We start from the raw sequence: 66,448 nt of genomic DNA, 5'->3' as shown, positions 1-66,448 counted from the left end.
GGCCATTTTTACTATATTAATCTTGCCAATCCATGAGCATGGGAGATCTTTCCATCTTCTGAGATCTTCAATTTCTTTCTTCAGCAACTTGAAGTTCTTGTCATACAGATCCTTCACTTGCTTGGTTAAAGTCACACCAAAATATTTTATATTATCTGTGACTATGGTGAAGGGTGTCATTTCCCTAATATCTTTCTCAGCCTCTTTAGCCTTTGAGTAGAGGAAGTTTATTGACTTGTTTCAGTTAGTTTTATATCTACACATGTTGCTGAAGTTGTTTATCAGCTGAATAGAATTTGGGGGGTCAGTTAAGTATACTATCATATCATCTGCAAATAGTGATATTTTGACTTCTTCCTTTCCAATTTGTATCTGTTTGACCTCTTTTTGTTCTCTAATTGCTCTGGCTAAAACTTCGAGGACTATATTTAGTAGGTAGTGAGAGAATGGGTAGCCTTGTCTACTCCCTGATTTTAGTGGGATTATTTCAAGTTTCTCTTCATTTAGTTTGAGGTTGGCTACTGGTTTGCTGTATATTGCTTTTACCATGTTTAGGTGTGGGCCTTCAATTCCTGATCTTTCCAAGACTTTTATCATGAAAGGGTGTTGAATTGTGTCAAATACTTTCTTAGCATGTAATGAGATGATCATGCAGTTTTTTCTTTGAGTTTGTATAGTGGATTATGTTGATGGATTTCCTTATATTGAACCATCCCTGCATCTCTGGGATGAAGCCTACTTGGTTATGGTGAGTGATCATTTTTGATGTGTTCTTGGATTTGGTTTGAGAAAATCTTATTGAGTATTTTGGCATTAATATTCATAAGGGAAATTGTTCTGAATTTCTCTTTGTTTGGTCTTTGTGTGGTTTAGGTATATGCTTAATTACAGCTTCATAGAAGGAATTGGGCAGTTTTCCTTCTGTTTCTATTTTGTAGTATAGTTTGGAGAGTATTAGTATGAAGGTCTGATAGAATTCTGCACTAAACCCATCTGGTATTCGGCTTTTTTCAGTTGGGAGACTTTTAATGACGCCTTCTATTCTTTTAGGGGCCATAGGACTGTTTAGATACCTTATTCTATCCTGATTTAACTTTGGTACCTGGTATTTGTCTAGAAAATTGTCCATTTCATCCAGATTGTCCAGTGTTGTTGAATATAGGCTTTTGTAGTAGGATGTGATGATTTTTTGGATTACCTCAGTTTCTGTTGTTATGTCCCCCTTTTCATTTCTGATTTTCCTTTCATTTGGATACAGTCTCTGTGCCCTCTTGTTAGTCTGGCTAAGGGTTTAATCTATCTTGTTGATTTTCCCAAAAATCCAGTTCCTGGTTTGTAGATGCTTTATATAGTTTTTGTTTCTATTTGGTTGATTTCAGCCCTGCATTTGATTATTTCCTGAGTTTAATCCTCTTGGATAAAATTTTTTTTTTTGTTCTCGAGCTTTAAGGTGTGCTGTCAAGCTGCTAGTGTATGCTCTCTCCTGTTTCTTTTTGGAGGCGCTCAGAGCTATGAGCTTTTCTCTTAGCACTGCTTTCATTGTGTCCCACAAGTTTGGGTATGTTGTGCCTTCATTGTCATTAAATTCTAAGAAGTCTTTAATTTCTTTCTTCATTACTTCTTTGACAAAGTTATCATTGAATGGAGCGTTGCTCAGCTTCCGTGTATATGTGGGCTTTCTGTCATTTTTGTTGTTATTGAGGACCAGCCTTAGTCCATGGTGATCTGATAGGATGCATGGGATTATTTCCATCTTCTTGTATCTGTTGAGGCCTGTTTTGTGACCAATTATCTAGTCAGTTTTGGAGATGACACCATGAGGTGCTGAGAGGAAGGTGTATTGTTTTATTTTAGAGTTACTGAAGGAGGTTCTTGAAACGGTGTTGACCCGCCCCACTTCGTTTATTCGCTGCTTCCTGAGTGCAGATGAAATGTGACCAGCCAGCTTCTGCTCTAGCCATCCTGTCTCCCCTGCAATGACAGACTGTGTCCCTCTGTAACTGTTAGCACAAATAAACTCCTCTTCAGTTGTTTTGTCAGAGGATTTGACCCCAACAACAGGAAAGTAACTAAGAGAGCCTCTAACCAAGTTTTTTTTTTCATTTTTCCTTTTTATTTATTTTTCTCTCACATATACATCCCAACTGCAGTTTCTCCTCCGTCCTCTACCTCCAGCCTCTCCCCCCACACTTCCCTTGTCCTCCAGATCCATCCCCCTCTTCACCTCCCCTCAGAAAAGAACAGGCCTTCCTGGGACATCAACCATATAAGGAATAATAAGCTACAATAAGACCAGGCACATTTTCTCCCATCAAGACTGAACAAGGGAACCCAAAGGCATGCAAAAGAATCAGAGACAGCCCCTGCTGCCACTGTTGGGAATCCCACAAGAACATCAAATTATACAACCATAAGATATATGCAGAGGACTTAGTTCAGACTAATACCAGCTCCCTGATCCCTATGAGCCTACTTGAGAGTCTTAGTGAGTTGATTCGCTGGGCCATGTTCTTGGGGTGATCCTGATCGCTTGGGTTCCCCTAATCCTTCCTCCCCTCCTCCAAAGGACTCTTGGAGCTGTGTCTAATATTTGGTCATGAGACTCAGCATCTGCTCACATCAGTTGCTGGATGAAATCTCTTTGGTCTCTCTGACGACATTATTCTTGGCTCCTGTCCCAGCACATCCTGCAGGCATAGCAAACTGTAGGTTGGAGGGTTTTGTGACTGAGTTGGTGTCCCAATCTTTCTTCCTGAGGCCTTGCCTGGTTACAGAGGATGACCAATTCATACTTCATGTCCCCCAGTGCTAGTCTTCGCTAGTGTCACCCTCATGTTCCAAGGAGTTTTCGGTACACTAGATTTCTATGTTCCTGAAATATTCCCCAACTCCATTTATCGTTGTCAGCATTTTTCTCCCTCCATCCTTTCCTGACCCCTCCTGTTCCCAGAATCCCCACCCACCCTTAGTCCATCTGCAAAATCTATTCTATTTCTTCTTCCCTTGCATCCCCGGCTCCCAAGCTCTCGTCATTTAGCTTCTCTGGGTCTGTGATTGTACCATGACTATCCTTTACTTTATCCACTAATAAATGAGTCCATACCATGCTTCTATTTCTCGGTCTAGATTATCTCACTCAGGATGATATTTTTCCTAGTTTCATCCATTTTGCCTGCAAATTTCATGATGTCATTTTTTTTTTAACATCTGAGTAGTACTCCATTGTGTAAATGTACCACTTTTTTCCTTTATCCATTCTTTGGTTGAGGAACATATAGATTGTTTCCAGTTTCTGCTTATTATGAATAAAGCTGCTACAACCATTTGAGGAAGTGTCTTTGTGGTAAGAAGGAACATCCTTTGGATATGACTGGATCTTGAGGTAGATCGATTCCCAATTTTCTGAGAAACCTCCATATTGATTTCCGGAATGGCTGTACAAGTTCACCCTCCCACCAGCAATGGAGGCGTGTTCCCCTTGTGCTGTCACTTGTGTTTTGATCTTCTGTCAGGTGTGAGGTGGAATCTCAAGATTTTGATTTGCATTTCCCTGATGGCTAAGGATGCTGAACATTTCTTTGTTTCTCAGCCATTTTGGGTTCCTCTGTTGAGAATTCTGTTTGGATCTGTACCCCACTTGTTAGTTGGGTTATTTAGTTTGTCGATGTCTAGTTTCTTGAGTTCTTTATACATCCTGGATATTAGCCCTCTGTCAGATATGGCATTGGTGAAAACCTTTTCCTATGCTTTAAGCTGCTATATAACCAATTTTTTTTAAAAACTCTTGGTTATGAATATAAACATTTCTCTTCCATGATACTTCAGACACTAACAGAGGACTTTTTAAAACTAGATTATTGTGGCTGTACTGAATATTGAACACATGGCCTTATGCATGTTTATGATCAACCACTGAGTTACAACCCAGTACTCTGAACTCTCTTCCCCGCCACGTCTTCCTTTCTTTCATCCTTCCTTCCTTCCTTTCTCTCTCTATTTCTTTCTTTCTTTCTTTCCTCCCTCCTTTCTTTCTTTCTTTCTTTCTTTCTTTCTTTCTTTCTTTCTTTGTTTCCCTTTAATTTTGAAATCATGATGCTGTCTAGGGTGTTTGAACTTCCTTTGTAGACCAGGAAAATCTGAACATGTGTTTGTTTCAGTTTTCTGAATGCAAATGATTTTAAACATGAATCAGTGTTTATTTAAATCTTCTACACACAAAGCCTCACCTTCCCAGCAACAGCGTGGCTCAGGAGAAAGACTGGCACTACTTCTCAGTCTTCCCCTACTCTGATAACTAGCTCAAAAAAAAATCAATGTCAGCTAAGAAGACAGGCAGTTGGGAGGCCAATTTCTCTCTATATGCCATTTAAAAATAAATGCTTTCAGGACTAAAGACAAAGACTAGTGGTTAAGAATGCTTGCTGCTACTGTGGAAGACTGGAGCTCAGTTCCAGCACCCAGATCAAGAGCTCATAACCACTTAAAACCCCCACTCCAGAAGTTCTGATCCCTTCTGGCCTCTGTCAGAGCACACACACACACACACACACACACACACACACACACACACACCCCTAAAAGTAAATGTTTGCTCCCCACAGTTGCATAGTGTCTTGTGCAAAAGCTTTTTTGCTTATATGTGTATTTTTCCTTTTATTGAAGAAATTTTTCTTATATAATATATTCTAATTACAGGTTCCTCTTCTCACCCTACTTCCTCCCGATCTCTCCTATCCCCTTTTCTGTCTCTCACTAGAAATAAACAGGCTTTCAAGAGGTAATAATAAAATAAAGTAAAAGAAGATAAAATGAAAACCAGCACATAGAATAGTACAAAACAAACAAACAAAAGGAAAAGAGTCCAAGAAATGGCTCAAAAAGATTTATATGGAGGCAGAGACCCACTCATTCACACACTCAGAAATCCCATAAAAACACTGAACTGGAAGCCATGATATATTTAATGAACATTTACTGTAGCAAGGGAAAATAAAACTAAAGAAAAGATTAAAATAAAATAAGCTCCGACATGGCATTATGGCACAAGGAGCCCGTAAAGATGCCATAGAATTTATTTGACCAATTACTACTGGACGTGTAGCCTACCCTTAAGAGTAGTTTGTTTTCCCAGGGCGACTCCTTTGGGGAAACCCAGTCTTTACTTGCAAGTGGTTATCAGTTGGAGATAGCTAGAAACTAGGCATGGGGACACGTGTCCATTCTTTCAGATCTATGACTCCAGCTGGTACAGACCTGCGCAGGCCCTGTGCATGTTGCTCCTGTCTCTGAGAGTTCATAACTAAATATATGGTGATATAGAGGGCTTCGGTTTCTTGGTGTCCTCCAACCCCTCTGGCTCCTACACACTTTCTACCTCCCTTCTGAGGGGTTCCCCGAATACTGAGCAGAAGGGTTTGATGGAGACATTCCATTTAGTGCTGAGCATGCCAAGGTCTCTCACTCTGCACATTGCCTGGCTGTGGTCTTTATGTTTGTCCCCATCTGCTGCAGAAGAAGCTTCTCTGATGATGGCTGAGCAGGGCACTGATCTTCTTCCCTCACCACAGTGCATATGTGATTTTAATTTAAGGCAAATCTGCCGGTTCTCTCAACAGAGCAGACATAGACAGGTTACTGCCAGCAGCTATTTAGATGTGATTACTTCCCTACTTGTTTTTGGACATAGTGTTCTATTCCTAAGGGATATTTTGACTCTGTTTGGCATCACTTTCATACTACGGTTTCATGTTTTGTCATATGAAAAAGAAAGCTTTAGAGAGTATTGTGATATAGTTTTTTCTTCTAAGCGTGACATGGTTATAGTCATCACAGAGACAAGATTGCTATAGGAACTACAGAGGACCTTGCTGTGTTTCCAGTCTAAACAGGAAAATAAGAAAGGCAATACACAGATAGCCAGGGCATAATCATGAGATGAAACTAGCAACTTAGCCTCATGGTCCATGGATGGAGGGAGAGAGGGTCCCTAGACTTTCATTCAAGATCCTACCTACTGCCCTCTCCTGTCACCTGGTCTGGAGTAGAAGTGGTAGAGTAAATAGGAAGTAAAAAGTCCATGGGGAGGGGACTACTGCCATGAGTCATCTCTCCTGCTCCTGGAAGCAGCCTCTCATATATTGATCCACCAGGAGTGACTTCATTGACTCAGCATCCTGGGCTCATATGGACTTGTGTCTGTGGTCTGTTATTGCCCTGCCAGGAGTGAAGAGACACTTCTTCATGTCTCCTCAGGAAAAGCTGTACATCGGAGATTCTTAGCATTAAGAGCATCATTAAGAGTACAAACAGCTGTGCACACAAGTGAATAGTTTGAGTGTGAGTGTGTGTGTATCGGTGTGTAAGTGTGTGTGAGTGTGTGTGAGATTGTGTGAATGTGAGTGTGTGCGTATGTGTGTGAGAGATTGTGTGAATGTGAGTGTGTGTATGTGTGTGAGAGTGTGTGTGTGAGTGTGTGAGTATGAGTGTGTGTGAGTATGAGTGTATATATTAGTGTGTGTGAATGTGTGTGAGTGTGAGTGTGTGTATGAGTGTGTATGTGAGTGTGTATGAGTGTGTGTGAGTGTATGTGAGTGTGTGAGTGTGAGTGTAAGAGTGTGTGTGAGTGTGTGAGTGTGAGAGAATGTGTGTGTGTGTGTGTGTGTGTGTGTGTGTGTGTGTGTGAGTCTTAAGGTGAACGTTTGTAAGGCTTGCCTTCCTGCTGGTTTTCTCTGCCTGAGTCTTGGATATGGATGGATATACAACCCTCAGCTTCATTCTCTGACTACTTCTTGTCTCTCTCTCTCTCTGTTATGGACTCTCCCAATGGAACTGTAGGCCAAAATAAGCACTTTCTTTTTTTACCCCTATAAGTCACTTTTGATCATGGAGTTTTATTACAGTGACAAAAAATAAGGACTGCACCTCCCTATCATGTTATGGCACCATTCCTTGCGTTGTGGCATTTACTAGACCAGCTTGCTTTTATGGTTTCCAAGTTAAAGAGCACCTCAGTTGGTTCTGCTGAGACTCCCAACACTCCTGTCTCACAGAGGCTGAACCAGGACAGCGCCTGGCAGAGTCCAAAGACGATGAACGCTGGGAGATTCCTCGCATCCGACTTCTAAATCTGTAAGTTCACATCCAAGATAGAAGGAACGCAGGGGCCTAACTCCTCAGCTCTGGGTATGCTAGGTTCTGGGCGTGACTACAATGCAAGAGGATGAGGGGCTCTGGAGACTGCATATCCCGGACAGGCGCCTGAGTTTGGTCCTTGGGACCTAGATGGTAAATGAGAACACAGACTCTGGCGAGCTGTCTTTCGACCCTCACATGCACAGTGTGGAACCTCTGCATCCCCTACAACAAAACCAGCAACCTCTCTTTGTTTTTCAGATGTGAGAGGATGAGCTGGGAAAGCAATGTCATCATTAGCACAATCTAATGCAGAAAGATTAAAGCCTGAGGCTTCTTGTGCTAGTCATTATTCTCACTGCTGAAGCCATATCCAACCAGAAGCAACTTAGAGGAACAGGGGCAGGAGGGGCAGCAGGGGTAGGAGAGGCTGCAGGAGGGGCAGGAAGAGGGGCAGCAGGGGCAGCAGGGCCTGCAGGAGGGGCAGGAGGAAGGACAGGAGGAAGGGCAGCAGGGGCAGCAGGGAGAGGAGGGGCTCCAGGGGCAACAGGGGCAGGAGGGGCTGCAGGAAGGGCTACAGGAGCAGAAGGGGCAGCAGGAAAGGCAGGAGGAGGGGCAGAAAGGACAGGAGGGGCAGCAGGGGCAGCAGGAGGGGGAAGAAGGGCTGCAGGGGCAGAAGGGGCTGCAGGAGGGGCAGGAGGAGCAGGAGGAAAAACAGGAGGAGGGGCAGCAGGGAAAGGAGGGGTTGCAGGAGGGGCTGCGGGGGCAGAAGAGGCTGCAGGAGGGGCAGGAGGGGCATCAGGGACAGAAGAAACTGCAGGAGGGGCAGGAGGAAGGGCAGCAGTTGCAGGAGAGGCAGGAGGGGCAGGAGGAGCAGGAGGGACAGGAAGGGCAGCAGGGAGAGGAGAGGTTGCAGGAGGGGCTGCAGGGGCAGAAGAGGCTGCAGGAGAGGCAGCAGGAGGGGCAGGAGGAGGGGCAGCAAGGGCAGGAGGGGTTGCAGGGTCAGCAGGGGCAGGAGGGCCTGCAGGAAGGGCAGGAGGGGCAGGAGGTAGGGCAGCAGGGGCATCAGGGAGAGGAGGGGTTGCAGGAGGGGCTGCAGGGGCAGAAGAGGCTGCAGGAGGGGCAGCAGGGGCAGCAGGGAGAGGAGAGGTTGCAGGGTCAGCAGGAGCAGGAGGGGCAGGAGGGGCAGGAGGAAGAACAGGAGGAAGGGCAGCAGGGGCAGCAGGGAGAGGAGGGGTTGCAGGGTCAGCAGGGGCAGGAGGGCCTGAAGGAGGGGCAGCAGGAGGGGCAGGAGGAGGGACAGCGAGGGGAGGAGGGGGAGAAGGGGCTGCAGGAGGAGCAGGAGGGGCAGGAGGAGGAACAGCAGAGGCAGCAGGGGCAGGAGGGCCTGCAGGAGGGGCAGGAGGGGCAAAAGGGGCAGGAGGAGGGGCAGCAGTGGCAGCAGGGAGAGGAGAGGCTGCAGGGGCAGCAGGGGCAGGAAGGCATGCAGGAGGGGCAGGAGGGGCTGGAGGAAGGGCGGGAGGAAGGGCAGCAGGGGCAGCAGGGGCAGCAGGGGCAACAGGGAGAGGAAGGGTTGCAGGGGCAGAAGAGGCTGCAGGAGGGACAGCAGGAGGGGCAGGAGGAGGGGAAGGAGGAGGGGCAGCAAGGGGAAGAGGGGCTGCAGGAGGGACAGGAGAGGCAGGAGGGGCAGGAGGGACAGGAAGGGCTACAGGAACAGGAGGGGCAGCTGGAAAGGCAGGAGGAGGGGCAACAAGGGCAACAAAGGCAGCAGGGGCAACAGGAGGGGCAGGAGGGGCTGCAAGAAGGACTGCAGGAGCAGGAGGAGGAACAGCAGGGGCAGCAGGGGTGGAAGGGCCTGCAGGAGGGACAAGAGGAGCAGGAGGGGTAGGAGAAGTGGCAGGAGGAGGGGCAGGAGGGGCAGCAGGGAGAGGAGAGGCTGCAGGGGCAACAGGGGTAAGAGGGCATGCAGGAGGGGCAAGAGAGGCAGGAGGAAGGGCAGAAGGAAGGGCAGCAGGGGCAGCAGGGAGAGGAGGGGTTGCAGGGGCAGAAGAGGCTGCAGGAGGGGCAGCAGGGGCACCAGGGAGAGGAGAGGTTGCATGGTCAGCAGGGGCAGGAGGGCCTGCAGGAGGGGCTGCAGGAGGTGCTGCAGGAGGGGCAGGAGGGGCAGAAAGGCTGCAGGAGGAGCAGGAGGGGCAGCAGAAGGGGGTGCAGGGGCAGGAGGGGCAGGAAGGGCTGCAAGGGCAACAGGGGTAGAAGGGGCTGCAGGAGGAACAGGAGGGGCAGCAGAGAGAGGAGAGGTTGCAGGCAGGGCAGAAGGGGCAGAAGGAACTGCAGGAGGAGTAGCAGGGGAAGGAGGGGCAGCAGGAGCAGAAGGGGAGAGAGGAAGGACAGCAAGGGCAGGAGGGGCAAGAGGGGCAGGAGGAGAGGGAGGAGGAGGAGCATCAGGGGAAGCAGGGAGAGGAGGGACTGCAGCAGGGGCTACAGGGGCAGCAGGGGCAGCAGGAGGGGCAGGAGGGGTAAGAGGGGCAGGAGGGGTAAGAGGGGCAGGAGGGGGAGGAGGGGGAGGAGGAGGGGCATCAGGGAGAGGAGGGGCTGCAGGGGCAGGAGGGGCTGCAGGGGCAGGAAGGCCAGGAGGGGAAGGAGGAGAGACAGCAAGGGCAGAAGGGGCTGCAGGAGGGGCAGGAGGGGCTTCAGGTGCAGGAGGAGGGGCAGGAGGTGAAGGAGAAGCAGGAGGAGGGGCATCAGGGGCAGGAGGTATGTTAGGGACTAGAGGGGCAGCAGGGGCAGGAGGGCCAGCAGGAGGAGCAACAGCAGGGGCAGCAGGAGCAGCAGGGGCAGCAGGGGCAGGAGATGTGTCAGGGATAGGAGGGGCAGTAGGGGCAGGAGGTCTGGCAGGAGGGTTAGGAAGGGTAGCAGGGGTTGGAGGGGCCACAGGATAGGGACAGCAGAGGCAGCAACAGGGGCAGCCAAAGCTAGTCACATTGCATCTGCTCTGAGTTGCTCTGAAGTGGACCTGGGTATCCAACCTTCATGGCTGTGCTGGAGAGATGGCTCGGTCGATAAAGAACTTGCCTTGTAAGTATGAAGTTCAGAGTTCAGATACCCAGCATTCACACACACACACACACACACACACACACACACACACACACACACACACACACGCAAACGCACACACATGCACAGGTGTGTTCATTCCCAGATGCATGCGTCTGTAGCCTTACTATGTTTCCAGGGAAAGGGTCAAGCAGAGAAAATCGGATCCCTGGAGATCACTGGGAAACTACTCTTGCAAATAAGGTATCTTTGGTTCTAGTGAAGAACATTGTCTCCAAAACAAAATCAAATCGAATCAAGGAAATAAAAACACTGGGTAATAGATAATGATGGACCAGAAAGCCTGCCCCTAGTGACCAAAGTAAACCCTGTGTGTGGTCCCTGGGAAAACCTCCAACATGAAACCCAGAGCATGTCCATGAAGAGTGATGTGACTGGACGCAGTTGTGTATAATCGGGGGAGTGTGTGGTGAGTGTGTGTGTGCCTCAGCCACATGGACTCAGTGTTTATGGCAGGTCCACTCAAATAGTGGATCCTGTTTCTTCTTCAGACATGGGTGGGGGAGAGTGGGCAGCACCAACAGAACGTTTAGTTCACATGACAATGCTAGCCATAGCCTCAGTACCAATGAAAAGTTCTTCAGTAGAGATCACAAGGCCCTGTGTCAAGTACAGGGAGTACATTCCATTTCTGTCCCAGGCTATAGAAAGGATCAGGAGCCCGGGCCTGTAAGATGTTGTCGTGGTGCAATCGTTGCTGTGACTGAACTCTTAATTGTGATTTGATCTCAATTGCCAACTTGTGTTTTAAGTCACTTGGGACATGCCTCTGGGTGGGTCTGGGAGACATTTTCAGGAAGGACTGACTAAGGGATGAAGACATTTGAGAGAATGTACAACACCTCCTAATGGTGGCCCAGTATAAACGGTTCTAAGTGGGCTAAAGATAAGAATTAGCAGGGAGGAGCAGATGACCTGGTATGGGTTGCCAGCACCAATTCCTGGCATTGCACAACCTGTAGCCAGCTCCAGAGTATCTGATACATTTTTTTTGGCATCTGAAGACACTACATACATGCAGCTCTCTCTCTCTCACACACACACATACACACACACATGCATGCACACATGTGCATGTATGCATTCTATCAAAAACTCAGGGTTGCTTTTGCCTGCCTGCTTTCTTGCAGGTAAATATGTCTATTCTGTTGTTGTTGTTGTTGCTGCTGCTGCTGCTGCTGCTGCTGCTGCTGCTGCTGCTGCTGCTACTGCTGCTGCTAATCTTTGCTGACATCAGACTTCAGCTTCCTTGGCTTCCGATGTAGACTGAAGACCAGCACCACTATCGACATCTTCTAGACCTCCAGCTCCAGACTGAGGCTTCTAGGTATCCATCTCATGGGCTGAACATCTCAGTTCACAGTCTCTCCAGCATGCAGACAGTCAGGGCTGGACTAGTCAAGCCTGTCTGCTGCAAGCCAAGCCAGTCTATTAACTCGCCTCTGTAGTATATTTTCATTCTATCTGTTAGCTTCCTCCAGAGAACCCTGGTACAGAGTTGTTTTAGCAACCACTTCCCAGAGAACAATTGGTTAACAAGGATCACGCAGTGCTGGGTTGCTCCTTCTAGAGCAGCCTTTAGAAAAACCTCAGAAGTAGAAGACACCTTTTTGATAGAAGAATACAGAGGAAACAAAGGCAGCTGAATCGATTAGACTGCTCAATACCCACACAGCATTCTGCATAATTAGTCAAGCAGGAATGATGTGCTTAAGTAATTTGTAACATTTCTTGCTTGTAAAGAAGAGAAGCTATCAAAAAAAGCAATAGAGACACATTAAAAAAAAACTGTTCCAAGATGCTCAGCGGATGCTGATAAACTCCTGTTAAAAATATGTCTAATCGGGGCTGGGGATTTAGCTCAGTGGTAGAGCGCTTACCTAGGAAGCGCAAGGCCCTGGGTTCGGTCCCCAGCTCCGAAAAAAAAGAACCAAAAAAAAAAAAATTAAAAATATGTCTAATCTACTTCCCCAAAAAAGTGAAAAAGTCTGTCTGCAAAAGTAGCTAGAAAAATTGCCTAGGAGATGTAGCCTTGGACTTGAGAGAAATATCAATCTGAAAAGTCTATCATCCAAAGACCTGTACGTCAATAGTAGATTTGAATTATGGAGCTGGGCTGCACCTTAATTTACATGGTTCTTCCCCAAGTAGCCAGATAATATTAATACCTTGCATTTATATGACGACTGTCTTCCCAGATGGCTTCATTAAATTGTATGTTTTATGAGACCCTCTCTCTGAAACGTGGTCATCTCTGGATGAGAACGATGCTCCTGGGTGACTCAAGAGAGGGGAAAAAAAAATCCCCATCTTCCTAACCGCGATCATAAAAACGTTCAGTTAGCAAGCATTTCCTGAGCATCTGTGTGGGCAGAGCCGGAGACAAGTCTGTAGACAGTGACATACGGAAGCTTAAAAGGACGTGGTCCCAGAGCAGCAGCGACGCCTCAGTCCATAATGTGCTTGCTTGTCTTGCTGTGCAAGTGTGAAGACCCGAGCTGAGCTTGGATTCCTGGCACTCACATAAAACTCCAGGTATGGGAGGCAATGCGGGCTGCACCACAGCCACAAAATTCCCAGAAGCTTTGAGCAGAATTGGCACCCGGAGGGAAGCTTGGGGAGGTATAGACAGGCCTAAGCAGCTGGAGCTGGGGTTTAATCGGGTGACATAGGCAGGCCTAGGTAGGAGAAGCTGAGTTCCCAACTTGATACAGGAGCTAGGTGGGGGCTAGACTTCTGGTGTAAAATTCCTGGGAGCTGTGAGTAGGCCTGGTACAGGCTGTGGTGCTGCTACTGGTGTTAGCAGAATACAGGTAAAATAAAAGTAGAGAGCAGGAATAGAGGAGAGAGACATGTGATGGGCAGCGGAGTGATGGGAATTGGGGAATGCAGGGTCAGAGGAAAACTTAACCCAAATGAACTGTGCATGAAGAAGCTACTTGGGAACACCTGTGATCTTGCTATCCAAATAAAAACAATTTAATGAAGGAATTGTATAACATAATATGAACACTCAGGGGAAACATACTGTGAATAAAGGTTTAAGTGGGCTTGGGGACAGGGTGGGGAAGGGATTGTTTAACCAAAACTTAGACGATATGAAGACCCCTGCTTTGTAATCTAATTGAAAAAAATGTAACTTTTAGAGGAAGTTTGAACTCAAGTACTCCTTGTTAGTGAACAATCCTGTTCCCAGAAGACATGTGTTATTAAGTGAAAAGCTCAGTTCTGGGCATGAATTGCTTCCCTGATTTATTGGTCAGAGAGGCTTCAGAGGCATCAAAACCCATACAGCCTATCACCATTGCTCTTGATTGCCTACTGTAACATGGTGACAGGACCCATCCCTAAAAGCAATACATGCTTTTGTTGCAGGACATAGAGAAATCAATCCTGAACTGATCAGAAAACTCTCCCTGCTGGTTACCACTCATAGTGCTAGAAAACCCTATGCAAGCTGCTACTGGGGGAGAAGGGACATCAGTGGTCTTATCCAATGCTGGGTCTTTTTTTTTTTAAGATTTATTTATTTATCATATATAAGTACACTGTAGCTGTCTTCAGACACACCAGAAGGGGGCATCAGATTTCATTACAAGTGGTTGTGAGCCACCATGTGGTTGCTGGGATTTGAACTCAGGGCCTACTAGAGGAGCAGTCAGTGCTCCTAACCGCTGAGCCATCTCTCCAGCCAGTGCTGAGTCTTCTATGCAACAATACAGACCTGCCAGGCAAGATGTGTCTGTGGTTGCAATGGCGGCACAACAGCTTGTGGATAATCTCTTGGATGTGAGCACTGCTCCACAGGAGGGAATTCATGGCTGGTATGGCAAACACAGCCAAAAACATGGCCAGGAAAGTCAAGGACCCCAGGGGAGAACCTTTTGATGCTGTTTTTTTTCTCAATAGTTATGTTGTCAAATCACCTATGGATGTTTAGGTTTATAAAGGTGGATGTATTTGTGCTGCTCCTAATTCTTCAGAGAAGCTCCTTATCGCAGTGCATTGTGGGTACTGAAGAGATTCACTACTTAAAATGCCAACGATAAGTAACAGTGAATGCTTAACAAACGTAGATAAGGCATCTGGATCAAGCCCCATTCACAGGCTTAGGGAACATCTTGGAAGAGGGGATACAAAGAATGTATGATCTGGATGATGAGGGAGAGTGCTGTGAACTGCTGTCCCCTAGATAGGCCTGCCTGTTCCCCACATGGACACACAGCAGTTGTGGTCACCATGGTTACTTGCATGAGACCTGTGCAAGATCAAGCCAATTAACAGTTCCAGTGTGGAAGACAGAGGGGGTTCTGGTGTACCATCTGCTGCTGCAGCTATAAAGCTTGCTCATGCCCAGTGGATGACCTTAGGCCCATGCATGTGACTACTGAAGAGCTCGCTCATGCCCAGTGGATGACCTTAGGCCCATGCATGTACTACTGAAGAGCTCGCTCATGCCCAGTGGATGACCTTAGGCCCATGCATGTGCTAAAGAGCTTGCTCACGCCCAGGGGAGGAGTTGGAGGAAGAGAGAGATCCAGATTGTATAAATTGTATAAATGCATGACATTTTCCAAAGAATAAATACATATTATAAAAAAGTACAGGAGTATTTACAAGTGCCTGGAATCCCAGTTGATAGATGAAAACAGGTGGATTTCTGGGTCTCTTGGGCCAGCAAGTTGTATTGAATGATGACTTCCGGGCCAATGAGAGTCCTGTCTTAAGGACATGATGGCATATGCCTTTAATCTCAGCATTCCAGAGACAGAAGCAGGCAGATCCTCGTGAGTTTGTTCCAGGCCAGTGAGAGTGACATAGTTGACCCTGTTTCAAACAAACAAAAGATGGAGAGAAACAGAAGAACTCAATTTCTGGCCTCTACACACATATGCATCCATGTAAACCTGCATACAGCACTACATGAACACACACACACACACACACACACATACACACACACACACATACACACACACACACTCACATGTACATACCCACCAATAAATATTTAAAAAATAAAGAGAAGCAAAAAACAAGTCACTCTGTCAGCTTATATCTAGAAGTTTCTCTCCAACCACTCCCATTCTTAGAGCGTCTGCTGTTTGGGGAGGTTTTTGAGCACAGCCGTTCTGACTGGATAAGACAGAATCTCAAGGTACTTTTAATTTTCATTTCTATGATGACTAAAGACAGTAGATTTTTCAAGTGTTTACTGGCCATTGGGTCTTTTTTTTAATGGCGCGTTTATAAACTATCTTATGTATATGTGGGAACACATCTGCATGTCTGCATGTGGACTCTAGAGAACAATTTTCAGTGTCATTTCTCAGGAATCACCTATCTCTCTTGTTGGCCTGGAGCTCAGGAAGTAGACTGGGCTTGCTGGCCAGTGAGCTCCAAGGACATGGAAGGCTGTATTCACCTCCCCAGCCCTGCACCCTGGATTTTCCACATGGATTCTTGGGATTGACCTCAGGTCCTCTGTCTTACACAGCAGGCCCTTGACCAGCTGAGCCATTTCTCCAGCCCAGTTTGTTCTTGTGAGAAGTATCTGTTCGGTTGACCTGCCCATTTCCCGGTTAGCATACTTATTCGTTTGATGTTTGATATTTTTGGGGTTCCTCCTAAATTCTGGATATTAATCTCCTGCCAGATGACTAGCTATTAATGATTCTTCACTGATTCTGCACTGCAGGCTGCCTCTTCTCTCTTTACCCTTCTGTTTGCTTTGCTCTGCAGAAACTTTTTACTGTGGTATGTGCAATTCCATCCATGAATTCTTTCCTAAACTACAGAGCTAATGACCCACAAAATCATTGCCTTTGCCTAAGGAAAATTTCTGTCATCTTGGAGTCTTCCAAATCAGAACTAGAGGCTGTCTGAGCAAGAGGAGGGAGTGGTGGCTCTGGTGTTTACTTAGCTTGCGGAAACTCAAGGGATAATATTAAAGTGCAAAGGCTAATGTTCCCTTCTGGAAGTCATTCTCTGTTGTTTTCAATGTATTAGTCATCCGATGAAAACAGGCAGGCTTCTAGGCTCTCGACTTCAAGACTTCACTGAATCTCAGACTGCTTTCTAGCACTTTATGCTTTGTTTGCCTAAACTTGGACTTGCTGTAGACATTGTCTAATGTGGTGCTTCTTTCGGTAACAAAACTTAGGTTTTAGCTTAAAAAGTGAAAAGCCAGGGCTGAAGACAGAGCTGAATAGAGCGCTTGTCTAGCATGATGGAAGCTATAGGTGCAAGCCAGGCACTGCGTAAACAGGGTGTAGCAATATAAGCCAATCATCTCAGCACCAGGGAAGTGAAGGCGAGAGGCTCAGAAGTCTAAACTTATCCTGGGCTATGCTATGTAGTAAGTTCAAGGCCAGCCTACAGTACTCAAGGCCTTAACTCACAAGCAAGCAAGCAAGTAAGCACTTTGAATGAAAATGTAACCTCTCAAACACTTTAAAGTCTAAAAGCCCTTTTGACAAAGCTAACCCCTAGATTATATACCAATACTGCAGGTGCTATAGGAATTCAGAGAAGGAAGCGTGTCATGATCAAAGACAACCAGGAAAACCTTCAAGTAGTTGATGGGGCTTGCAGCAGGCCTTGAGGAACTTGTAGATTGAAATAATCACTGAAAGAATCCTTTAGTCCTAAGAGCATCTTAGAGGAAGGGTGTTCAGAAGCAGGTCAAAGGATATTTCCATTCCAGCACGAAGTTTTCACTGAATTCTCACCACTAAGAAAAGCAAAGAACAGTATGTTGACTAAGTCCTAGCAATTTAATTTAGCAGAGACGGTCCTGCATGCTAAGATAGTGTTCCTTGGTTTAGGGGGGAAAGTATCCATTTAAAGAGATAGCAGGAGGTTATAACCAGTAAAGAGCTTGCCTTGCAGGCCTGAGGACATAAGTTCCACCCCAAGAGTTCAGGTAGATAAACTAGGTGCGGTGATACACACTTGTAATCCTAGAACTTACGGAGCAAAGATAGGTAGGTCCCTGTGGCTCTCTGGCCATTCATCTTAGCCTACTTAGCTCTAGGTTAAAGGGGTACAGAGATAAAGGAAGGAGGAAAGAAAGAGAGCTTGGATGGTGCTCAAGAACTTGTCCTCAGTTCTCCACATACAGGCACACACATATAAGAAGTAACATGGCAGCAAATGGATAATTGGTGCTTTTCTTTTGTGGACTAATGATAGAACATTTATCTTTTATGTACGTGGTCCTATTTCTTTACCTACTGTCTGTCTGTCTGTCTATCTATCTATCTATCTATCTATCTATCTATCTATCTATCTATCTATCTAATTATCCATCATTCTGTCTCCTATCTTGTGTCACTATTTGTCTCTATATTTACCCCCTCTGAAATCTTATTAACTAATAAATCCAAAGACCTGGTGCATTCCAGTTGGCTGAGCTTTCTGGTCAGTGGACTTTGCTGTAGCCTCTATTCAGTAGGTTAGGAGTTCAACATCATCACTGAACTTTAGGGCTTCAGTTCTCTGTTTCTCTGCTTGGCCATGGAAACCAGTGCTAGCGACACTTAGTTCACGATGATATAGCTACACTTCATATGCTAGAACCAGGACACACCTCAGATCTTCCAGATATCTAAGTCTGAGCGCCCAACAGAACAACATCTGCCCCGTAGACCTTTACTTTGCTTCAGAGCCACCTGCCACGTAGGCAGCAGAGTGAATGCCAGGCTGTTTACCAATGACCTTGCTTGGCAGTGGTTAACTAGGAACAGTTTTGCAATCCTTCCTCCCTCTAGCTGGGCGGTGTGAGGAGGTATTTAGAGTTTGATTTCAGCACAGGCAGGGTGAGTTTCCTCTACAGAGGCCAATTTTAGGTATTTAAAGTCCTGCTTGGCTTCTCGACACAGAGTGATACTGACCCTCTCAGTCACCAAACTACTCTCTTCTCTCAGAACAGGGTGGAGAAGCAATGTTGTAGCATAAAATGTTAAGGTTTTCTGTTTCCAAAATTACCCCCACCTCTCCCAGCTCCTTATAAAGAAGTATTAAGGAGACATTTTTTGAGGCAGTAAGAGCTGATGCTCAGTAAAGATGTATTAAGAGAGGTGACCAAAAGTAAGAATGAAAAATAAAGGGCCTAAAAACATCTGCCAGCTACACATCTGAAGGAATATTAGTTTCTAGACTATACCAAGAATTGAAAAAAAATTAAGCACCAAGACAGTAAACAACTCAATTAAAAAATTCACTGAACAGAGAGTTCTCAAAAGAAGGAATACACACGGCTAAGAAACATTTTAAGACAGGTTCACCATCAGCAGCCACTAGGAAAATAAGGATTAGCAGTACTTGAAGCTTCTTCTTACTTACCGAGGGATTAAGACAACAAAAGACAGTAAGTATTAGTGAGGATGTGTGGAAAGGGGATCCCTCAGGCACTGCTGACTGCACACTGGTGTGGCTACTATGCAGCGGGTCAGAGTGGCATTCCTTAGAAAGCAAGCAGTGGACTGACCCTATGGCCCAGTCATACCACTCCTGGGATTATACACCAAGGACTTTAAATCCTATGACAGAGGCCCGTGTTTGTTCATGTTCATTGTTGTTCTATTCACAATAGCTAGCACAGGAAAGCAATAATCACCTGGGTGAGAAGTTATACCTGAAGGTGCAATACTGACAGGAATGTTATGGTGGTAACCAACCCCTTTCTAATAGGATTTAAGACCCACTCCCAAGAAGGAAACACATGCCAAATACTATAAGCCCAGCCAAGAGCCCATGGGTGAATCTACTACTATAATTTTGCTATGGAAACAAAGATGAATGTGTATCAACTGATGAATTGGTAATGAAAGTGTACTTAAATACCATTGGCTTTTATTCAGCTATAAAGAAAAACTATAGCTGAAAATTTCTCATAAGTGGATCCCAGCACTGAATTTTTAGATCTGTATTCTTAACTTGAAGTATATGTAGAATCTAGGCAACTAGAAAAGAGGTGCTGTGGTAAGGAGAAAAAATATCTTGAGGGAATATGGATAGTAAAATATAGGTGATATGAAGGGGAACAGGAAATAATGGGGAGACAGATTTAAATTGGGAGAGGAATGGGAGGGCAGGGCAAAGGAAGGGGTGAGGAAGGACTAACTAACACTAAGGGCATTTGGAAAAGCCATATAGAAGATTTCTTTACATTTCATAAATGCATACACTCATATAAAAGTTGAATTGGGGTTACCCTATACAGGCTTCTAACAAATGCCATAAATTGTCAAATAAAAATTCTAGTCAGGTGTGGGATAATTCCCCTTAAATTATTGCTCAGGGATGTTCCAGACACATATTCTCCACGATAATACAGGACATTGCCATACTCTTGGTTGTTGATTAGAATTTGATGGTAAGACCATATTGCTAAAAACCAACCAACCAACCAGCCAAACAAACAAAACAAAACAAAACAAAATTCACCAACTTTGATCATGGGGTTTGAAGAAGTCAAGTGGGTACTGACCAAGTTTCCTCCCATTGGCTAAGTAAATATATATATATATATATATATATATATATATATATATATATGTGTGTGTGTGTGTGTGTGTGTGTGTGTGTGTGTGTGTGTGTGTGTGTGTGTGCGTGTGTATATGTATATATACATATACACACACATATATATATACACAGAGAGAGAGACAGAGAGAGTCAGAGAGACAGAGACAGAGAGAGAGAGTATGGAAAGATGCTACACAGTTGTTGCAGAAGAAAAAAAATCATCGGAAGTTTTACCCAGATATGAACCCTATGAGCTACAATAACAACTGATGTGGCAAATTATGTCCACAGGTACAACAGTAATATGAGTTTTATGGGGCTAACCAATCTCTGATTGTATTTAAGGCTTGCTCCATAGGAAGGGACAAATGCTTGATACTGTAAATCTGACCAAAGACCAATTATTGGGGAGATCATAGGCCCCAGAGTAAATCTACGACTATAAGTTTTTGTCAAACTGCTCTCTAAGTTTGCATCTTTATACACAGTGCAGCATTCAGACTTTATCTGAAAAGTCTCCTTGTGCAGTGGACAGTTGTTAATTACAGAAACTCAAGAACAGTCAAAATACAGAGAGCAAATGTCTGAGAGTGTTTACCTATGAATGAGGCATCCCACCCCAGTGCTCAGGCACCATTGTAGAAGAGGAGACAGAGAGGACCACAGTGAAACAGTGTCTTCTGAGCATGATATGACCTCTGCACTCATGAATTCACAGAAGATGAAATTGCCTACCTAAAACCTGAAACAACATACAGCTAGGCAACATGGCAGCATGGGAGGTAGAGGGGCTCACAAGCCCTCATCCCTACTTGAGGAGCTATTGACAGTTGATGACTTCAGGGACAAGGGAGCATCAGTTTTCTTTAATTGTGTGGTCCCTGGTAGGTTGATCATGCTTCATTGGATGGGCTGCACAGATTGGACCAAGTTATAAAGAGGAAAATAGAACATAAAGCTGGGAAGATGGGTTTGTTGAGTAGCAAGTCTAGGAGTATTTGGGAAAGAAGCGGGGAGCGAATATAATTAAAATACATTATATGCATAGTGGTTTGAATAGGTCTTCATAGACTCTTTGAAAGCTTTGGCCATAAGGAGTGGCACTATTAGGAAGTGTGGCCATATTGGAGGAGGTGTGGCCTTGGAGGAAGTGTATCCTAGTGTAGGCATGCTTTGAGGTCTCCAATGCTCAGGCTCTGCCCAGTGTGCAATCAGATCCTCCTCCTGGCTCTGGGCTTCTCTAGCACTATGTCTTCCTGCCATGATGATAATGGACTGAACATCTGAAACTGTAAGCCAACCCCAATTAAATGTCTTCCTTTATAAGAGTTGTCTTGGTCATGTTGTCCCTTCACAGCAATAAAATTCTAACTAAGACATATATGAATGAAAATTTCAAAAGAAAAAAATATTATATATTCTAAGTCCCATGTTCCCTTCATGTGTGTATCCTAGCTTTGGGTGAATGTTCATGTATATATACATAAATGGATGCTGACATAGGGTATGAAGCTGTAAAGGAAAGCATAGGAGAGGAAAAGAAGATCCTGATGGCATATGAAGTAGGGCACAGCAGATGGGATGCTCGACCAAGGAGGGCAATGGAGGAGGAGAAGGAGGCAGAAAGACAGATGTTTGAAATGCCATCATGACACCTAATACTGTTATGGGGGGAAATTGGGGCCCCATTTTGTGGTTCCTTGGGTCTTCTTGATTAAATGGTCTGAAAGTAGACTTAGAAAATTTATTCTTTTTGAGATAGAACCCAGATGAGGTAAGGATATTAGCTTAGTAGGGAAGATCTGTAAACAACTACAGGAGGAGGGGTCTCAGGGAGGTACAAGAATGTTAATTTCATTGAGGGGCTTATTACTTCTCCAGTCTCCTTGGAGTGTCTTTGGGTGGAACTAGCCATCCTGAGGGATTGTCTCCTGGCCTGGTGATTGTATGCTAATCAAACTTCTTTTTAAAAAGATATTAGACTTCAGAAGTTTAAAAGTCTGGTGGGGTGGGGACATCCTCATGGGGGGTATGTGATGTGGAACAGCCGGATGGTTGGGAATAAAATCTAGAGTGTAAAAATAATAAACAAACAAACAAATATATAAAGAGGTTAAAAAGGATATTAGGTTTTTTATGTGTTATTTTGAGGCAGGATCTCCTGTTGCTCAGGCTAGCCTTGAACTGGCTAGGTAGCTAAGGGTGACTTTGAACTTCTGATCCTCTTGCCTCTATCTCCTAAGTACTGGGCTTACGGTATGTTCTCTCATGTCTGGTGTAGGATGATGTCACAGGTGAGGCAGGTACAGGATAGAAGGAGGCCTGTCATTGGAGGAGAAGGAAGGATGGGTGGGAGAGAAGTTTGAAGGAAGAGGAGGAGACTAGGGGAGAGAGGAAGAGACAGGGCGGAGGAGAGGAGTGGAGAAGCCGTGGCAGGACAAGATGGCAGGTGATGTTAAGATTCTGCTCTGTGTATTTACAGGTTGTAAATAATGTTCTCAAGGGATGGATAGTACCGGGCTTTGTATGTTTAAGTGGGCAATTATATCTTACCAGTTGGATCTAAGATTATTATGTTGTGTGTTCTTTTATGTGAGGGTTTGAGTGTAGGAAAGTGTGCGGCTGGGATGTGTTTCCACCAAGATATCTAGCAGATATCTTAGGGCACCGCGGTACAGAGCTAACGGGGTAAAAGACACCGTTACTCTTTATTATTTTTATATTTTTACAACAACAGTCTGGTTTTATGTGGTGTTGGAGATGGAACTCAGGGCATCAGTCATGTTAGGCAAGCACTCAACTAACTGGGCTATGTCTCTAGACTATTTTTTATATTAATTTAAAAACTTTTGTATTTATGTGGTGTGTGTGCGCGCGCGCGCGCGCGCGTGTGTGTGTGTGTGTGTGTGTGTGTGTGTGTGTGAGAGAGAGAGAGAGAGAGAGAGAGAGACGGGAGGGGTGACTTCAGAGAGAGAGAGAGAGAGAGAGAGAGAGAGAGAGATGGGAGGGGTGACTTCAGAGGTTAAAAGAGGGTATAAGATCCCCTGGAGCTGGGATGACAAGTTGCTTACAAGCTGCCCACAACTGAATTCAGGTCCTTTGCAAGAGCAGCGCCTGCTCTTACCTGGTGAGCCAGCTCCTCTTTTTTACACTTTAAGCGACATATTTTTTTATTAGCTCATGGTCAACCAAGCTGATTGGGGGGGAAATTGAAAGCACAAATTGTGGTTTCACCTCATTTCAAGCTGAAGATTCAGGCATGAAGGCCCAGGTTGGGAGGTGCCTGGCTGAAGGTCACCTGGCGAGTCAGCTCCAGCGAGAGGATGTGAGGCTGACCCCTCGTCGTCTCTTCTGCCTCCCCCCAACTCCCCATTGGAATTGGAATCCCTGTAAGAGCCACTGCTAAGTACTGGAGATGGCTGCTGGACAGCGTTCCCTGAAGTCTGCAAGGGATGCTGCTTAGGTTTTCACTTCATCAGCACCGAGAGGCAAGGACATGGTTCTGAGTAATATTTCATACTTAGCTCTGGGTTCTTTTCGGTTTTGTCTGAACCTCCCTCCGGTTTCTTGGAGGGCTTTTATGATATGATTTAAGTTCAGCTTATGGCTGGCTTTGGTACTCAGAAGAGTGGAATTTGTCCTTTAGGTTCTTCACCCAGGGGGGTCAATGTTGTTAGGAAATGAGGAGAAGCTGTAAGCTTCCTCCCAGCAGAGGGATACATGGCAGTGCTGCCTCTCCTGCATCTTCTTGCCACAAAGCCTTATCTCTCCTGTTCAGCCCCGGCTGCTATAATCCCTCCTCTTTCTGCAGAGCGTTTTACATGAACAAATAAAGCAATTTATGGAGTATTTACACACTGACTAGTGACTAATTATTCACCTGCAAGCAGTGCAACCATTCAAGACAAGCAACATTCCTCTACATTAGCGTCCCTCAGGAAGGCAGCTCATACCTGGTGGCAGAGGGAAAGCGGTTGGACGTTCGAGTTTGGCTGACATCAGATCGTTCAATGCAGGAGCAGTGTGCGATCCGTACATGGCACCTCTGGGCTTGGTTATCTAGCACAACCTCAGAAAGCTTACAAAAGGAGATAATGAATGAATGGACGGAATGAATCCAGCAGGTGTCACGGAAAATGTGAGCGAAGTTAGACGCAACAAAACAGCGGCCACGAAGAGCATGCAGCATTATGAGATCCCTCGTTGGTGAAGTTTTATGTAGAGCCAGAGGACAGAAAGAGGTAGTCATAGTTTCCAAGAAAAATGGTTAGAGATGAAGTTATAACTGTTCTAAATGATGAGAAAAAGTGACTGTTGATGCTCATGTCAACCCCAGCAAGCCTCTCGGAATACTGAGGAAGGGAGGAAGAAAAACCTGCAAAAGTTGGGGGACACTGGGGGGACAGCTGGTTAGTGCTGTCCTCTGGACATGTCATGGCTGCAGCACTCGTGAACGCAGCATCTGTGGTTATCTTCTTGAGATCAAAGCAGTCAAAATTCCCAAAGAGGATGGGAGATGGACTTATGGTGCGCCTCTACACCGAAAGAGACATTGGTGTTGATGCTTGCTGGGTGAGTCATTTTCTTTCGGGGTTATAGTAAATTTTCCATAATCCTAAAGACAGCCCCACATCCATGAGAATGTCAGAAGCAACAATTGGGCTCAATGGGTTATTAAAAAAAGGATACAGGGGCTGGAGAGATGGCTCAGCAGTTAAGGGCACTGATTGCTCTTTTCAGAGGTCATGAATTCAATTCCTACCAACCATCTATAATGAGATCTGATGCCCTTTTCTGATATGTCTGAAGATAGCTACAGTGTGTTTGTATACATAAAATAAACAAATCTTTAGAAAAATAAATCAAAAATAAAAAAGGAGACCTAATGCAAGTGGGAGAAGGGAGTGCTAAAGTGTGATGGTGATGAGTTGGAGGGGAAATTCAGTGTAGATGTAATCAAGATACATCCGTGCATACGGATTTCTCAAAGCATAAATACAAATATTCTTAAAAGGGTAGAGATGAGAAAGATTACCGTTTAGTGGATGCCTAGTATGTGTTAATCTCCTGTGTTCATGATCTGGTGTATAGGTGCTTATGTGTATAGCTGCACATATGTGTACCTATGGACGCCAGTGAACAACCTCAGAAACATTCTGCAGGCACCATTCACCTTGTTTTTGAGACAGGGTTTCTCATTGATCTGGGGCTTGCCAAGTTGTCTAGGCAGGCTGGCCAATGCTCCCTTGGGATTTGCCTAGCTTCATCTCCCCAGTATTGGAATTACAAGCTCCAGCTACCACCCAGCCTTTCATAGTCATGTTTGCAAATCAGGTCCTCATGCTGAGAAGCCAAGCACTTTACCAAATAAAGTGTCTCTCAAATCCCTAGCATATATGTATGTATATGTATGTATATATATATGTATATGTATATATATATGTGTGTGCATGAGTATGTATATGTATATACATGTATACACATATGCATATACATATATATATATCTCCATTTATTTAGTTTCACCATCACTATCCTTACTTAGCACATACACAAGATTAAGGTTTAAAGAATTAAAATAACTATCCCAAGTTACCCTGATACTTAAAGGTAACAGAAACTAAAATTTATGTCTGTCTGACCTTTATTCCATCACAATTTATCAAAGATGGCAAGCATTTACAGGTTGTAAATCAATTGCACACACACACACACACACACACACACACACACACACACACACACACGTGCATGAGGGGGGCTGCATGCCTGCCTCACCTCTGGGATACCAGAGCACTGTTGGTGGTCTGCTCAGGTAGGTAGGATACAATCCAAGTATCTTTAGCCTGGCCACCATGAAAGGTTTAGCCAAGCTCTGACCTAGACCAAATGCCCAGTGTTACAACTCTGGAGGGAGAAGCCTGGGTGGGGCAGGCCTCTTGGTCTCCTCGCTACCATCTGCAGTCAGTGGCCAGAAGCTGTAACCAGAGCCACTAAGTGAGTGGCAGGATGTGGCTACAACCCACAGCCAACAGCAGCCCTGGTAGCATGAGCTCCACCGGCTGGGTGGAGCTGAGTCCAGTGATGAATGCAGTGTGTTACAGCACAATAAATCAGCTACCCAGAGATGATTCTTGGTGACACAACGCATGCACTTTATTCCATGGGGACAGGGACTTTATAAATGTTTTGGGGGGTAAGGTGGGGTCCAGAGGTAGATGCTTCCTGTTGGCTCAGTCTGAGATGTTAAGGATGCTTTATTGCATGGGGAAGGATGTCAGATGTTGTACCTACATGACTGGTTGTCATGGCCATCTCAATGGGGTGTGGTGGTCACTTGTTCCAGGACAGGTAGAGCATGGCTGGGAGCTGGTTCCAATGCCATTCTCAATCATGATTCCCCAGAGTTTCTGAACCTGCTTCAACCTTACCAGTTCTTCTGTCTGATGGCATGGTCCACTTGCCCTGTGTGTGTGTGTGTGTGTGTGTGTGTGTGTGTGTGTGTGTGTGTGTGTGTGTGTGTGGCAGGTAATATAGACAGAAGAAAGGGTTGATAGTACTTCATTTACAAGGATAATAAGAAAAGGAATTAAATACTTTCAAAGTTTAACTTTTGGCGTCTGATATGTCTATATAAATTCAGAAGATGTTTTTGGATGACCTTAATCAGAAAATAGACAAGCAATCACACTTCAAGACAGAATGGCAAGGTAAGCCCGCTAGAATATTTGATTCTAGCATCCAGAATGAAGTGAGCTGCATGAAAAATTTTAGGCAAAGTAAAAAGTTATTAGTCACGAATGCCAGCATTTTGTAGTGTCTCGGTGCTACATGCTACTCAATCTCGCTCGAAGGTTTCTTCAAACGTAGTTGCAATTTTTTCTTTTGTGTCTCTTGTTGAAGGCTGAGGTACTTACTCTTCTCTTTAAGTCTAGGCCCTGATAAGGAAAATAGGGCAGGAAGGAAGAGACACCAGAGGTGTGAAGATTAAGAATAACCAATGACACTGGAAACTCCTCTGACGGTGGGCTGAATGTGAGAAAACAGCAAGGACAGAAAAGTAAAGAACAAAACCGCAGCAAACGTGTTCCCTCCAAATGCCAGAACTTCACGTTCAATGGTTCTGTCTCACTGAGACTCAGATCTTTCCCACTTCTCAGGACAACGTCCATTCTCACGAATCTCCTTTTCTTTCTTCATGAATGGTTTATATTTCTCCCACTATCTCTGTATCTCGGGTCCAGTTCTTGGCTCCAGGATGTTGATCTTGGAATTCACTGACCATCAGAGTACAGCTGATGTCATGGGGGCACCCCATGTGTGCCATGGGGTGATTCTGATGCTACCTGGTTAGCTAGGTGCACAGCCAAACTGGATCATACAGAAAGAACTTAGGACTCATAGCATGAACCCCAATGTAAGAGCTCATTTGTTGAGGTGATCCTTTTGGAAACGAAAGGGTCAGGCTAGAGCATGGGAAATATAAAGTGGAAAAGCACAAAAGAAGCTGTGAAATGAGACTGGGAGAAGTCTATAGAACATGAGCATTCAGAAGCACACACATGAGCAACATGAAGGTGTTGTAGGACTTTGGGGGTCCCACTTGAGGATTAGTAATAAAGACATGGAGATATCTATATAGGATAAAGCTAATGGCCTGTTTGCTGTGGCAGTCACTCAGGTAGCCTCCTAACTTACCCAGACTTCACCACTGCTTTGCTCCACATGGTGCCCTCTCCCTCTCCCTCTTCCTCTCCCTCTCCCTCTCCCTCTCTCCCTTTCTCCCTCTCTCCCTCTCTTCCTCTCTTCTTCTCTCCCTCTCTCTGCTCTGTCCCATTCTGCGTCTCTCTTTGTCCTCTCTGTCTGCCAGGTCAATCTGTCTGCTCCATCGGTCATTCTGCCCCAGCCTCAGCCACCAGCTGTTTATTCTACAGAATGCTACATTCCTTGTTTATCCAGTCTGAGCCAATCAGCAGCAGGACAACACGTGGGCCGTCTTCCTATGTTGCCTTTTGGCACGGAGGGCTACATGACCCTCACCAAGGATGCTTGCTTTTTAACATGTTAACCTCAGAGAACCATCTGGGCAGGTGAATAAGGGCAAGCATTTACTTAAAGAAAGCAGGTAATGGGCCATAGAAATGCAATACCTGCAACATCCTGCCAGCACTTGGCTCTATCAGCACAGCATTTGACAAGTGAAAATAAAGGCACACACCTACAGAGCCATTTGATACAACGGATATGGGGGGGAGGGTATCCCAACATGAAGGTGGCTAATCTAGGAACATAATGACCCATCTTCTCAATGTATGGAAACAAGGCATTGCAGGCCCTTTCTGGGATACCAGTGAAAGGAAATCTTCACAGTGGACCAATGAACATATGTACACATTTTCCTCAGAAGAAGAAACAGACAGATGTACACTGATTCATGGGCTGGATGGTCAGGGTCTTGGAAAGAACATGATTAGGAAATTGGTGAGAAGGTTATTTGGGAGAAGAAGTAAGTGGCTAGATCTCTCCAAATGGGCAAAGGATGGGAAGATGCTTGTGTCCTGGGTAAATGCTCATCAGAAGAGGGGTTCAAAAATCAAATAGATAGGGTGGCACCTTCTGTGGACAGTCAGCCTCCCCCCCCCCCCATCCCAGTCATCCTTATAGAATGAGAAATGACATTATGAAGACACAATTACAACATCTGTTAGGAGACAACAGCCTGGAGGGATGTGGCAGGGTTCTCCAGGAGGTAGTGTGTGCTTTAAATAGGCGTCCATTATATGTTGCTACTTCTCCTACAGCTACGATTCGTAGGAGCAGAAGTGACGGTGTGAAGTGGGAATGATTCTATTCAGCATCGCCGTACTGACCCAATGGGAAAAACTTGGCTTCCTGTTCCCAGAACCTTACACTTTGCTGGCCTAAAAGTTTGCTGTGAGTAGGATCCCTTGAAGAAGACAAAACAAGTATTGAACTGAATGCTCAAACTTCCTCCTGACCTGATACCCTCACGTCAACAGGCTAAGAAAGGAGTAACAGCGTTAGGAGGGACTGTTAGATCCATACTAAGGGTGAAGTGGATTGCTTCTCTATAATGGAGGTAAAGAAGATTATGTCTGGAATCTTTGGAGCCCTGGGGATCCTCCTGTCTCCCTTTCCCCCATGCTGGAATACAGGTATATTCATTGCACTTGGCTTTTTTGTGGATATTGAGGGTTGGACCCAGGTCCTTCTGCTTGCACAGAAACCACATTGCAGATGAAGCAAAATTTGCAGACTCATCACAGGAAGCCTTTCGGTGATGGGAAATGGAGGATCAGAGATGTCCATAAACTTGACTTGGAATGCATGGCTGACTGTAGAGAGTGAAATCTAGAACCCGGATGTGCCTGATTCTGAATGAGTGCAGGCTATGGCACTCTTCATGCCTTTCTTGTATAGGACTGGAAGTGCAGTGTATAAGTCTCTAAAACAACAGGGAGTAGTGAGATCTAGGAATCTAGAGATGTGGAAAACACACGGAGAGTATCAAGTATTTCCATGACTTCTCGGGCTATCCACAAGCTCACACACCCTTGCTTTCTTTTCTGACTGCTCAACACTAAATTGTTTTATGAACTTAAACGCGTCTGAGTCTGAGTTTTTTTAATTCTCTCCAAAACCCAATCCCCTATTCTTTAAAGAAACAGAGAGAAAGACACAGAGAGAGAGAGAGACAGAGAGAGAGAGAGAGAGAGATGGTTTTCAAATTCCAAGGGAGATCAATTCAAAATCTTTTTCTGGTATTTTCTTTATTAGATGGATAGATTTCTGTTTGGGGCAAGTTCAAATCCCAGAACAAACCTAACTCCAAGCCCTATGTTCCTGTGATGGGGGCAATGTCCATCACATTGTATGACTTCCACATACATTCGTGGGAGCAGTCTAACTGTTGGATCATATATGTGTTGTCTTTTGTCAAGTGGAAACTTCATAGAGATTCATCTCTAATTGGAAAAAAAAGGAAATTCTCTCCCACTTCTGTCAGTCTGTTATAAAGACAGAGCTGGGGAGTTGGCTCAATCGATAAAGCGAATCCACGGCAAGCATGGGAATCGGAGTCTGAGCCACAGACCCCACGTTTGAAATGCCAGGCACAGCGATGCATGCCCAGGACCCGTGCCAGTGAGGTGGAGACCGGAGGATCCCTAGGTTTTTCTGACCTGTCAATCTTGCCGGCAGGTGAGCTCCAAGTTCAGTGAGAGAAGTTGTCTCAAAATATAAGGTGAGGGTGACTGAGAGACATATACAGTGTGTATGTGCATGCACACATACACCACCCACACGCATGGATAATGTCTATTTTTGGCCCACTAAGACTTTATGCTCAGTTAGAGATGAGAGGCCTGAACCTCACAAACCCCATGTTGTAGATTCCCTTTTAATGGCCGTGTATTGGGGGAACCAAACAGCAGCACATTCAAACAGCAGGTTAGAAACCTCTCAGAGAACACCTTGTTATGTATTCTTGACCTCAAACTGTATGGCTGTTTTGGTAACTACAGCTAAGGTGACCTCTGCATTCTTGGTCTTTGTCATGGCCTCCCAAGTTTACAATGTAGCATCTTCCTGTCTCCTGAGTGACTTCTTGTTAGAGTTTGCTTACTCATCCAGTGACCTGGTTTCCTTTGAGCGTTGTTTACTCTTTGTTGAGCGATGATCCATCTCAGGCCTCATGAAAACCATGTGACTTTATTTATTGATTTTAGTTGCCAATGCTTCCTCAGATAATCATCGGAAAACATCTGCATTTCAACACTAGAGGGTAAATGCCCTCACCACCCTCCTTTTATTTTTTATTTTTTAGAATCTTGGCGATTCAGGCCTGCCCTGATTTCTAACCCTTGCCCTGGAATACATAGGCTTTCATTTCATTTTTCTATTCTGCAGCCAGTATTGATCTTAGTAATATTCAGAGACTGGGAGCACACAACCATAAGATTGAGCTTGCTTGCCTGCTTGTGACCAGATCAATTTATGAGTATTTCTGCTATTTTCATTGTATTTCCCTTCACTGTTTATTAGACTGTGGTCCAGTTCGGTATTAGCTCACACAAGACTAAGGCCAGTAACTGCAGAAACCATCTGATGACTTTATAGACTTATCAGAGACTCATTCAAGAACACAAGTTTCCTTGTTATAAAATCAGCTCACATTTGTAACTCCTAAATCAGGAAATTTTGGTATATTTTTGCCATCAAGTTAAGAACACATTTGAAATACACTATGGCAATGGGTAAAGCTTTATCTACAAACACATTGAGAATTATCTATTAGCTCCTTGGAATGTGTTATAAAGAAAAGAAAAAAATTCCTTCGTGGGGAGGAGGAAGGCTATTAGACCCTCACCTGAGACCTCAGCCAGCCCTCCTGTACCTCCCTGACACCTGTGTGACATTCTGTCTTAGCTGCGCACGCTCTCTTTGTTCTAGGAAGTAGAAACTTACAGAAAATGGGATTTAACTGAAGGAGGGTGTTCCATGTTGCTGCTATCGAGAAATGAACATCCAAGCAGATGCGAGGCTTTGGTGATGTGACTGCTTTGGTGTTACTCAATCACCAGTAAGCGACCCTTCATTTATGTTCCTGTAAGTATGTCCAATAAACTCACTGGGTCACCAAATCCAACTCTAGTAGAATCATTCTTTGGTCTGTCATCGGTGCCCTAAGGTGAGGGCCACAGATATTTCTCAATGTGATGTGGTAATCTGAATGAGAGTGGCACCATGGGCTCACATATCTAAACACTTATCCTCGGTTGATGGAACTATTTGAGAAGGATAGAAGGTGTGGCCTCATTGGAGGAAGTATGTCACTGGGGGGTGGGTTTTGAGCCTTTAAAGGACTTGTGTCATTCACAGTTAGCTCTTTCTGCCTCTTGTTTGTGGATCAGGACGTAAAGTCTCAGCTGTTTCTGCCACTATACCTTTGCTTTGCCATCATGGACTCTAACCCTCCGAAACTTTAAGCTCATGTCTTAGTTTGGGTTTCATTGCTGTGAAGAGGCACCATGACCAAGGTAGCTCTTAAAAAGAAAACATTTAATTGGGGCTGGCTTACAGTTTCAGAGTTTCAGTCCGTTATCATCAAGGTGGAAGCATTGTGCAGGCAAACGTGGTTCTGGAAAAGCCAAGAGTTCTACATCTTGATCCAAAGGCAGCGGTAGGAGAACAGATTCTGCAGGTAGCCAGGAGGAAGTTCTCTCTTTTCTGAGTAGAGCTTGAGCACTAGGAGCCTTCAAAGCTCTCCTACACAGTGACACACTTCCTGCAATAAGGCCACACCTATTCCAACAAGGCCAAGTACCACTTCCCATGGGCCAAGCATAATGTTCAAACCACCACAGTCCAATTCAACACTTTTTTAAAATTGTCATGGTCATGGTACCTTGTCATAGCAATAGAAAAGTAACTAAGGCCTTTGTAGCCTTTTGCTGGGCAGATATTCTCAACGTCCCACAATTTCCCAAGCCAATCTTGATGTGATATGCACAACACAATAACCTTTTTCATGCTTTGGACCGATTTGAACAAGATACTGCCACAGTGGGTTCTCTCAAAATTGGCCTCTAGCCAGACCTGGTAGCATTTGTCTATACTTCCAGCACTCAGAGGGCTGAGGCAGGGGATTGCAAGTTTAAGGCCAGCCTGATTAACATAACAAGATCTCATTCTCAAAAGAACAAATGAACCAAGTGAACAAAATGAGCTATAATCATCAAATGTTTTTCTAAGGGAATATAAATTGTCACGTGTTTTAAATAAAGACTGAGTGTTGAGTAGATGAACAAACAAGGGCTTAGTAGAGGAACTGGTGAGGGACTGCCACCACAGGACAATGTATTAAAAACACCTTTTATTTCAAAAGAATCTGGTACAACTTATGTTGTACAACATCATAAAAATGTCTTTTACATTATTATTAGTTTAAGTATTTGCATTGTGCTTGTGAGGTGCTCTGAAATGATTTCTATATGTTTATTCACTTAAGCCTAAGAACTTTCTATCTAAATTTAAATTTAGAACACTGTAACTACAGTAGGCTTAAGCAATACTATGATCAGAATAAAATAGCTAAATAAAAACTATGAAAGGAAGTCATGGGAAAACACCGGGGGATAGTGGTAGGACATTTCCATTATGCACCATGCAGCATCCTTAAATAGTTAGCCATTGTTTGTGTCATCCAGTAACACTGCAGTGTTCCCAGAGTCAGTCTGGGAAGTGTTAAAACTCATCATGGGTAATCGTGTTGACTGTGTTCTCTGTCACCACAGATGGACAACCTTATTGACATATCCAATATGGCAAGGTCAGGAGTTTTTCCTTCTTTATCCCCAATATATTTTTCTTTAAAAATCATATGTAGCATGCACATTGTGCAATGTGTGTCTTCAACCACCCGCTAACAGCCAGTGAGATCTCTCTCTCTCTCTCTCTCTCTCTCTCTCTCTCTCTCTCTCTCTCTCTGTGTGTGTGTGTGTGTGTGTGTGTGTGTGTGTGTGTGTGTGTATACTCGTGAGGAGACCAGTGGCGGGATTGTAAGCACATGCCACTACACCTGGCTTTTTACGTGGGTTCTGAGGCTAGAACTCATGCCTGTAAGTCAAATGCCTACCAATTGAACCATCTTCGGGTCCTAATTTATGAATGTTCTTGCTCACTTCAGTTACAGATTCCCATCTTTACTGCTCCAGAGGACATCTCTATCTGAACATTCAAAGTCCTTTGAAGTTGTTCAACCCCAGCTCACCTCTCAACCCTTTAGCTAAATCAGCAGTGTTGTTCCACTGAACTCCTCTGGCTCAGGACTTGGAAGGCACTTCCACTCAGTTCTTTCCGTCCCTTTCACACCAGGGGTCAGTTGGCTCTGCCAATTCTGTGACCTCTACCATTGCCTCAGTAAATGCTTGCACCATCTCCTAGCTGACACCTGCAATCTTGCCTTCCTCCATGCCCTGCCATTGGTCACCTTCCACACCAACTTAGATTAAAACAGGACGTGTCTTATCTCGATGGCAGGTCTCCATCAGCTTGTGTCTGTTTATGTGAGCTCGACTGGCTTGCTTTACTGACACCTCTGCTCCCCTAGACGGATGTGTTGAAGGTAAGTGCTCTGTCTCATTTATATCTGTGTCTCGGTGAGTTCCTAACTGCTTACTCTATACAATTGTTGACAGGGATGTACAGAGTGGCTAAGAACACAGGCATTGAAATTGAACAGATGTGTGTTGAGTTTCTGCCTTCTCTTCCATTTTATTGCCAAATGATGCTAGACAGTGCTTCTGAATTCTGTCTGCATTAGGGTTTCTTTAATGGTATATTAGGATTCTACAAGAACTTTTTGAAAAGGCCCAAGTCTGTCCTTCAGCCCAATTAAACTAGACTATGTAGAGAGTACACATTGAGACCTAGAAAGATGTCATGTGCAAGACACATTATTACTTTAATAAATTTACAGGTGGTTCTAATTTACAGCTAGGGTTGAGAACTACTCAAGTGTCTAATTCAAAGGGTTTATATGCATGGTATAAGAGTGCATTTAAGGGCTACGGAGATGGTTCAATAACACAGTGTTTGCCATGGTACAGAGGATGAATCAACCATATAAAACCTGGGGACGGTGGCATGTTCCTGGACTTCCAGTGCTGAGGAGACACAAACAGGAGGATCCCTGGGGCTTGCTGGTCATCCAGGAGAGCCAAGTTCATAAGCTTTGGGTTGAGAGACCTTGTCTTAAAAAATAAGATGGGGTGAAAATGAGGAAGACATCAAGTATCACTTCTTGGCTACACACACACACACACACACACACACACACACACACACACACACAGTACCCTGACACACAATACAGGGCTAATGATGATGCTAATATACAGCCTTCAGTTGTAGCTTTTCCGTCTCTGATTATTATCCTCCTCCCTTCTTCTCTCCACCCATTCTGGAGACTCTGCCTTTCTGCCAGCTCGGGGAACATACTGAGTTTCCAGCTATCGTATCTTCACAGTTGTTCTTCAGCCTGCCCTCCACAGTTTTCGATCTGACTTGAAATCACATTTAGTCTCCAAGTACCTCTGTTCATTCAAGGTACACCTTTTTAGCACTTGTGGTTTGAATATGCAGTATCTCCCCCCAGGCCCATGTGTTTGGACACTGTTTCCAGCTGCTGGTGATATTCAGGCAGTAAAGCCCTGCCTCAGAAAGTTGATCACTGGGCTGAACCTTGAGGCTTTATAGTTAAATCATATTCCCTGTCCATTTTCCAGTATGATCAGCAGACTCATTGCTCCTGTCCTCTTGTCTTCCCCACCACGACAGATGGCAGCCTTTCTTACATGACCTAAAATAAAACTCCTTTCCCCTCAAGCCATTTCCTGTCAGGTATTTAGTCGCTGCGACAAGAGACATACCTAACATTGCCATTGCGTATCAATTTACCCATTCATTGTGGGTCTCTCGCTAGACTGCAAGCAGCAAAAAGGAAAGAGGAATTTATCCATGGACTTCTTCCTAAGGCCCAGTGTCTGATGTCTGTTAGCTGCTCAGTTTACAGTTGTAGAAGGGATGAGTGAACTAAGAAATGATTCATCCTATGATGATCTCAAAGAGGCAAATTTTCTCTTTAGGCCCCCTTAACTATATGTATCAGTGTTGATCTGCTTTGTTTTGCTTGCTATAATAAAATATCTGGGACCAGGTCCTTTTTATAGAGAAGATGTTTATGCTCACAGTTTTGGAAGATCAAAGTCTAAGACACTTGGCCAGGCTGCTTGAGCCTGGGGAAGGTCTTCTACCTATGAGGCAACACAGTAGACAGTAGAGAGGGGACATGTGTAAGAGGGCAGGAGCTTGCCAAAAGGAAGGAGGCATGCTCTTTTTATAACAACCTGCTCTCTGATAATGAATCCATTATCTACCCCATTCAATAGAGTAGAGTCCACTGTGCATAATGGCTGTTTATTTGGCTCCGCCTACCTCTTAAAGGTACAGCAGTTGATATCCCCATATTAGGGCAGATTTCCATAAACCAGGCATTAGAGAGGCCATAACCAAACAAAAGCAGTATTTCACGTTAAAACAGGGCTAAAGAAAATCTCCGAGTTTCACCATGTGACCCCAGCACTTAGGAGGCAGAGGCTCTACAAGTTCAAGACCAGCCTGGTCTACATAGTTTCAGGTCAGCCCTGGATACACAGTGAGATCTTGACTTAAATATGACCTCAGACAAACAAAAAAACTACCAAAAAAAAAAAGTAAGTTAAGATGGTTTCTAGTATTTGGGGTTCCAGTTACTGAATAGAAAAACCTGCCACATTCTTTGGTTTTAATGTCTGGATGCTTTGAATTTGGGTAAGATTTCTAAGTGCTGGGTTCTCAGAATGGGGCTTACTGAAGTATCGGCCCACAGACAATAATTCCCGTTAGTGTTAAGGTCGAGTTGCAGAAGAGATGAATGAATCGTAAATGATTCATCCTATAATATCAAAGAAGCAAAGTTTCCTTCCGCTTTGCTTGCTTTACAGAAGTAAATGAAGCAAATGAAGTTTTTACAGAAGTAAAAGCAGTCCAGTGACGTCTGTGGGGGTTTGCTTATATTTAGCTACAATGTTTATTCTTTTTTTTTTTTTTTTGCAGGTACATTTTTTTTTAATTTTTTTATTAACTTGAGTATTTCTTATATACATTTCGAGTGTTATTCCCTTTCCCGGTTTCCGGGCAAACATCCCCCTCCCCCCTCCCCTTCCTTATGGGTATTCCCCTCCCAACCCTCCCCCCATTGCCGCCCTCCCCCCATCAGTCTAGTTCACTGGGGGTTCAGTCTTAGCAGGACCCAGGGCTTCCCCTTCCACTGGTGCTTTTACTAGGATATTCATTGCTACCTATGAGGTCAGAGTCCAGGGTCAGTCCATGTATAGTCTTTAGGTAGTGGCTTAGTCCCTGGAAGCTCTGGTTGCTTGGCATTGTTGTACATACGGGGTCTCGAGCCCCTTCTACAATGTTTATTCTAAGTTGCCCAACAGTCTGTTTCACTGAAAGATCAAACAGTAAATATTATTGGGGTGGGGTAGCAGCAGAACTATCAAATCACTGATATTTCTATCAGTTAAAAGGACTTTTAAAAATCCCCTGATTCACTATTTCACTTAATATCTATAAAAAGAAAAACCTAGAAAAGCAGGACCAACTGGACCTGATTTCACATATGGAGTCAGTGCTGAGACACAAATAAGGTTTCAAAAAGACTTCCCCAGCATTCCGGTGGAACAGAACCAACTTCAAAGTAGTCCAAAGTAAATATGATCTCACCGCCCTCTTAAGTCATACTCTGACATCAGTTTGTTTTGGATTTTAATGTTGCTGTGAAAAACAAATGCTTGGCAAACGGATTTGAGGGAGGATGCGCTTCTTTTGGCTCCCATTAAGGAAGGACATAGGAAAGGCATGGCCACGAGTGTGAGCATGGTGGTGACCGGTGTTGGTGATCATAAAGTCACACTGCATAGGCAGGGAAGTAACAGGAAACCGAGAGGAGTGGTGCTCAGTGAGCTGCTTCTTTTTTATTCACCTTGAGACCCCAATGGGGCTGCCCACATCCACATGCTTCTTCCTTCTTTCCTGAAACTTTTCTAGAAACATCTTCCCAGACATACACCTAGAGGTGTTCTTAATCTTGCCAAGTTCACAAAGACAATTAGCCACCCCGAGTGTATTTTTTTATTTTTCCTTATAAAATTCTTCATTTGTGCCATCTAATTAGCCCAGGCCTTCAATTATTATGCATAAAACCCTGCAGGAATTAAAGTTAAGAACCAGAGGAAAAAAACCATGCCGAGACTAGTACATGTCGAGACTTCTGGTCCAAGTTCAGCTTCTCTTATTTTTAAGAAATAAACGTGTTGATAAAATGGTGAAAAACCGTTAAAAATGCTTCTGATTGTTTTGTTAGTTCAAAGTAAAAGAAAACAAAGGCATTTAACCAAATGACATTCTCTTGCTAAATTAGAGCAGTTACTTTAGGTCCATATTTCCTACGAAACTCTCCTTAAGACCACTGTAATCAGATTGCATCTATAATACATTTTTGGCTAAGCCCTCCAAAAGATGATATACATGGAACAACACAGTAAGAGGAGGTAATTGAGACAAACTTTGGTATTGGTCTTTAAAAGCAGCCCTGTAGAGAAATGTAGCAGTGGTCAAGGAATATAATAAAAATACATTGTATACATGTACAAAATTTTTCTTTAAAAAATTAGTCCCGAGGTCTTCATACACTGTATTTTCATACTTACTCCCTACTTTCTCGACACATCATCCAGATTCGTCCTCCCCTTTCCACTCGAACTTCTAAGTCCTTAAAATTTTCAAGGAAGAAAGAAAACAAGACTTCTCTGTACCATTTTTCCATACAAAATAACAGTTCATCCGCACTATCTTCAAAGCGCACTATATCCACTTTTTAATTATTGGTTCCTGTTCTAAAAGGAAGGGTTAGCTGGGCGTGGTGACGCACACCTTTGATCCCAGCACTGAGGAAGCAGAGGCAAGTAGCTCTCAGTGAGGTCTGCCTGGTCTATCCCGGTAGTTGTAGATCAACTAGGGCTACATAGTGTGACCCTGTCTAAAGAAGGAAGCGGTTTAATTAAAAGCAGATTTTTGACAGTTAAGAGGTGATAAGGTTTTGTGGTGCTTGTTCTTTGATGCAAATCTCTCGAGAGCCTGGTTGATGAAAAGAGCTGCCTTTAATCTGTATTCAGAAAGGATAATAAGGCAGATTCCAAAGCGGGAAGAAATTCCAGGTGAGAACTGCAGAGCCCATCTTCGGGCTCGCAATTGCAGGAGTCTCAGGCTGCGTGTGCGTGCGTGCGTGCGCGCACGATTCCCTCACTCCACCCACAGAGTCAGGGCACCCGTCAGAACCCTTGACTACCGAGGCCACCAACAACAGCTGATTTCGCAGCCTCTCATCCTCCACAAGGTCCCCGCCTCCTTCCAGCCCGGAGTTTCCCGAACACCGGAAGTCCTTTTGCCCCGACTCCGTAGAGCGGAGGCGGTGCGCTCAGCGGCAACCGGAAGCTCCTCTGCCCCGACCGTCAGCCAGTAGCGCCCCGGCCGCGCAGGCGCAGTTCGGTTCAGGCGGAGCTGTGGGAGGGGAGTAGGTTTGGGGGCCGGTCCCTGAAGATGGCGGAGGCGGGGGTGAACTGGGGGTCTCCCGGCAGAGCTCAGGTGAGCTTATTTGGAGAGGGACGCCTCGAGGATGTCGGTGGCTTTCGGGAAGAGGAGCTGTTTATGCTTTAACGTTGAAGGCTGAATATTCCTCGTAGGAGGTGTTGGGGGATCCAGGACCCGCAGGTGGGGCCTGCTGGGCTAGGGGTCCCAGCTTACCTGGAGAGAGGTCAGCGAGATCTGGGAGAAAACAGCAGCAGGCCCAGAGTGGGACAGGCTTTACGGGATGCCGAGGTCCCTGGACAGTGGAAGACTGTCATAGTGGAAGAAGACTGGAGGACGGCGGAAAGGGCGACCCTGGAGGTCTGTTTGGGGACAGAGATGAGCCAGCTGTCTAGCGTACACCTGACAGGACTCGAGTGTCTTGTAGTCTGGGAGAAAGACTCAGGCTTGTATGGGAGATGGATCGAAATTAGGTACATAACCGTAGTAAGTTTAGAATCTACCAAAATAAGAGGACTCCTGAGTTGAAGAGTAGGGATTTTGGGTCGGAAGTGAATACCTTTTAGATATATATCAGTGTGCAGCCAAAGAGCTGTTGCTAGGGCCTAGAAGTCAGTTGGTGATCGTGGTTGTGGTTTTAGCGTCATTCCGTGAGGATGAACTGTCTGGTAAAGGAAAAACAGTGCTTTGCTGAGAATAGGGTTAGGGACTTAAGTGGAAAGTTGTTCTCGGGTGGTATTAGCTATGTAGTTGGGTGAAATATATACCCTGAAATATTTGCTGTTTTGTATGGTTGATGAGGAAATTCTTGGAGAAAGAGCAAATTGAGTCGGCAGTTGGGACACTGAAACTAGCTAGTTTCGGTGTTGCAGGGAAGCTGACCACGACAATGAAAGACAGTCTCCAGTTCTGTCTGCTAAAAAAAAATAATAATAATAATAAAAAAAGAAAGAAAACCGCTTCCATACGTGGCTCCAACCCCACTCCTAGCTTTGGGATTTGGCCCTGATGGTGAACCAGTGAATGAAAATGAATAAAGGGGTGTCCCCTATTAATGACCTGCAGGGAAAAACAATGCCTGATGTTCTCTTCTTCCAACTTCTTTTCTGGATTTGTAACCAGTGATATTATTGTTGTCATAATACTCAGCTGTCTTCTCTTATGAAATGACCAATCTGTGAATCGTTTGTATTTGGGGAAATTTGATGCTTTTTAAACTGATAATTGTGTTTTAGACAGAGCCACTGAAAAGGGAAAAGATAATGTGCAGTTCAGTAAAAACAGTGTTTTCATTGTTTCTAGAAAATTATCACCAGACAGTAGAGTAACATTTCTTAAGGACCAAGCTTTCTGTTTAAAGCTGTAAGCTGTGTGACTATTGGTTGCTTAATCTTTTCTGTGTTTGGGTTTTAATGTAGAGAGAAAAGAGCATCAGTATATCGAGGAAATGCACTTGTTCTTCCTAGAGTTCTAATGCACCTTTTGAGAGTCATATCTATGTGCTTTTATTTAAGGAGGGTTAAACCATGTCGTTGAATTGTGCTTTTTTAGTGCTGACGCGTTTTCTGTTTTCTGAATGCCATTCTAATGAGCACAGCATGTGTTGAAAAAAGGAGGGCGGTAGTAATTTGGGGATGTATTTGACCCAGTCTCTGAAGAGAGATTCATCTGAGAATGCAAACTTACCAATGTGACCACTAATCATTGAAAAATGAATAACCTTGTTTGCTTGCAACCACATGGTTCTTAAGTTACTAGATTTAAACCAGGTGTGGTGATGCATGATGGAAATCACAATGCTTGAGGCAGGAGAATCATAAGTTCAAGGTCATCCTTGACTGTATATTGAGTTTGAGGCCAGACTTAGAAGAAAGAAAGAAAGAAAGAAAGAAAGAAAGAAAGAAAGAAAGAAAGAAAGAAAGAAAGAAAGGAAGAAAGAAAGAGAGAAAGCAAGCAAGCCAGCCTAAATTCCAACTAGTTCTTAAGTTAATTATATTTCATTTTTGTATTTTTTTCAAATGCTTATTACCTGTTAGTATTATTTTGATGGTCAACATAAACTTTGATTTACTTGTAATCTACTTAGGCCTCTTTTCTGTCTAAAAGTAATGGTATGAATCCATTAGTGTTAAGTCACAGTGGGTAGTATTTTTCCAGCTTTGATAATTTGTACTGATCTAGCTAAACTATGCAAACTGTTCTTTTGTGTTCATTAAGGCACTTTATGGCAACTGTGGATCAGGGTTCAAGGTAGAATACTGCATGTCCTCTTGTGAAGTTTTCCCTTAAATTGTAGAAAGCATTGTTTTGCAGTTAATAGTTCACGAGGACCTTAAAAACAGTTTGCTGTACAATACCTAAGGTGGAAGGAACTGTTCATGGAGGCAAAGTAGTTGGTCCAGACATGGCTGCCTGGTAACAACTTGGCCATCTTGGAAAGTTAAGCCAGGTTTGGTGGCTCAAATCTGTCATCCTTTCCCTCTGGAGAACAAGGAAGGAGAATTAAGAGATTTGAGGCCAGCCTTGGCTGCATAAGTGAAATCCAGTTTGGAAAAAGAAAAGGGCGTATTAGCCTATTTATCGCCATTGACTCGTTAGGAGCCATTTAGGTATTATGCTTTTTTTATGATCTAAATTTTTCAATAAGATTAAAAGCTTTGGAGAGCCTAATTTCTTTTAGATATAAGAATAATACTTAAAAATATAGCTCTATTTGTTTTAAGAAAATGTTAATAGCAAAAGGGACTTTAAAATAAATTATGCTCTGTTTATTCCCAGAGCCTCTAAGGTATCCTATCCTCCTGGTTAATACTGATATTATAAATGTGCCTTTTAAACTTTATTTAAAAATTCTTTATTTACTATGACCTATCATCAGTGTGTATGTGGGAGAGGGGTTGCCTGAGACAGCACACATGTGGAAGCCAGAGGACAACTTTGAGAAGTTGATTCTTTGCACCTTGGGATTCTGGGATCTGACTCAGGCTGTCAGCCTTGTATAGCAAGCTCCTTTACTCTCTGAGCTGTCTCCCCAGCCCATTAAACATGGTTTTCTTTTAAAAGGAACTTCACTGTTGTCTAGGAGGTAGTAAGTACTTCTGGAATTTCCTATGTGTTTGACCAACCATGTTACTATACATGTGGTAAGAGGACCCAGAAATGACTTCTCCCTCCCCAGATCTAGTTTTCTGGTGTTTGTTTTTTGGTTTTTTGTTTTGTTTTGTTTTTTCAGTCAGCGTCTCGTGTATTCTTGACTAGCTTTGAACTTACTGTGTAGCTGAAGACAGCCTTGAATTCCAGATCTTCCTGCCTCCACCTCTCACGTGCTGGGACTGTATCCCTGTTCCACTCTGCACACTATAGTAATTTTCTTTCCTGATCTTGTTAATTCTTCTGCAGACTGTGTGCGACACTATTAAAGTGAGTGAAAGTACCGTTAGATTGATTGGGCCATCCTGTGTCTGCCTGTCTGTCTGTCTGCCTGTCTATCAGTCCCTCCCTCCTTCTCTCCCTTCTTCCTTCTCCTCCTTCACATTCTCCTCTTCCTTTTTGTTTTGTTTTTCTGACAGGGCCCCAGTAGCCCAGGCTGCTTTGAAATTTACTACATAGCCCAATCTGACATAGAATTCGGGGGTGCCCCTACTCAGCAGGTTTGGGCCACGGCACCTCATCTGTTGTGATGGCCCATTGTTGACTTTGGATATTGGAAATGTTTAAGTACATGTGTGAACTCTGAAAAAAAAATATGCACACATACACATTTTTGTTTTTCCTTGCATGAAGCTCAAATACAGCCTGGAATAGATGGTCTCCTGGCTCCCTTCCAGTACTAAAATTTTAGGACATTGATGTGAAGCATTGTAGGCTTTATTTTTGTCCCTGGTAATTATATATCATTGTGCTATGATTTAACCACACTTAGTCTTTTGGTTCTGCTTCAAATAAACATGAAACAAATGCTGTGTTATTTTTAAAGGAAACTCGAGGGGGTGAAGTGGGAAACTAAAGAAGAGCTGCCAGGAAAGGTCAGATAAACAGCAGTGGGAGAACACACAAGTAAACAGCCCAAACTGTCTTCAGTAGACCAGCAGAATGAGAAAAGGAGTCTGTAGCAGTCAGCAGCTCCATTGGAGGACAGAGCCTCCCCCAGGGCGTTTGGAACCCTGTGGGTACAATTTTGGGCATCACAAGTGGGGGAGGCCTGCATTTAGTGGGCAGGAGCCAGGGATGCTAAATAATATGTCATGCTCAGAACAGTTTCCAGTCAGCAAGGGATCTGCGACCTAAGTGCCAAGGCTTCTCTGACAGACTCTGATCAGTTAACTCTGGAGATAGATGAGACTAGGTAATTAAAGGTATTTATCCGTCTAAAAATACTATTGAACTGAAGGTATATGTTGCTGTTCTGCTTTGGAAAAATGCACAAACAGAACAGTGGTTTCTTGACTCTTACTCGTGCTCTGTGGAGGGGTAAGGTAGCTGTGCCTACATAGAGTCAAGGAAGCAGGGTCTGCGGTTGGTCTCATGCAGTGTGTAAGGAAGCCATTTGAGGTATTTTGTTTGTTTGCTTGTTGATATTTTATACTTTAAAGCATCTTTTCACACTGAAGTAGTATATATTTTCATTCCACAGGGCTGGGATATGGTTCAGTGAGTAAAAATCAAATCCCAGGTTTGGTTCTCAGCCCTGCGCAAACAGATTTGGTAGCACGTATTATCTCAGCTCCAGGAGTAGGGGGTACATTTAGAAGGGGTTGGTGGAGATGGGAGGATCTGAAATTTAAGACCAACCTTGACCAGCTTGTGAAACCCTGTTTTAAAAAAGAAAAGCCTATTGTTTAAGTATTCATTAATGGTATTGAAAATTATGGGTTTTCATATTTTGTAATAGCTATTTCTTTCAAAGTTTCTTATTTATTCTTTGTATCTATGTGTCTATGTGTGTACTGACACATGTGGGCATGCACATGCTACAATATTGTGTAGAGCTCACAGGACAGCATGCAGGAGCTGATTTCTTTCTGTCACCGTATGGGTCCTAAGAATCGAACTCAAGTCATCAGCCTTGGTGGCAAGTCCCTTTACCTACTGAGCCATCTCGCTGGGCCCATATGACTATGGACCACATATAAGTATTGTTCTGAAGTTTAGACTTTGAGTTTTGTTCAAAAAGTTACATTTAAGGTAGTTTGAAAAGCAGACGCTTACAGGCAATGTATTTTAAATGATGAGGTTCTAGATTTGTCTTTCCAAGGACTGCTGAACCAGAGAGTTTGATCCTAGAAGAGTGAACCCAGCCTCAACTATGTGGATCAACTACTCCTGTGGGCTAAGCAGGGAGCTTGCTGCACGGAGAGATACAGTGGAGATCTAATGGTGAATAAGACAGACATAAAAGGCTTATATCCCATAAAGCAGCTCTACACATAATTACAAGCTAGCTATTAGAGGTTCTGTCTGTGTGAGATGGCTCAGTGGGGAAAGCTATGTCTGGCAACCACAGTTTGATACCCCAGGACCTACGTGGTGGAAGACAAGAACTGACTTCCACTAGTTGTCCTCTGACCTCCACACGTGCACTGCGGCAAGCTCGCCCACTCACATATACATATAAAATGAACTTCATTCACATAAAATGTTTCAGGATTCACAAGCCATACTCCCTAGGTATTGCCTTACAGAGGTTCCCAGGATGAAGTGAAGGAGTTGTGTAGGTGTAGTGTAGTTGGGTAAGACAAAACTAAATGACAGAAGAGACACCTACTTGGTGTTTTCACATTTCAAACCTGTTAGTATGCATTGGGAACAGGGACCTGTCCTTGTTAGAAGCTTACCTTCATGCTGAGAGCAAGGGAGCTCGATGGGTTTGATTCACGCCATGCGCTTGCTAGGTGCATAGACGTGACCTCTTAGCTTACTTCACTGGTAATACACTTAGCTCTCAGGGTAGTTGCTGCTATTCTTAGTGTCATTGTTTTAGTTTTTGGGACAGTATCACTGTGCAGCCCAGACTGGTCTTGAACTCAGTCCTGCCTAGACCTACAATGTGCTGGGATGATAGATATGCCCCACCACATCATCCTTAGGGATACTGTGAGGGTTAAATGAGCCACCCATGTCAGGTACTTGGAAAAGTACATGCAAAGGCTTGTTACTTTAACACACACCAAGGACAGCTGCATTAGCTGATTAATTTGTGTTACCACAAGGAAATACTGAAAGCAGGCTGACTTTGTAAAGAAAACATGTTTGTTTATTCAGCACTCTGGAGATTCAAGGGTGTGGCTAGTTAGCACCGTCTGTGCTCTGGTGAGGACCTTAGTGGGTGGCATGAGTGTGGCTGAGAGGGTCAGATGGAATTACCAGATAGGGAACACAGGGTCTGGGATCCCATAGTCTCTTCCCTCCCAGGACAGTGCCCCCAACTAGCCTAAAGACATTCTTTTGGTATGTCTGTCTCCGCCATTTTGAAAGATGTTGTATAGCCCAGGTTGGCCTCCAGCTTTCTGTGTAGTTGAGGGTGACCTTGAATTCTTGATCATTGTTATAAGTGTGTACCAAACCCCCATGTACTCCCACCTCAGCCCTAGGTTAGATTCTTTTTCTTCCTGATTTCATCTCCCAACATCACTGCAGCGAGCCCTAAACTGACCACACAGCAGTTGGGTAGATCCCACCTGGACCCCAGCAGTCAGTTTAGTTAGAGGAGTGCATGAACTCCCAGACTGACCCTCAAAGGTGGTCAGTGGGTTGTGCTGCATTCTCTTGGTGCTTTTCTTCTGCTTCCTCTACCTTGTCAAGTGCATGCCAGAGGTAGACAGTGGGTACCTGCTTTAGTCTTCTTCCACTGTGGTTTTGAGACAGACCTAGGCCAGCCAGTGAGCCTGAGGGATCCTCCTGTCTCCCTCTCTCCACCACTGCACACCTGGCTTCTTTATGTAAGTGCTTGGATCAGATTTAGGCCCTTGTACTTGTGCTGTAAGCACTTTGCTAGCTGAGCTTTTATCTCAGACCCTAATGTTGACAACTCTCTCCTTTTAAAGTTTTATTTGTGTGTGTTTTATGTTTGCGATTGTTTTGTCTCCGAGTATGTATCACATGCATGCCTTGTGTCCACAGAGCCCAGAAGATGGCATTGACTCCACTAGAACTGGAACTACAGGCATTGTGTGAGCTGTCCTGTGGGGGCTGGGAACCTAGGTCCTCTGCTTGACCTTGTACTGCTGAGCCATCTCTCTAGCTCTGGCTGAGGTCTCTTGAGTCACTTGTTGTGCCCTAGTGAATACACATGCAACATTTATTTTTTTACAACATGCATATAAAGACTCCTTTAAAGGATTTTCTTAATTGAGTAAATAATTTAAATAAATCAGTATAAGTTCATTGTTTCATTCTGTTTCTGCTCAACTAGTACTGAAGCGTGATCACTTGTGCTCATGTGTCAGCCCCATGCTGATTCTTTCTTTTTATCTCTTGTAGGATTTCTGGTAGGCTCCACGTTCAGACAGGATGTGGTACCATTGAGACATTGGTCTGCTTCAGTCCACAGTTCACCTTTTCCACTGGGAGCCTCATTTCATTTCTCGGCTTAGGCCTCCTGAACTTATGAAACCATGGCGGAAGGAGAGACGGAGTCACCTCGGCCTAAAAAGCGTGGCCCCTACATTTCCTCTGTCACCAGCCAGAGCGTGAACGTGGTGATCCGGGGAGTGGTGCTCTTCTTCATTGGCGTGTTCCTGGCTTTAGTGTTGAACTTGCTTCAGATTCAGAGAAATGTGACACTGTTCCCACCAGATGTGATCACCAGCATCTTCTCATCTGCATGGTGGGTTCCACCGTGCTGCGGTACAGCCTCAGGTGTGTGGAAGGCATTTCTGTGTTGCTTATGTTGGAATAAGGCCCTGCTTAAGTAACAGTGTGTATTTGTGTGTGGGTGGGTGTGCAGGAACACTTGTGTGCCTGCATGTTGGCGTCTTCCTCAATTATCTCTAACTTGTTTTTCGAGGCAGTCTCTCACTAAACCTGGATAGCACTAACTGGGTAGACTAGCTGGCCATTGAGCTCCAGGCACCTGCCTGTCTTGTCTTCTCCAGCACTGGGATTACAGACGTGTGTCACCACAGTGACTTTAATAGATGCTGAGGATCTGCACTGAGGTCTTCATGCTTTTGTGGGAAGTACTCTACCTGCCTCATGGAGGATATAATTATATGGAGTGCAGTGGACCTGGACCTCTGTGAGTGAAGTTTGCTGTATTTGGTGTATGCATGCAGTCACGTAGTGTCCCCCATCACCCGGCAGTGGCGTTTCTGTCATTCCCAGGCTTTCTATGCCCTTCTTCCTTTGTATCCCAGCCTCAGGCTGCAGTGGCTCTGCTCTCTGTCCTCCAGGTTTATCCCTGCCTGCTCTGCTGTCCTTGGAGTCAGCCAGTAGGTGCCTGGTGCCTGATGGTTGCACCTTTAAAATGTACCCATAACACCAGTTCTCGTTCTCCTAGGGATGAAGCATTTAAAATCTTTTCTTTTTCTCACTTCATCTCCCTCTTATTCTGAATTATTTTGATAATATCCACTGCTGTTTAAAAGTTTTGACATAAGGGCTATACTTTTGGGTTTGAAGCAGACACAAACTTAATAAGTAGAATAATTTTATTCAAGTTGAAAACTTGGTGTATTTCTAGATTTTTGTGTATGGTTTTATCCTTTCTGCCTCATTTTTAAATGTAGCAGAAGAATAATAAATACTCGAAGGCATCAATGGGGTAGACTGTCTGTGCTTAAAATCCTGATAGTCCTCTTAGTGACTTTGACTGTGTTCAGTAACGGACACTGATGGCCAAGTGAGATGTGTTCTGATCTTCAAACGATGCTGAGCTGCTGTAGTGGACAGCTCTTTAGCTGTGCCTAATGCCAAGGTCAGTGGGTCAACCCTGCGTTATATAACAAGTAATAGAAGGTAGTCACAGCCATGTGGGAGAGGATGATTGTAATTCTGACTGTGTATGCTTAGTGTGCATGAATACCTTACGACACAACACGGGGTACCTTTGTCCTACATCCTAGAGCTAGAGGTTGCAGGCATGTCCGTCCAAAGCCGAGGTTCACTTGTGGGGTATCTTCAAGTAATTTTGTGAAACCTACTGGACAGTGATGTAACCCTGCTACATGGACAGATGGATATTGTTGCAGTCAGATTACATGTGGCTTAGAGAGCCCTGTCAAGCTATGAGAGGCCTTAAATTAAGATAAGTCATCACTGCCTGGTCTCCCCAGGGTTATCGTTCTCTAAGAAGCAGTCCAGATAGACAAGAGAGCTTGTAGCTTATTCTTTGCTGTATCTGCACATCTACCTGTATTTTCCTTTACTTAAACTCAGAAGATAAAACATTTCCCAGTAGCTGCTAGTTCTTTTTTCCCCTTCAAGATAGACCTTAGTCCTCCTGACTTAGGTTCTTAGACCTAGTAGCTGTCCTACCAGGGTCTCCAGATTCACCACTTTACTGTAAAGGAACAGGAGTCACCTGTCCCTAAGGGCGGTCCTAGGAAGCCGAGGCGTCTTGAGTCATTGCTAAGGAGTCTCACAGTCTTCTGTGGATTACTCTCCTTTTCTCTCATCTTTCTTTTCTTTTCTCTTCTTTTCCTCCTCTTCCTTCTCTTTATCCTTCTCTTCCTCTTCCTCCTTTTTTCTTTTGGTAAGAGGATGTTTTTGGGGATTTCTGTAATTTTTTAAATTAAAATATGATTGATTTTCTCCTTCTCTATCCTTCCTCTAGCCCTCCTTACTCTCTCAGTTTCATGGCCCCTATTTCTTTGTTAGTTTATTACGTACATAGACACACAGACAAACAGACACACTACACACACACACAAACACACAAAACCTGTTTTGTCATGTTATTTGTATATGTATATATTCAAGTAAATACAAGATTTGTATTAACTGAGAATTTTATATGTATGGATGGAATTTTGTTTTTTGTTTGTTTTGGGATAGGGGCCACTATGTAACTTTAGCCTGGAACATATAATGTAGACCAGGCTGGCCAAAACTCTTCAGAGATCCACCTTCCTTTCCCTCCTGAGTGCCAAGATTAAAGACCTGTGCGACCATAGCTATCCCAGCTAATACATTTTGATTATATTCACTTCCTACTCCTGCCTTCTCTGCCTTCTCCCCTCCCTCATCCCAGCTCCACATCCTCACGCTTGATCCCCCTTTTGTAATCTCACAGAGTCCAAGTACAATTTGTGCTTCCCATACAACAGTCCATTGGATAGTGGCTGAGCTGCTTGGGGCCACATGCTTAAAGAAAACTGATTCTCTCTTTTACCTGTCAGTGGGTCTTCAGCTACGGAAACTGCTTCCTGCCCTGTGCTGGACAGTTGACAGGCTTCATCGTGTGCAGGCGGCCACAGCTGCTGTGAGTTCATTAGTGCAGCAGCCTGGAATGCCCAAAAGATAGCCTCACCAAGGTCTTCCCCGACGTCTCTGATAGTTCTAAGCCTTGGAGTGAGGGGCTGTGACATAGATGCCCCATTTGTGGCTGAGCACTCCACAGACAACAGACACTCTCTCTTCTTTGTGTTTATTGCCATTCACTGCACAAAGAAACCTCTCCAATGAGAAGTGACAGCTGCACTAGTCTATGGCCATAAGCGTGCAGGTTTACAGGGAAGCTTGAGAGGATGTCCACTTAGCAACATAATAGTAGTGGGGTCACCCTGGGGCCTGTGAGCTCACCTGTGTGCACTCTTGGTCAGATTAGCATTCTAGGCACGTGTTTGCTGTGGGGATCCCTGTAACATCCAGACCACTATCGCACTCATGGGCATAGCTTACCATTGCCAGGCACTGCAGGGCAGGGCTCACAGCTGGCTAGCCAGCACGGAGGAAGCTTTCCTGTCAACACCAGCCTGGCTTCTCTGGGCCTTGTAGCCAAACAGTGTGGTGTCTCCATCAGGAGGGTCTAAACAAGCTTACCTAAGCAGGCGTTGTCATGGACTCCCTCCTTTATATATGCAGTGCACCAGAGCTGAAGAGTCACCAAGGAGCCTTTATCAAGGGTCTCTTCTTACTGTCTTGTTAATCCCATAATGGCCTCCAACTCACTGTGTAGGTGAGACTGGCCTTTTCCTTTCTTTTTTTTTTTTTTTTTTTCAAAGCTGGGGACCGAACCCAGGGCCTTGCGCTTGCTAGGCAAGCGCTCTACCACTGGGCTAAATCCCCAACCCCGAGACTGGCCTTGAACTTCTGATTATCCTTTCATTTCCTGGCTGCTGGGACTAGAGGTTTAACATTACTTCAAAAGACAATTTCTGTACTGTGGGTAAAAGAAGTAGAGAAGTTGCCTCAGAAATCACAGGTAGGTAAGCCTGAGAAGGTCATTTAAAGGGTCCTGTTAGTTAAACAGTTCTCACTGCTCTCCTGAAGAGGGAGGTTCTGTCCTCCCCAGTCCCCACCATCCAAGGTGAGCCTACAGAGTTTACACCATTCTCATGGTATCTTGGCCCCAATCCCCTGGGCTTGGAGATTTTTTTTTCTACATTGATTTTTGACCCAGCCCACTTCCCCATGTTCTGTTGAATTCTCTGGGATACAAGAACAATTGTTTCTGATGCAGAATGTGGTGACATGGTTTTCCATGCTCAGGGTTAAAGCCTTCTTGTGACATTTTGTAATGCTATGACTCTTTCTGGACCCCAAGCTTCCTTCACGCTCAAACCTTACAGTTTCCTGGCAATGCTACTTGTTTCTGGATATGCCTTAGTCCTTTCAGGTGCCACCCTCTGTTAAGAGAGCTGTTCCCATGCTCCTGCCTGCAGAGTCACTTGTATGGAAATTTTCTGGTCAGCCCAACACTTTACCTCTCCTCATGGCAGGAATGGAGTAAGAACCCCTCAGTATCCTGTCATTACTTAGTCCGGCATTCAGTCGTGTCTGACTCCGTGCCATGGGAACACATCCTCTTGTTTATTGTGTGTACATGTCTATGCCCATGTGTGTTTGTGTGTGTGAGCACACTCGTGCCAAAGGACTAGCTCAACTGTTATGTCTCTGATGCCATCTACCGTGGTGGTGGTGGTGGTGGTGGTGGTGGTGGTGGTGGTGGTGGTGGTGGTGGTGGTGGTGGTGGTGTGGTGGTTTGGTTATGAGACAGTCTTTCACTGGCATGGCACTCGTCAGGTAGGGTAGACTGGCTGGCCAGCAAACCCCAGGGAGCTGCTTGTCTTTGCTTCTCAGTGCAAGGGGGTTACAAGTTCCACCTCCATGCCTTGTGTGTGTGTGTGTGTGTGTGTGTGTGTGTGTGTGTGTGTGTGTGTGTGTGTGTATGTGAAGTAAATTCTGAAGATCAGGTGCAGATCCTTGGGCTTACACAGCAAGCACATTACCAACTCAGCCCTCTTTAAATCCCCAGGAAATATCAACAGCCAGATACATTATGGGGCTTAAGTATTTGGAGTGAAATCATGACCTGTCTCTGTTGTAGTCCCCCGTGGAAGTATGTCTTGCTGAGTACTGTGGCTTTCTGCAGCACCCCTCGTTGCTAGATGTCTAATTTAACTGTGTTCCTTTCCTGCCTCGCTGCACTGAGCGCAGCACCCTGAGAGAGTGATGGCTTACTACCAGTGCTTCACGAGCTCCTTTTGTCTTCAGTCTTGGCAGACTGTTACTGGGAATCACTTAAAGATATCAGAAGACATGTGATTTTACATCAGAACCATCTGATTAAGCAGGATTGTATTTGCATATGATTTTACACAGTGTGATTTTAAGTCTCTTGTTTTTTGTTGTTTTTTTAAATGGTGAAAAGAGAGAGGAGGAAGCCCAGACATAGTCCCTGGGCTCTCAGACAGCGGAGCCTCACTGCGCTGTTTGTTCCTATCAGACTCTGCCATGCCTTTATTTAAAGGGAAGAAAGAGAGACATTTAATGGGAAGTGACAAGCTCCCCCAAGTTCTCCTTCTCACTGAGCAGCTGAGCACCATGCATACTCAACAGATTTGGGTTTTTATTGGCAAATCCCAAGGTTGGCAGCTCGGCCATTTAAATTCCTTCTTTGTGTTTTCACTTTCCCTTCTCAGTTGTCTCTCACTTGCCTAGAAATGTAGTCAGTTTTACTTATTTACACCTTTGCACATACATGTCAGCATCTCTACGTGATAATTCTTTACCAATGGCATCAGCTGCTGAGGAGAATTGACTTGGAATGCCTCCTCTGGTTGAATTTTTACTCAGGCACAGGCAAGCAGGAGAAAGATGGCAGGGGGTTGAGGATAAATTAATTGATCTATAGGTAGATAATAGATAGTAGGTGGGTGGATGGTAGATGACAGGCAGACAGGGGATAGGTAGATATGTGCATCATATGGGTCTGCATCTATGTATGTGTATGCATTTATTATACAGAGAATCAGGGAATGACAAATGAGCTGTTTTGTGAAACCCCTTGAGGAAAAAATATCATTTAGACATGTTTCAATTATTAGGCATGCTTGTCATTTTAATCATGTAGAAATTTGAAATGCTGTCACTTAAACCAGTGGGATTTTTCAGTAGTGTGTTTTAAACAGGACCATAATGAGGGCTTTCTTTGTGTGTGAACATGCGTCTGTTGGTGGGTGGATGCAGAGGCCTGAGGATGCCCTTGGCTTTCCCTCCTCAGACACAGTCCACCTTAGGTTTTCTTGTTTTGGTTTGCACTCAGTTCCTTAGGCTTGCAAGGCAAGCTCTTCACAAACTGAGCTGTCGCCCAGGTCCTGAAACTTACAGTTCAGCAGCCATTGGATCTCTGTGTTGCTGTGGTTTGTCACTGGTCTCAGGATGGCCTGTGAGCCAGCTATAGTCACCAAGCTGAGGTAAAGAACACAGAGCTCCAGTCTCTTCGCTAGGTGGAAGAGGCTGGGTTGTCTCTTCCTACGCTGCTCCTTTGCTCTGTGGGCCTGTGCTTTGTAATACGAATTGCTTTCCAGTGTGCTTGTTTACCCTTTTAATTTTATATTTAAAACTTAAAAGGATGTGTGTTTTTGTGGAGAGATAGTGCAACACTTAAGAGTGTTTTCATGTTCTTTTAGAGCACCTGACCTGAGTTTGTTTCCCAGTACCCATGTTTAGTGGCTTCCCACCTCCTTTGATTCTCGGGATCCTATGTCTTCTAGCCTTCATGGGCCCCCAAATGCACATGCACATACTAGCAGGCACACATGCACATATAGAAACAAATTTAACAAATAATCTTTAACAAATCAATAAGTTTTCTTGTGGGCTTGGGAGATAGTCAGTGCAGCGCTTGCCTTGTTAACATTGGTTTGACCCATCAGAACTCACATTTAAACAAAGGAAAGGAAAGGAGAGTGGGGAAGGGATGGGAAAGAAGAAAGGAAAAAGCTAGGCATGGTGGTTGGTGCCTGTGTGTGATCCAGTACAGAAGAGCTGGAAGCGGCTGGGTCTCTGGTTATTGGGCTACCAACCAAGCCTACTCGGTGAGTTCCAGGTGAGTGAGAGATCCTGTTTCAGACAACAAGGTGGGTGGTGGTTGAGCAATGACATCCTAGCTTGTTCTTTGGCCTCTACATGACTCCGTGAACACAGTCAGAAACATGCACAAAATATGCACATAAATTTCATGTCTTTGTTAAGTATTTAAGTTAGGGATAGACAGAATAGTTTAGGTCTTAGTCATGGATATCTTGGTAGTCAAGAATGTTGATTCTCAAACCAAGAGCTAGCTGTTCACTGAGATAGCCTCTTCTTACTTTTTAACAGCAAACTTACATATTATCTGTAAATTTGTAGAGTTTTCATTTATTTTTAAGACAGTGGTCTGACTATATGTTAAATAGACTAAGCTGACTTTGAACTCAGATTTCTGCCTGCTTTTTTCTCCAGTGCTAGGGAATAAAGGTGGGCACTGCCATACCTAGCAAATTTGTAATTCTCACGTGCCCCATGTCCTTCCTTCTTTCTGTATGTAGAAAGAAACATACCTGTAGGTAGCCTTTTGTTTTCAGAGAGGTGCTGTGAGAGGATGGTCTGGAAAGCCTTCAGGAGAGTGCTGGGTGCAGACAGGAAGCTGGCCAGGCAGGGCATATCTGCATAGCATGTGGTCAGACCTTGGGAGCCTAGTGTAGAGGGGACAATGTTGTGCGAGCTCACGGCCTACCCTCTAGCTTCTCTTTAGATGCTGTGTTTATAGCATACTTAGGTGCTGTCTTGCTTGAGGAGTACACACTGTGCTGACTTGGTGCTTTCGAGTCTCTATAGTACTGTGGGGAGCTACACTAGTGTCTGGTTCCTTGTGAGTCACTCCCTCAGGGCGTGTTGCCTTTAGAGTGCTGTGGCTTCTTCACAGCTTTCTGCAGTACGCTGCCACTGTCGGTTTCCTTGGAAGGTAAGTGAAAAGATTCAGTGGTGGTCAGTCACTTGTGTTCCTTTTTGAAGGATCTAGAAAGCAGCTGTGTGATTTGTGTAACTTAATTGCTGCCAGTGCAGTATTGCTGATGACTTACTTTTTTCTTTATTCTTTTCACAGCTGTGATTGGACTATTGTACCCCTGCATTGACAGGCATCTAGGAGAGCCACATAAATTTAAGAGAGAGTGGTCCAGTGTTATGCGCTGCGTGGCCGTGTTCGTGGGTATAAATCACGCCAGTGCTGTATCCTTCTGAAACATGTGATGACGGGGCAGCCTGCAACCTTCCTGCCATCACCTCTGTTGTTCTCAGTCAGTCACACCACAGTGTTGACCCCATTGCTGAGATACCAGGGTAGCGAGTGTGAGCTTAGAGTGGGGGTAGATATGCTGGTTTTCAGTCCCATGTTAACACTCTGCTCCTTAGGCTGTTAAACTCCTTACACATAACTTTCTTAATCTGAAAGTTGAATTTTCAAAGCCTCACCTTCTCATCCCTTTTCTTCATTTAGGGTTTGCAGGTAAGGACCCTGCTATTTTAGGTATTCTTTCAAAAGTCTATTTTTAAAGAAGTTATACTGTCATTTATTGGTTATAGACAATACCAAGAAGTACCCCTCCAACAAACACACACACACACACACACACACACACACACACACACACATACACACACACACATACACACACACACACACACACGCATGCACACACACTTCTTTATAATATAGGCTCTTACTATGCTAGCTAACCCTAACTGGTCTTGACATTTGACTCTTCTGCTTCAGCATTCTGAGTGTGTTGTGTTTGTGGTTTGTCGTTTCTTTTGGGGTTTTGTTTCAACACTTCTGTTTTTTACTTTTCGTTTAGAAACTTGCTAAATGTCTGTCAGTGCAATCCAGATTCTTACCACTCATGTTGAGCCTCTCAGCCTGACCTCTGATCTGTCTGTCTGTCTTTTTAATAATTTTTATTGTTTGTTCTTGTCATACACTTTGTATACAGCACACTCTGATCACTGTAGCTCTCTTTTTCTTTCCTCTTATCTCTCCTCTTTACAAGTCCTTTCCCCACATCCTTGACTTTCTCTAATTTTCGGTTTGTTTGTTTATTTGGAGATCCACTGAATTCCAGGATCACCTGTATGGCAGTAGGTGAAAGTAGCCTTTGGATCTTGGTGGGCTCCTCCGTGGGTACACTTCTGAAGAGGGTGACTCTCTTCCTCTAAGAGCCTCTCTGCATCCATGATTGACTATCAATAAGTCCCCTGTAGGCAGCCATACCTGTGAGATGTTTTCTGCACTAGCGGTGCGATGTCCAGAGGACAGTAACTACTGCCCTTCTCCTTAGGCTCTTTACATCCTTTTCACGACCTTTGAACCTTAGAGGGAGTGAAAACATGTCTGTAGGAACGGGCATTCAGTCATCCCTAGTTCTTGACACTTTGAGCAGCCATCTTTTCTGTATTTAACACCCCACCCCGTTCATTTCATTGCAAAAAGAGGCTTCTGTGGTTAAGGAAGGGGGCAGCAGAATAGTGTTTATCTGTCTATGGGCATAAATGTAAATATTTAGAAAATAGGGTGACAGTTAGCTCACCTAGTGTCAACTCTAGGGCCTAAGTCCTCCATAACCTTGGGTTTTTGACTGGGTTTACAGTGCCAGATTTGAATTCCCTCTTTTGAGCTGAGTTTGGAATCCAAGCGGAGAGTCCCCCGTTACCCCATTATAGTGAGGCCACTTGAGGCTGTGCACAAGTCTTGCCTGGCAGGTTGGTATTGTAAGTTGTAGGGCTCACAGTTTGGTAAGATGCCTTTTCTCCCCGTGTAGCTGGTATAACATCTTCAGCTTTATGAGAGCTCGCCAGCAAGGAGATGCTCCCGACTGAGTTGTAGTTTGATTTTTATTTACCTTGCAACCAACCAACATGCGTGTTATCTTCAGCAGTAAGGTCCTAATCACCAGCCAGTTGTGGTAGGGTCACCAAACGGAATGCAAGAGGGACACAGCTCCGGAGGAACGATCTCACACCTGGCACTGGCAGCCTTGGTTCTTGGGGTCAGCATTGTCCAGAAATGCAGGATTTCTCTCTTCTAACTCAGTCTCTACCTTTAATTTTTAAATTGGATTATAAGCTATTAAGCTTCTATTCAACTGCTCCATACATCCTTCCTTGCCCTCCAGCTCTTCTGTGGGTGCTAGGATCCTAGCTCGGGGCCTCCCCACTGGGCCACCCCCACAGTCGCACTGTTGATCTTTTTAGGAGAGGAGTTTAAGTAGCCCTTCTACAACTTTAAATGTGGTTTTGGCTTTGTTTCTAAGAGAACTACTTAAACATTGTAATCTTAGCTGTCACATCTATCCTTTAAGGAAAACCTAAAATGTTTACAAATTTATAGCAAACATTTTTCATATTAAGACTTTTGGAAAACCACAACATACAGCCGCTGAAATTGATGTATTTGACTTCTTTACCCTAGAAACCTCCTTACTGTGCTAAATGATTTAGTTAGCAGAGATGGACCCTATTAGAATTATATCCCATCATCTATTTATGTGGATGCCTCTTGCACAGAGGAATGAGTGCTCAGAACTTTTTTTTTTTTTTAAGTTTTCATATAAGGATAGCCAAAAGAAGAGAGAAACGTACTCAGATGAACTGTTAGTTTCTTGCTAAATCAGCCACTCACAAGAACTGATCTGTTTGCTTGCTTGCTTGCTTTTTGAGACAGGGTTTCTCTGTGTAGCCCTGGCTGTCCCAGAACTATGTAGACTAGGATGACCACAAACACAAAGAGATCCATTTGCCTCTGCCTCAAAGTGCTGGGATCAAAGGCATGCACCACAGTGCCCAGCTTAAAAACTGATCTTAAGAGAGTAGCATACAAGAGTCCCAGATGCCAAGGTTTCAGCTACCAGGGGGTTTATATGCTTTAGTGAGAATGTGGGAATGGTGGGGAAAAGTGGGTATCAGGAATCAGAAGTGACGTCATGGGCAGAGAAAGGAGAGGTTGCTGAAGTACTGGCAAGGCCAGTTAGTTTGGTCAGGTCAGCCAAGGTGGAGCCTCTGGGGCATAGAAAATGTCCTTTTAATGACACTCAGAATTAATTTTCTTAGTGTAATCCTCTAGCAAGAAGAAAAAATCAGAAAATTGAATTTGTAAGGCTCCATTCTACTCAGAGATTTTTGAGTAAAAGGGGCTATACATTTGTGAATAGACTTAAGTGGGTGCCAGAAATAAAATATCATCAGAGCAAAGTGCCCTGCTAGAAAGTCACAGGCACCAGAATAGCTTGGCAGGGGGGAGATAATGTTCACTTCAAGGCTTTATCCTCAACAAATTAAAACCAGAGCAGTTGACATAATAGAAAGGGATGCTATGTCCTTGGTACTCTTGTTCTGAACTGCATTATTATAAAATGTGTCTGTCAGTAAATCACACAGCCAATGTGGTACCCTGTTAAATAGCTGTCAGCTCTTCTATTTCCAAGTTCCTGTATGATTTTCAAGTAATTCTAAACCTTTTTGAGAAGTATTACTGATTTTCTTTTCTTTCTTGCTTGCTTCCTTTCTTAATTTTCTATTTTATTTCCTTCCTTTTTTCCTTCCTTTTTTCCTTTCTTTTTTCCTTCCTTCCTTCCTTCCTTCCTTCCTTCCTTCCTTCCTTCCTTCCTCCCTCCCTCCCTCCCTCCTTCCCTCCCTCCCTCCCTTCCAAAGGTGTATTCTTTTAGCAACACTATCCAAGGTGCACGGTTACATCTTTAGCTATAAAGCCACGTTCTAAAGAGCACCTGACTTTACAGTTAGGAATGTGTATCACCTGTTTTCTTTCCAGATAGGTTACAAGAAGGTAGGATATGTTAATTAATGCTCTCTGTATTTGGTGTTTAGACATAGTTTTATTTATACCTAATGTCGTGTGTTGTGTTAGAAGGTTGAGGACAGTCCAGCAAGAGCAGATTTTCTCATTTTAGAGGAGTGAACTGTTGGTGTCACTGGTTTCCTTGTTTCTGATGGCTCCTTAGCACTGGTCTCAGAAAGTCGACTTCGACAACAACTTCCAGTTTTCCCTCACACTGGCTGCACTGTCAGTAGGACTATGGTGGACTTTTGACAGATCTAGAAGTGGTTTTGGCCTTGGTGTTGGAATTGCTTTCTTAGCAACCGTTGTCACCCAACTGTTAGTCTACAATGGTGTTTATCAGTAAGTATTGTCCTTGTCCCCTGGCTGCTCTGTAAATCAGCACTAACTACATTCAGAGTTGAGGGTCACATGGGGGTAGCGGGTTTAATATACAGACACAACTTACCTCCGTTACACTTGTCTTGAGTGCCCTTGGTCTGCCTCTGGGTTATTAAAACAAATATTTCTATTATTCTAGATACACATCTCCAGATTTTCTCTATGTCCGCTCTTGGTTGCCATGTATATTTTTTGCTGGAGGCATAACGATGGGAAACATTGGTCGTCAGCTAGCAATGGTAAGCCGAGGCCCACGCACATGCGAGGTGCATGTCACTGCTTCTCAAAGCAGCTGTCCCTCAGGAGAAGCATGGGCAAGAACAGTGGTCTTTGAACTCTCTCTTCGACTTTCATTGAAATAAATCATTAGAATGAATTTAATCTGAGGAATATTAATACTTGAGGAATAACTAGAGAGAAAAGGAAAAATAGGTTATGGGTAGGGCAGTATAATTTGTTGACCATATTTGATGCTTGATTTTTGTTGTTTTGTTTTTATTAATTTACAGTTTTCCATTCCATAAACAAAGAACTTTGTTTGTCTTGAGACTAGGTCTCAAGTGGGCCACCTGCCCTTGAGCTCAGTACGTAGCCAAGGATGCCCTTGCATTTTTGGTCCTCCTGCTTCTACCTCTCGAGTGCTGAGATTGTAGGCTGCACCACTACACCCAGATTACATGGTACTGGGGATTGAACCCTGGTTTTCTTGGCAACTGAGCCACACCCTCAGCCCCTAGAAAAAGAACAATTTTAAAAATAAAAGGGAATTAATGTATATCATACCTTTCAGTAGCTATTCTTTTAGAACATTGTTTTAATTGTGATCCTTTATATTGTTACATATTTTTATGTTAAATCATAGAGCTATTTGAAATAATGATTGGAATTCAACTTTGTCCTAAGTTCATGGCTTGCCCTTGGCTGATCTCTGAGCATAAAAGAAACATACTGTGCCCATTATATATATTATATTATATTATATTATATTATATTATATTATATTATACAACACCAGCTGTTGTGACTTGCAGTGAGGAAATTTTTCTCTCCTTTGCTGGACTCCACTGTTGTTTTGACTCTCAGAATGTCATTGTGACTATTGGTTCTTGGAGGAATAAACTGAATACATACTAAAAATTTTCATTTTTAGAGTTTTTAATTTGTTTGAAAGTTGCAATTCACAAGAGATTAATGTGTTAACTTTTTTACCTTTTTGCAGTATGAATGTAAAGTTATTGCTGAAAAATCTCATCAAGAATGAAGAGGGCAGAAGTCTCAGCTGTTGTGTGGAAGCCATGGGAAAGCACCGTGGGTGCGAGAGGCGCACCAACAGAACTTTGGACTGGAAAATTTCGAGGACACAGTTTTTCCTTGATTGGGGTGTGTGTGTGTGTGTGTGTGTGTGTGTGTGTGTGTGTGTGTGTGACACACATGTTTTTGCAGTCTGTGATTGCTTCTGTAAATCAGTTACCAACGTTTCGGTATTTGATTTCAATAAATGTAAGATATCTGTGCACTACATGAAAGATATGTTTATGGGTACATGAAATTTCTAAATTTTTTTTTACATACCATACATTGTACATACAATGTTGATGTGCCAAACTGTTCTGTTACTGACACAGAGAATAAGAATGCTTTGAACAATTTAGAGTTTAGTGAAAGAGAAAAAGAAAGCTAAAAACAAAGCGAACAGAAAGCAACTGTGTAGCTGGCCGTTCCCTCTTGCGGCTGGTGTGCCTTTTCCTGTTTCTAATCAGCTGTGCTGTCACAGCACCCACATGCGTGTTGTCTCTGTTGCTGTTGCTTCAGAGTTTCAATCTTACTATATGGTAACAGTGAACTTCCCTAGAATGGTTTTAAGCCTGCACTACTGTAGGGACCCAAAGAATACTTTTCAGATTTCTCCAGAGGGAATATGTAATGGACAGGGGTGGTTATCAGCATCACCCTGCTTTGAGTCTACATTTGGAAAAGTATAAATGACTAAAATTAGGGGATTTGACTGGATAACTATGTTTGGGAATACTGTGTGGTCCTCTCTCTGCTACAGAAGCCAAAGTGACATTAGCTATCATTTGCTACTGAAGCTCACTGCTTCAGCACATGGATGAGTAAGAAACACAGGCAGATCAAGGTGACAGCCGAAACCTGTTGGATTCTAGAAAGCAGGCCGTACTGGTGGGATCATGCCATGTGACTGGCCAGCTATGGCGGGCCTGAGTTTGTGACCTTCACCAGTGCAGTCTGAGGATGCTGGAACGTGTGTGCTGATGTGTACTACAAGGTCCGTCCTTGGAGAGTGTGGAGAGCGCACTTTGCACCCCATTAACAACCCCTGCCACGTACTTACGGGTTAAGTGTATCGGCCGACTCTCCACTCACTCTGCATTTCTGAAATTGTTAATTGTCTGGCACACAAGGGTAAATTCTTCTGACTTCTGTGGTGTGCGTGTGCTTCTGTTTGAGTGTGAGAGAAAATGCAGACACGTGTCTGTGTGCGCGTGTGCCCATGCTTCCCTGCAGTGTCAAGTAGACATTTTAATTTTCTTTCTTGTAGAGCAATGCTGTCAGACTGAAGTCTTGTACACTGGAGTGTAATATGCTCTGTGTTCTCAGGCGGAGAGTGTGAACATCCCACGAGTAGTCCATACAGAATGCGTGTACACAAGCCTAGTGGCAGTAGTGGTGAGCGCACTGCTATATTTATTATTCTGTCTTTCAGATGTTATTCATTTAGAACAAATAAGGTATATTTTTAGAATCAAATTTGTAAACACTATAAAATCTTTAATAAGTTATAAGGTCTATGATATGTTTACTTTGAAAATTGCTGTTGAAAGCAAGTTGTATTAAATATGTAATTATCACCATGTGTTAGTCCTTTTTCTTCATGATGAATATTAGGATATTGTACTTGTCTTAGGGTTTTACTGCTGTGAACAGACACCATGACCAAGGCAACTCTTAGAAGGACAGCATTTAATTGGGGCTGGCTTACAGGTTCAGAGGTTCAGTCCAGTATCATCAAGGCGGGAGCTTGGCAGTGATTAGAAAGGCATGGTGCAGGAGGAGCTGAGAGTTCTACATCTTCACCTGAAGGCCGCTAGGAAAAGGCTGGCTTTCAGGCAGCTAGGATGTGTGTATTAGAGCCCACACCCACAGTGACACACCTACTTCAAGGCCACACCTCCAAATAGTGCCACTCTATAGGCCACTCTATATTCAAACCACCATAGTAGCATAGGCTAATCTTATAAAATTAATACAGGTGGTTAAATGTGCTAAGGAAAAATGAAAAAAACCTTAGCAAATCCACGGGGATAGAATGATTATCAAGTAAAAATGATAATTTTAAACAAGAAAATGTAATTCTGGCCAAAATGGTTTTTAATATTTTGAAAACCATAAACCTTTCTGTACTTAGGAATATGACAGATTGATGAACATTGTCAACCATGGGTCTCGCTTGTAGGACCTTGGACCTCTAAGATTGAGACTAAATTCTCAGAAAACAATGGATTCCCTCGTTAGAGCCCTGCTGATACTTCACAAAAGTCTATTTTTTCCTACCTTTTCGTGGCTTCTGAGGCTCCGATTTAGGTTGTCTGGCTGTGAGGCAAGTGCCTTTCCCTGCCGAGCCATCTCCCAGCCCTCTGTTCACTCTCTGCTTTAATCTGTGACTTTACACTGAGCCCTTCCCGCTGAAGCCAGGTGAGCTCTGAGTGACGTTGCAGACGTCTTATTAAGTGACGTAGTTCAAATGAAATACTTCTGCGCTCGTGTGGCCCGGTTTCCTGCAGTATATGTTTTGCACGGGACAGTGCTCTGGTGCATTGAACAGTAGGTTCTGATCCCCATGTGTCTGGAAAAGCCCTTACCAGGCCTTGGAATTCTGGGTCCTTTCTGCTTCGGCACTTGTTTGTTTGGGAGTATGCCAGTTGTGCCACAGCTCGTGTGAGTTCAGGGGGCAGCTTACAGGAATTGGGTCTCTGTTTCTACCACGTGGGTCCCAGAGATCAGACTCAGGTGTCAGCCTTTCTGGCAAGCATTTTTACCCCACTGAGTCATGTCACCAGCCCCTCTGTGGAGATTTTCAGTTCCCTGTCTTGTGTTGTCTGACCCTGCAGATGATGAACCTGTTGTCAGTGCAATTCTTGGTATGTGGGTAGGCATGTCGACTGTTTTAACTTGATTTTACCCTCAAGACGTTTTTCCCCCCTCTCACTCTGGTTTATTTTAGATTCTTTAAACTTTTTTCCTTCTAACTTGGGATCCAGTGTGTAATTTCCTGACTTCTCTGCAGGCCTCTCTGGGCTTAAGGACATGTTTGTCTCTTTTCCCAGAGCTAGGATTATAAGTAACACACTACCATAAGCGCACACCACCATGCCTCAATGTTTATTACATGGCTGCTGTGGATCCGACTTATGGCAAACACTTAGCCAACCGAACCACTTCCCATGATATCTTGGTAGTGCTTGTCAGCATTCTGAAGGCTGAGGCAGGAAGATGACCAGTTTGAGGCGAGCCTGAGCTATACAGCAAGAACCTGCCTTAAATAAGCAAATAAGCCAAAAAGAAAACATCGCATATACACTAATATCTTTGAGAAAACCTTCCCATGGTCTAGGTTGATGTTGGGAGTGAGGCAATGGGTGGTGAACCAGCTCCAGGCAACACCTGTGAATAGACATAGGAATGGGTTAGAACAGTTGGTAGCCATGCTGAAGGAGAGAGTTCACCACACAAAGTGCATGTGTTGTGTTATGTGAGTGTGAGCTCAACAGCTGAGGAATTCAAACCAACCCCAGGAAAGTAGGTTCATTTAGCTAATATTCATTGGTCAGCTTGGCACCAGCCTGTGTGAAAGACAAATGGAGGACAAACTGAAAGCAGTGGTAGGATCCAGTCAAACAGGGGAAGAAAGCTCGTAGGAGCAGGTAAGGGAATAAGGTGAAGTTCAGATTGCAATCTGAAGGCGATTGGTAGCCTGTGTGATAGTTCATCTCCATTGTTGCTGGTTGGATCTGGAATCTTGATCCGGAATCACCTAGGAGGCACAGATGTGTCCCTGAGGGTGTTTCCAGAGACATGTCACTGAGGAACAAAAGTCCCACCTTGAGTATGGGTATGCCATTGTACCCTGACTAGGGGCAACGACTGAATAAAAGGGAGAACTAGAGCAAACGTCAGTATTCGTCTCTGTGTTTCCAGATGTGGATGCAAAGTGACCAGCTGCCCCACTGCCCTGCACTATGACTAGCGCTGACCTTACCACCCAGCCAAGCCAGGATGAGTTGCTTCTTGTCAGGCATTTGGTTACAACAAAGAGAATCATAACCAATACACCTCCTTTTATAAGACAAGCCATGGGGTTGTAGGCAGGCAGAAACTCAGGGAACAATTCCAGAATTTGATGAGGTCCAGGAGAAGACTGAAGCAACTGTTTACCCAGTTCACTGAGTAGGTGGAGGGAGGGGAGCATGAGTGGCCATGCGCAAGGGTTAGGAGATGTGTATAGTGATAGGGATGTTGTCTGGGATCGTCTCCAGTCAGACGCCCAGAAAGGTACTTATGTCTTTGTCAGTGAGTAGAGTTGTTACCCCGTTTGCGTGGTATTCCAATGAGGGTTCGCTACATCATTTTTTATCTATTCACTTTGTAAGGTATTTATCATGGTCCTAGTTCTTTTTCTGTTGCTGTGATGCACACTGACCTGAGAGGAAAGGCTTTATTTGGCGTAAGCTTGCAGACGACAGTCCATCAGTGAGAGAACTTGGCAGGAACTCAAGCAGGAGTTTAGGAGCAGAAACCGTGGAGTCGAAAGCTGCTTTCTCCCAAGCTTATTCTTAGAAAGCTGCCTACATGTAGTACTGCTACCCATGGTGGGTTGGTACACATCAGTGAGCAAGGCCATACCCTCAGACAGGCCCACAGGTCAATCTGCTTTACACAGTTCCTCAGCCCAGACTTGCCAGTCAGGACTTTAGATTGTGCCATGTTGATAAAGCCACAGGACACAGGTATTCTGAGAAAAAGAAAAATCTACTTATCTTTTAGTCCTGTTGGAGACTTTTTTTTTTTTAAATTCTAGGAAAATTTTCGCAGTCTTTGCTCCTAATATTCCTTATTATCTTACTTTTTCTTTCCTTTTAAAAGGCCTTTGAGAGGGTTGGGGATGTGGCTCAGTTGTCTAAGCCAGATTTGATGCATAGCACCACAGAAGCCAAGCATGACACATGCCTCTGATTCCAGCGCTCAGCTGGAAGAGGACCCGAAGTCCACTGTCATCTTCAAATAGTTCTCAACGTTGATGCTAGTCTGGGCTACGTGGGACTGTGCCTCAAACGATACATAACAAAAGTTCCTTTTCAGTTCTGGGATGTCTCCTGCTCCTAGAGACACTCAGCTGAATCCATTTGGTGTTTACATTTTAGCGCTCAATTTAATTTCTAGGAGATCTCTCTCTCTCTCTCTCTCTCTCTCTCTCTCTCTCTCTCTCTCTCTCTCTCTCTCTCTCTCAAAAGGTTCTAGCAATGTAATCCCAGAATTTCCTCTGTAGAACAGGCTGGACTCAAAACTCAAACTCACAGAGATCTGCCTGCCCTTACCTCCTGAATTGAATTAAATGTGTACCACCAAGCCCAACAAGACTCTCTCTCTCTCTCTCTCTCTCTCTCTCTCTCTCTCTCTCTCTCTCTCTCTCTAATGCTCTCTCTCTCTTGCTCTCTCTCTTCCCTCTCTTTCCGTAATTTTATTTAACTTTTTGTTGATTTTTTTGTGACTTTCACATCGTCTACCCCAATCCCACTCATCTCCCTATCTCTCCATATTCACCCTCTGTCCTTGACAAAAGAATAAAATAAAATCGACTTGAGTAATCTTTTAGTCGCGTTGAGAGACTTTTTATTTAATTCTAGAACACCATCCCCCGGGGAAAAAAGTCTTGTGGGATTTGAGTGTGTCACAATGAGTATACCCTTTTGCCACACTTCTTTACTTGTAAATGTTCATTGCAATGAATCATTGGTCTTGTTCAAAGCCTCTGACTTTGGTTCTGTACAGCTGGCCCCTTCATGTGCTCCAGAAGTTCATAGATGGGGTAGATGTTGGGGTGGGCCTGCATGGTAGCTGGGCTGGGTAGCCTATCAGCTTTCCCTCACTCTCCAACATTGTCCCAATGCTGCTCCCCCAGTGCTGCAGCCAGCAAAGGATGGGGCCTGCTTTCCTGCTCCCCTGACCTCGGGGTCAGTTCTCCTGCCACAGGTGGCAAGGAGCATGTTGGCAAGAGGGCTTCTCTTCGTTGCCCATACACTGCATGGCAGACAAGTTCTGGGGCCAGCTCACTTCCAGGGCTGGCTCACTCTTGCCGTCCCCACCAGAACCAGCTCTGTTATGTTACCCAGGTGATGTGCAGGGCCTACTGCAGCCAGTGAGGGGCAGTGTCATGGCCAGCTCTCCCAAAGACTCTCTAGTGTTAATGAAATGTGGTACATTAGTACTTAACTTTAGAGAATATAAATTCTAAAGTCTTTTGGGAGATAGGAAGTGAAGTTGTTTGTTTTTGAGACAAGTCTTACTCTGTAGCCCAGGATAGCCTAGAATCTATGCAATTCAGGCTGACTTTAGACTGAGGTCTATCTTCCTTCCTCGGGCCCCTGAGTGTTGACGTTAGAGGAGTGAGCTACTGATTCTGTACTCTAAAATTTCAGTCTTCGAAAGAGGCATGGTAGCCATCGCCTGATGACCACCAGCCACCCTTGGATATAAAGTCCCTGTTATGCCTCGAGGGATCTGCCA

The 66,448-nt window shown here is 44.3% G+C and overlaps 1 protein-coding gene and 1 long non-coding RNA gene across 9 annotated transcripts; both read left to right on the top strand.

Annotated features, from left to right (window-relative positions):
- The first annotated feature begins 6,079 nt into the window (after positions 1-6,079).
- On the top strand, positions 6,080-7,476 carry LOC134481484 (uncharacterized). Its single transcript, XR_010056984.1, has 2 exons — positions 6,080-7,128; positions 7,393-7,476. It is a non-coding gene; the product is annotated as an uncharacterized LOC134481484 (long non-coding RNA).
- A 26,264-nt stretch (positions 7,477-33,740) lies between these two features.
- Positions 33,741-61,518, top strand: Insig2 (insulin induced gene 2). Of its 8 annotated transcripts, none has more exons than XM_006249668.5 (6): positions 33,741-33,925; positions 46,471-46,848; positions 54,521-54,645; positions 58,440-58,606; positions 58,785-58,884; positions 59,865-61,518. In XM_006249668.5, the coding sequence occupies exons 2-6, from the start codon at positions 46,605-46,607 to the stop codon at positions 59,904-59,906; spliced, it is 678 nt and encodes a 225-aa protein (XP_006249730.1). In that variant the 5' UTR covers positions 33,741-33,925; positions 46,471-46,604; the 3' UTR covers positions 59,907-61,518. The 8 variants fall into 8 exon arrangements, with proteins under 8 accessions (XP_006249730.1, XP_038946348.1, XP_006249729.1 ...); XM_039090420.2 differs by having other exon boundaries at positions 33,768-33,925; positions 58,428-58,606; XM_006249667.5 differs by lacking the exon at positions 33,741-33,925 and adding an exon at positions 37,532-39,048.
- Positions 61,519-66,448: the final 4,930 nt, after the last annotated feature.

The sequence above is a fragment of the Rattus norvegicus genome, chromosome 13, assembly GCF_036323735.1.
Source record: "Rattus norvegicus strain BN/NHsdMcwi chromosome 13, GRCr8, whole genome shotgun sequence".
NCBI classification, from domain to species: domain Eukaryota; kingdom Metazoa; phylum Chordata; class Mammalia; order Rodentia; family Muridae; genus Rattus; species Rattus norvegicus.
Note: the sequence above shows the minus strand (reverse complement) of the source record. Positions and strands in the feature narration are given on the sequence as shown.

Excerpts from the sequence above, each read along its gene's own strand:
- Insig2 (XM_039090420.2), top strand. The coding sequence starts at position 46,605 with ATGGCGGAAGGAGAGACGGAGTCACCTCGGCCTAAAAAGCGTGGCCCC. Across the intron at positions 54,646-58,427 it reads GTATAAATCACGCCAGTGCT|CACTGGTCTCAGAAAGTCGA; the intron begins GTATCCTTCTGA and ends ATGGCTCCTTAG. Across the intron at positions 58,607-58,784 it reads GTCTACAATGGTGTTTATCA|ATACACATCTCCAGATTTTC; the intron begins GTAAGTATTGTC and ends CTATTATTCTAG.